General features: G+C 47.1%; 3 protein-coding genes and 2 pseudogenes across 3 annotated transcripts; 4 read left to right on the forward strand and 1 right to left on the reverse strand.

Moving 5' to 3' along the window:
• The first annotated feature begins 29,220 nt into the window (after positions 1-29,220).
• Positions 29,221-32,166, forward strand: LOC100273452 (uncharacterized). The gene is made up of 4 exons (NM_001147889.1): positions 29,221-29,561; positions 29,959-30,104; positions 30,386-30,504; positions 31,732-32,166. The coding sequence occupies exons 1-4, from the start codon at positions 29,335-29,337 to the stop codon at positions 31,834-31,836; spliced, it is 597 nt and encodes a 198-aa protein (NP_001141361.1). The 5' UTR covers positions 29,221-29,334; the 3' UTR covers positions 31,837-32,166.
• A 636-nt stretch (positions 32,167-32,802) lies between these two features.
• LOC103650653 (chaperone protein dnaJ 6-like) lies at positions 32,803-35,378 on the reverse strand (annotated as a pseudogene).
• Positions 35,379-36,006: 628 nt separating this feature from the next.
• LOC103652234 (F-box protein At5g46170) lies at positions 36,007-37,017 on the forward strand (the record flags this gene model as incomplete). The annotated part of the gene is made up of 1 exon (XM_035966582.1): positions 36,007-37,017. A coding segment is annotated over one exon (1,011 nt), but the record flags the coding sequence as incomplete, so codon positions are not given.
• Positions 37,018-37,324: 307 nt separating this feature from the next.
• LOC103652235 (heme oxygenase 1, chloroplastic-like) lies at positions 37,325-38,127 on the forward strand (annotated as a pseudogene).
• A 371-nt stretch (positions 38,128-38,498) lies between these two features.
• Positions 38,499-39,144, forward strand: LOC103652236 (NAC domain-containing protein 21/22). Its single transcript, XM_008677865.2, has one exon. It carries the CDS (start codon positions 38,525-38,527, stop codon positions 39,002-39,004), a length of 480 nt encoding a protein of 159 aa, XP_008676087.2. The 5' UTR covers positions 38,499-38,524; the 3' UTR covers positions 39,005-39,144.
• The last annotated feature ends 32,433 nt before the right edge of the window (positions 39,145-71,577 follow it).

The following is a 71,577-nucleotide window of genomic DNA, read 5'->3' on the forward strand; positions in this document are numbered from 1 at the left end:
CGCCCGAGGCCCTGTCTTCGCCAAGAAGCAACCCTGACCAAATCGCCGCACCAACCGACCAAATCGCAGGAGCATTTAATGCAAAGGTGGCCTGACACCTTTATCCTGACGCGCGCCCCCCAGCCGGCAGAGCCGAAGTGACCGCCGTCATTTCGCCGCTCCACTGACCGGCCTGACAGAAGGACAGCGCTGCCTGCGCCGCTCCGACTACGGTGCCACTTGACAGAGTGAGGCTGACAGGCAGTTAGGCCCGGCCGCAGGCACCATAGGAAGCTCCGCTTCGCCCGACCCAGGGCTCGGACTCGGGCTAAGTCCCGGAAGACGGCGAACTCCGTTCCGCCCGACCCAGGGCTCGGACTCAGGTTAAGTCCCGGAAGATGACGAACTCCGCTCCGCCCGACCCAGGGCTCGGACTCGGGCTAAGTCCCGGAAGACGACGAACTCCGCTCCGCCCGACCCAGGGCTCGGACTCGGGCTAAGTCCCGGAAGACGACGAACTCCACTCCGCCCGACCCAGGGCTCGGACTCGGGCTCAGCCCCAGAGGACGACGAACTCCGCTTCGCCCGACCCCAGGGCTCGGACTCCGCCCTGGCCTCAGCTGACGGTCTCCGCCTCGCCCGACCTAGGGGCTCGGACTTAACCTCGGCCACAGAAGACAGACTCGACCTCGGCTTCGGAGGAGCTTCCACATCGCCCAACCTAGGGCGCAGACCGGCCACGTCAACACGAGGCGCCATCATCACCCTACCCCGAGCTGACTCGGGCCACGGGGAACAAGACCGGCGTCCCATCTGGCTCGCTCCGCCAGATGGGCAATGATGGCGCCCCGCATACTCTGTGACGACGGCGGCTCCCAGCCCCCTTACGGAAGCAAGAGGACGTCAGCAAGGACTCAACAGCTCCGACAGCTGTCCCTCCGCCAGGCTCCAGCGCTCCTCCGACGGCCACGACATCACACCAGCAGGGTGCCAAAATCTCTCCGGCTGCCACAACGACATGTACTTAGGGCGCTAGCTCTCCTCCGCTAGACACGTAGCACTCTGCTACACCCCCCATTGTACACCTGGATCCTCTCCTTACGCCTATAAAAGGAAGGACCAGGGCCCTCTTAGAGGGGGTTGGCTGCGCGGGGACGAGGACGAGACAGGCGCTCGCGTGAGGCCGCTCGCTCCCTCTCCCGCGTGGACGCTTGTAACCCCCTACTGCAAGCGCACCCGACCTGGGCGCGGGACGAACACGAAGGCCGCGGGATTTCCACCTCTCTCATGCCCATCTCCGGCCACCTCACTTCCCCCCTTCGCGCTCGGCCTCGCGTCGACCCATCTGGGCTGGGGCACGCGGCGACATTCACTCGTCGGCTTAGGGACCCCCCGGTCTCGAAACGTCGGCAGTGACCACCTCAACGGGGAGTAGGTTTGCAAGAACCGAACCTCGGTAAAACAAATCATTGTGTCTCACTCTTTATTTGCCCGCGATTTGTTCTTTCACCCTCTCTCTCGGACTCGTTCATATTTCTAACGCTAACTCGGCTTGTAGTTGTGCTTAAGTTTATAAATTTTAGATTCGCCCTATTCACCCCCCTCTAGGCGACTTTCAATTGGTATCAGAGCCCGGTGCTTCATTAGAGCCTAACCGCTCGAAGTGATGTCGGGAGCATCCGCCAAGAGGGAGACCGGGACCGGCGAGAAGCCCGCTACAAGCCATGGGAAGGCTCCATCTGGGGAGTCCGCCAACAAGGTGAAGGGATCCCCTTCACACAACAAGTCGGGGCGGAGCGGTGATAAGAAGAAGAAGATGAGGAAGGTGGTCTACTATGAGACCGACTCTTCATCGCCATCCACCTCCGACTCCGACGCGCCGTCCGAAACTTCTAAGCGCCATGAGCGCAAGAAGTTTAGTAAGATTCCCCTACGCTATCCTCGCATTTCCAAACGTACTCCATTACTTTTCGTCCCATTAGGCAAACCACCTATGTTTGACGGTGAAGATTATAATATGTGGAGTGATAAAATGAGGCATCATCTAACCTCACTCCACACTAGCATTTGGGATGTTGTTGAGATTGGAGTACAGGTACCATCACCGGGGGATGAAGACTATGATTCGGACGAGGTCGCCCAAATCCGACACTTCAACTCTCAAGCCACCACTATACTCCTCGCCTCTCTAAGTCGAGAGGAGTATAACAAGGTGCAAGGGTTAAAGAGCTCCAAGGAGATTTGGGACGTACTCAAGACCGCGCACGAAGGAGATGAGGTGACCAAAATCACCAAGCGGGAGACGATCAAGGGGGAGCTCGGTCGGTTTCGACTCAACCAAGGCGAGGACCCTCAAGCCATGTACAACCGCTTGAAGACCTTGGTGAACCAAGTGCGCAACCTCGGGAGCAAAAAATGGGATGACCATGAAATGGTTAAGGTTATTCTTAGGTCACTTGTTTTTCTTAACCCTACGCAAGTTCAATTAATTCGTGGTAATCCTAGATATACACTAATGTCTCCCGAGGAAGTAATAGGAAACTTTGTGAGCTTTGAGTTGATGATCAAAGGCTCAAAGAAAATCATCGAGCTAGATGGCCCCTCCACGTCCGAAGCACAACCCGTCGCTTTCAAGGCAACGGAGGAGAAAAAGGAAGAGTTTACATCAAGTAGACAACCCATCGACGCCTCTAAGCTTGACAATGAGGAGATGGCACTCATCATCAAGAGCTTCCGCCAAATCCTCAAGAAAAGGAGGGGGAAGGATTACAAGCCCCGCTCCAAGAAAGTTTGCTACAAGTGTGGTAAGCCCGGTCATTTTATTGCAAAATGTCCACTATCTAGTGACAGGGGCGAAAACAAGAAGGGCAAGAGGAGAGAAAAGAAGAGGTACCACAAGAAGAGAGGCGGCGATGCCCATGTGTGCCGCGAGTGGGACTCCGACGAGAGCTCCACCGACTCCTCCTTCGACGAGGACGCCGCCAACATCGCCATCACCAAGGGCCTCCTTTTCCCCAACGTCGGCCACAAGTGCCTCATGGAAAAGGACGGCAAAAGGAAGAAGGTAAAATCAAAATCCTCCACTAAGTATGAAACCTCTAGTGATGAAGATAATGCTAGTGATGAGGAGGATAATTTACGTACCCTTTTTGCCAACCTAAACATGCAACAAAAGGAAAAATTAAATGAATTAATTAGTGCTATTCATGAGAAGGATGAACTCTTGGACTCCCAAGAGGACTTCCTAATTAAGGAAAATAAGAAGCATGTTAAGGTTAAGAATGCTTATGCTTTAGAAGTAGAAAAATGTGAAAAATTATCTAGTGAGCTAAGCACTTGCCATGATGTCATTACCAACCTTAGAAATGAGAATGCTAGTTTAATTGCTAAGGTTGATTCAAATGTTTGTGATGCTTCAATTCCCTTGCTAGCCTTAGAAATGAAAATGAAAACTTGATTGCTAAGGTTAAGGATTTAGATGTTTGCAATGCTTCCATTTTCGATCTTAGAGATAAGAATGATATTTTACGTGCTAAGATTGTTGAACTTAATTCTTGCAAACCCTCTACATCTACCATTGAGCATGTTACTATTTGTACTAGATGTAGAGACATTAATGTTGATGCTATTCATGATCACCTAGCTTTAATTAAGAAACAAAATGATCACATAGCTCAACTTAATGCTAAAATTAATGAGCATGACTTAGAAAATGAAAAATTTAAATTTGCTAGAAGCATGCTATATAGTGGGAGACGCCCTGGCATCAAGGATGGCATTGGCTTCCAAAAGGGAGACAATGTTAAACTTAATGCCTCTCCTAAAAGATTGTCTAACTTTGTTAAGGGCAAGGCTCCCATGCCTTAGGATAACAAGGGTTACATTTTGTACCCTGCTGGTTATCCTGAGAGCAAAATTAGGAGAATTCATTCTAGGAAGTCTCACTCTGGCCCTAATCATGCTTTCATGTATAAGGGTGAGACATCTAGCTCTAGGCAATCAACCCATGCCAAATTACCTAGAAAGAAAACTCCTATTGCATCAAATAATTCTAACATTTCATTTAAAACTTTTGATGCATTCTTATGTGCTAACCAACAAATCAGGCAAAGTAGTTGCCAAGTATGTTGGGAACAAACACAAGGGCACCAAGACTTGTGTTTGGGTACCCAAAGTTCTTGTATCTAATGTCAAAGGACCCAAAACCGTTTGGGTACCTAAAATCAAGAACTAAATTTGTTTTGTAGGTTTATGCATCCGGGGGCTCAAGTTGGATCATCGATAGCGGGTGCACAAATCACATGACAGGGGAGAAGAAGATGTTCTCCTCCTACGAGAAAAACCAAGATCCCCAACAAGCTATCACATTCGGGGATGGGAATCAAGGTTTGGTCAAAGGATTGGGTAAAATAGCTATATCACCTGACCATTTCATTTCCAATGTTTTTCTTGTAGACTCTTTAGATTACAACTTGCTTTCAATTTCACAATTATGTAAAATGGGTTACAACTGTCTTTTTACGGATGTAGGTGTCACTTTCTTTAGAAGAAGTGATGATTCAATAGCATTTAAGGGAGTGTTAGAGGGTCAGCTATACTTAGTAGATTTTGATAGAGCTGAACTTGACACTTGCTTAATTGCTAAGACTAACATGGGCTGGCTCTGGCATCGCCGACTAGCACATGTTGGGATGAAGAATCTTCACAAGCTTCTAAAGGGAGAACACATTTTGGGACTAACAAATGTTCATTTTGAGAAAGACAGGATTTGTAGCGCATGTCAGGCAGGGAAGCAAGTTGGTGTTCATCATCCACATAAGAACATCATGACGACCAACAGGCCACTCGAGCTCCTACACATGGACCTATTCGGCCCGATTGCTTACATAAGCATCGGCGAGAGTAAGTACTGTCTAGTTATTGTGGATGACTATTCTCGCTTCACTTGGGTGTTCTTTTTGCAGGAAAAATCTCATACCTAAGAGACCCTAAAAGGATTATTGAGACGAGCTCAAAATGAGTTCGGCTTAAGGATCAAAAAGATTAGAAGCGATAACGGAACGGAGTTCAAGAACTCTCAAGTTGAAGGCTTCCTTGAGGAGGAAGGTGAAAGGGAATTAGGCCCACACCTATTTCCTAATTGATTTTGGTGGTTGAATTGCCCAACACAAATAATTGGACTAACTAGTTTGCTCTAGTCGATAAGTTATACAGGTGCCAAAGGTTCACACTAAGCCAATAAAAAGACCAAGAAATGGGTTCAACAAAGAGAGCAAGGGATAACCGAAGTGTGCCCTGGTCTGGCGCACCGGACTGTCCGGTGCACCAGGTGACTCCAAGTTGAACTCTTCACCTTCGGGAATTCTCAGAGGCGCTTCGCTATAATTCACCGGACTGTCCGGTGAACCACCGGACAATGTCTGGTGCCCCAGGAGAGAGCAACTCTGAACTCGCCAGCTTCGGGAATCCGCTCTGCTATAATTCACTGGACATGTTCGGTGCACACCGGACTGTCCGGTGAGCCAGCGGAGCAATGACTATTTCACGCGCAACGGTCGACTGCAACGCATTAAATGCGTGCCTGCGTGCTCAGAGGACAGAGCACGCGCGGGTGGCACACAGGACAGTCTACAGGACTTGTCCGGTGCGCCACCGGACAGCCAGGCGGGCCCACAAGACAAAGCTCCAACAGTCGGAACCCAACGGCCAGGTGACGTGGCTGTCGCATCGAACAGTGTCCGGTGCGCCATGCGACAGCAGCCTCCACCAAACGGCTAGTTTGGTGGTTGGGGTATAAATACCCCCAACCACCCCACATTCAAATCATCCAAGTTTTCCACCTTCCAACTGCTTACAAGAGCTCTAGCATTCAATTCTAGACACACCCAAGTGATCAAATCCTCTCCCAATTCCACACAAGGCTTTAGTGATTAGTGAGAGAGATTTGTTGTGTTCTTTTGAGCTCTTGCGCTTGGATTGCTTTCTTTCTCATTCTTTCTTGAGATCAAACTCACTTGTAATTGAGGCAAGAGACACCAATCGTGTGGTGGTCCTTGTGGGAACTTTGTGTTCCAATTGATTGAGAAGAAAAGCTCACTCGGTCCGAGGGACCGTTTGAGAGAGGGAAAGGGTTGAAAGAGACCCGGTCTTTGTGACCACCTCAACGGGGAGTAGGTTTGCGAGAACCGAACCTCAGTAAAACAAATCCGCGTATCACACTCTTTATTCGCTTGCGATTTGTTTTGCACCCTCTCTCTTGGACTCGATTATATTTCTAACGCTAACTCGGCTTGTAGTTGTGATTAAGTTTGTAAATTTCAGATTCGCCCTATTCACCCCCCTCTAGGCGACTTTCAATTGGTATCAGAGTCTGGTGCTTCATTAGAGCCTAACCGCTTGAAGTGATGTCGGGAGATCACGCCAAGAAGGATATGGTGACCGGCGAGAAGCCCGCTACAAGCCACGGGAAGGCTCCATCAGGAGAGTGCTACAACAAAGGGAAGGGGAAGGAAAAGGAATCCCCTTCACACAAGTCACGTCGGAGCGGTGACAAGAAAAAGAAGATGAGGAAGGTGGTCTACTACGAGACCGACACCTCATCGCCATCCACCTCCGGCTCCGACGCGCCGTCCGTCACTTCTAAGCGCCATGAGCGCAAGAAGTTTAGTAAGATCCCCTTACGCTATCCTCGCATTCCTAAACATACGCCTTTACTTTCCGTCCCATTAGGCAAACCACCAACTTTTGATGGTGAAGATTATGCAAGGTGGAGTGATTTAATGCGATTTAATCTAACCTCACTCCACAAAAGTATATAAGATGTCATTGAGTTTGGTGTACAGGTACCATCCGTAGGGGATGAAGATTATGATGAGGACGAAGTGGCCCAAATCGAGCACTTCAACTCCCAAGCCACAACTATACTCCTCGCCTCTCTAAGTAGAGAGTAGTACAACAAGATGCAAGGATTAAAGAGCGCCAAGGAAGTTTGGGACGTGCTCAAGGCCGCGCACGAGGGAGATGAGCTAACCAAGATCACCAAGCGGGAGACGATCGAGGGGGAGCTCGGTCGCTTCCGTCTTCGCCAAGGGGAGGAGCCACAAGACATGTACAACTGGCTCAAAACCTTGGTGAATCAAGTGCGCAACCTCGGGAGCCAAAAATGGGATGACCACGAAATGGTTAAGGTTATTCTAAGATCACTTGTTTTCCTTAACCCTACTCAAGTCCAATTAATTCGTGGCAATCCTAGATATACACTAATGACTCCCGAGGAAGTAATCAGGAATTTTGTGAGCTTTGAGTTCATGATCAAAGGCTCAAAGAAGATCAACGAGCTTGACGGCCCCTCCACGTCCGAAGCACAACCGGTCGCATTTAAGGCGATAGAGGAGAAGAAGGAGGAGTCTACATCGAGTAGAACACCCATCGACGCCTCCAAGCTCGACAACGAGGAAATGGCGCTCATCATCAAGAGCTTCTGCCAAATCCTCAAGCAAAGGAGGGGGAAGGATTACAAGCCCCGCTCCAAGAAAGTTTGCTACAAATGTGGTAAGCCCGGTCATTTTATAGCAAAATGTCCTATTTCTAGTGACAGGGGCGACGATAAGAAGGGGAGAAGAAAGGAGAAGAAGAAGTACTACAAGAAGAAGGGCGGCGATGCCCATGTTTGCCGGGAATGGGACTCCGACGAGAGCTCCACCGACTCCTCCTCCAATGAGGACGCCGCAAACATCGCTGTCACCAAGGGTCTTCTCTTCCCCAACGTCGGCCACAAATGCCTCATGGCAAAGGACGGCAAAAGGAAGAAGGTAAAATCAAGATCCTCCACTAAATATGAAACCTCTAGTGATGAGGATAATGCTAGCAATGAGGAGGATAACTTGTGTATTCTTTTTGCCAACCTAAACATGCAACAAAAAGAAAAATTAAATGAATTGATTAGTGCTATCCATGAGAAGGATGATCTCTCGGACACCCAAGAGGACTTCCTTATTAAAGAAAATAAGAAGCATGTTAAGGTTAAAAATGCTTACGCTCTAGAAGTAGAGAAATGTGAAAAACTTTCTAGTGAGCTAAGCACTTGCCATGAGACTATTGACAACCTTAGAAATGTTAATGCCAAATTAATTGCTAAGGTTGATTTAAATGCTTGTGATGTTTCAATTCCCAATCTTAGAAATGATAATGATGATTTGCTTGCTAAGATTGAAGAATTAAACATTTCTCTTGCTAGCCTTAGGATTGAGAATGAAAAATTGCTTGCTAAGGCTAAAGAACTAGATGTTTGCAATGTTACAATTTCCGATCTTAGAGATAAAATGATATATTGCGTGCTAAGATTGTTGAACTTAATTCTTGCAAACCCTCTACATCTACCACTGACCATGTCACTATTTGCACTAGATGTAGAGATGTTGATGTTAATGTTATTCATGATCACATGGCTTTAATTAAACAACAAAATGGTCATATAGCTAAATTAGATGCTAAAATTACCGAGCATGAACTAGAAAATGAAAAATTTAAGTTTGCTCGTAGTATGCTTTATAATGGGAGACGCCCTGGCATTAAGGATGGCATTGGCTTCCAACAGGGAGGCAATGTCAAACTTAATGCCCCTCCTAAGAAATTGTCCAACTTTGTTAAGGGCAAGGCTCCCATGCCTCAGGATAACAAGGGTTACATTTTGTACCCTGCCAGTTATCCCGAGAGCAAAATTAGAAGAATTCACTCTAGAAAGTCTCACTCTGGCCCTAATCATGCTTTTATGTATAAGGGTGGGACATCTAGTTCTAGGCAATCAACCCATGCAAAATTGCCTAAGAAGAAAACTTCTAGTGCATCAAATGATCATAATATTTCATTTAAAACTTTTGATGCATCGTATGTTTTAACTAATAAATTCGGCAAGGTAGTTGCCAAATATGTTGGGGGCAAACACAAGGGATCAAAGACTTGTGTTTGGGTACCCAAAGTTCTTGTGTCTAATGCCAAAGGACCCAAAACCATTTGGGTACCTAAAGTCAAGAACTAAAATTGTTTTGTAGGTTTATGCATCCGGGGGCTCAAGTTGGGTAATCGACAGCGGATGCACAAACCATATGACAAGGGAGAAGAAGATGTTCTCCTCCTACGAGAAAATCCAAGATCCCCAAAGAGCGATCACATTCGGGGACGGAAATCAAGGTTTGGTCAAAGGATTGGGTAAAATTGCTATTTCACCTGACCATTCCATTTCCAATGTTTTTCTTGTAGACTCTTTAGATTACAATTTGCTTTCTGTTTCTCAATTATGCAAAATGGGCTACAACTGTCTATTTACTGATGTAGGTGTCACTGTCTTTAGAAGAAGTGATGATTCAATAGCATTTAAGGGAGTGTTAGAGGGTCAGCTATACTTAGTAAATTTTGATAGAGCTGAACTCGACACTTGCTTAATTGCTAAGACTAACATGGGTTGGCTCTGGCATCGCCGACTAGCACATGTTGGGATGAAGAATCTTCATAAGCTTCTAAAGGGAGAGCACATTTTAGGATTAACAAATGTTCATTTTGAGAAAGACAGGATTTATAGCGCATGTCAGGCAGGGAAGCAGGTTGGGACTCATCATCCACACAAGAACATCATGACGACTGAGGCCACTTGAGCTCCTACACATGGAGCTATTCGGCCCGATAGCTTACATAAGCATCGGCGGGAGTAAGTACTGTCTAGTTATTGTGGATGGTTATTCTCGCTTCACTTGGGTATTCTTTTTGCAGGAAAAATCTCATACCCAAGAGACCTTAAAGGGATTCTTGAGACGGGCTCAAAACGAGTTCAGCCTAAGGATCAAGAAAATTAGAAGCGATAACGGGACGGAGTTCAAGAATTCTCAAATTGAAGGCTTCCTTGAGGAGGAGGGCATCAAGCATGAGTTCTCTTCTCCCTACACCCCACAAAAAATGGTGTAGTGGAGAGGAAGAATAGAACTCTATTGGACATGGCAAGAACCATGCTTGATGAGTACAAAACTTCGGATCGGTTTTGGGCCGAGGCGGTCAACACCGCCTGCTACGCCATCAACCGGTTGTATCTACACCGAATCCTCAAGAAGACATCATATGAACTCCTAACCGGTAAAAAGCCCAATATTTTATATTTTAGAGTCTTTGGTAGCAAATGCTTTATACTTGTTAAAAGAGGTAGAAAATCTAAATTTGCTCCTAAGACTGTAGAAGGCTTTTTACTAGGATATGATTCAAACACAAGGGCATATAGAGTCTTAAACAAGTCCTCTGGACAAGTTGAAGTTTCTTGTGACGTTGTGTTTGATGAAACTAACGGCTCTCAAGTAGAGCAAGTTGATCTTGATGAGATAGGTGATGAAGAGGCTCTGTGCATCGCGCTAAGGAACATGTCCATTGGGGATGTGTGTCCTAAAGAATCCGAAGAGCCTCCAAATGCACAAGATCAACCATCCTCCTCCACGCAAGCATCTCCACCAACTCAAACTGAGGATGAGGCTCAAGTTGATGAAGGAGAAGATCAAGAAGATGAGCCACCTCAAAATGACGACAATGATCAAGGGGGAGATGCAAATGATCAAGACAAGGAGGATGAAGAACCAAGGCCGCCACACCCAAGAGTCCACCAAGCAATCCAACGAGATCACCATGTCGACACCATCCTCGGCGACATTCATAAGGGGGTAACCACTAGATCTCGTGTTGCTCATTTTTGTCAACATTACTCTTTTGTTTCCTCTATTGAGCCACACAGGATAGAGGAAGCACTACAAGATTCGGATTGGGTGGTGGCGATGCAAGAGGAGCTCAACAACTTCACTAGGAATGAGGTATGGCATTTGGTTCCACGTCCTAATCAAAATGTTGTAGGAACCAAGTGGGTGTTCCGCAACAAGCAAGATGAGCATGGTGTGGTGACAAGGAACAAAGCTCGACTTGTGGCCAAGGGATACTCCCAAGTCGAAGGTTTGGATTTCGGTGAAACCTATGCACCCGTAGCTAGGCTTGAGTCAATTCGTATATTATTAGCCTATGCTACTTACCATGGCTTCAAGCTTTACCAAATGGATGTGAAGAGTGCCTTCCTCAACGGACCAATCAAGTAAGAGGTCTATGTTGAGCAACCTCCCAGCTTTGAAGATAGTGAGTACCCTAACCATGTTTATAAACTCTCTAAGGCGCTTTATGGGCTCAAGCAAGCCCCAAGAGCATGGTATGAATGCCTTAGAGATTTTCTTATCACTAATGGATTCAAAGTCGGAAAGGCCGATCATACACTCTTTACCAAAACACTTGAAAATGATTTGTTTGTATGCCAAATTTATGTTGATGATATTATATTTGGGTCTACTAACGAATCTACATGTGAAGAGTTTAGTAGGATTATGACACAAAAATTCGAGATGTCTATGATGGGGGAGTTGAAGTACTTCTTAGGATTTCAAGTGAAGCAACTCCAAGAGGGCACTTTCATTAGCCAAACAAAGTATACTCAAGATATTCTAAGCAAGTTTGGGATGAAGGATGCCAAACCCATCAAGACACCCATGGGAACCAATGGGCATCTCGACCTCGACACGGAAGGTAAATCCGTCGATCAAAAGGTATACCGGTCGATGATAGGCTCTTTACTCTATTTATGTGCATCTCGATCGGATATTATGCTTTTCCGTATGCATGTGTGCAAGATTCCAAGCCAACCCTAAGGAAGCTCACCTTACGGCCGTAAAACGAATCTTGAGATATTTAGTTTATACTCCTAAGTTTGGGCTTTGGTACCCTCAGGGATCCACATTTGATTTAATTGGTTATTCGGATGCCGATTGGGCGGGGTGTAAGATTAATAGAAAGAGCACATCGGGGACTTGCCAGTTCTTGGGAAGATCCTTGGTGTCTTGGGCTTCAAAGAAGCAAAATTCCGTAGCTCTTTCTACCGCCGAAGCCGAGTATATTGCCGCAGGGCATTGTTGCGCGCAATTACTTTGGATGAGGCAAACCCTTAGGGACTACGGTTACAAATTAACCAAAGTTCCTCTTCTATGTGATAATGAGAGTGCAATCCGCATGGCGGATAATCCCGTTGAGCACAGTGATAGTCGCCTAGAGGGGGGGGTGAATAGGGCGAAACTGAAATTTACAAAAATAATCACAACTACAAGCCGGGGTTAGCGTTAGTAATAATAAATGAGTCCGCAAGAGAGGGAGCAAAACAAATCGCAAGCAAATAAGGAGAGTGACACGTGGATTTGTTTTACCGAGGTTCGGTTCTTGCAAACCTACTCCCCGTTGAGGAGGCCACAAAGGCCGGGTCTCTTTCAACCCTTCCCTCTCTCAAACGGTCCCTCGGACCGAGTGAGCTTTCCTTCTTCTCAATCAACCGGGAACAAAACTTCCCCACAAGGGCCACCACACAATCGGTGCCTCTTGCCTCGGTTACAATTGAGTGTTGATCACAAGAGCAAAAGAGAAAGAAAGAATGCGATCCAAGCGCAAGAGCTCAAAAGAACACGGCAAATCTCTCTCGCTAGTCACTAAAGGCTTGAGTAGAATTGGAGAGGATTTGATCTCTTTGTATGTGTCTAGAATTGAATGCCTAGCTCTTGTAAGTGGTTAGAAGTTGGAAAACTTGGATTGCAATGAATGTGGGGTGGTTGGGGTATTTATAGCCCCAACCACCAAATGTGGCCGTTGCTGGGAGCTCTCTGTTCGATGGCGCACCGGACAGTCCGGTGCACACCGGACAGTCCGGTGCCCCCTGCCACGTCATCGTTGCCGTTGGATTCTGACCGTTGGAGCTCTGACATGTGGCCCCGCCTGGATGTCCGGTGTACACCGGACATGAACTGTTCATTGTCCGGTGCATCGGTATGGGCGCGCCTGCCGACTGCGCGCGCAGAGCGCGCATTAAATGCGCTTGCAGGTGACCGTTGGCGCGGAAGTAGCCGTTGCTCCGTGGTTCACCGGACAGTCCGGTGCACACCGGACAGTCCGGTGAATTTTAGCGGAGCGGCTGCCGCGCGAACCCGAGGCTGGCGAGTTCCGGAGGCCGAGCTTCCTTGGAGCACCGGACATGTCCGGTGCACACCGGACAGTCCGGTGAATTATAGCGCGCCAGCTTCCGAGAATTCCCGAGAGTGAAGAGTTGGAGTCTGAGTCCCCTGGTGCACCGGACAGGTACTGTTCACTGTCCGGTGGCACACCGGACAGTCCGGTGCGCCAGACCAGGGGTGCCCTCGGTTGCCCCTTTGCTCCTTTATTGAATCCAAAACTTGGTCTTTTTATTGGCTGAGTGTGAGCCTTTTACACCTGTATAATCTATACACTTGGGCAAACTAGTTAGTCCAAAGATTTGTGTTGGGTAATTCAACCACCAAAATTATATAGGAACTAGGTGTAAGCCTAATTCCCTTTCAATCTCCCCCTTTTTGGTGATTGATGCCAACACAAACCAAAGCAAATATAGAAGTGCATAATTGAACTAGTTTGCATAATGTAAGTGTAAAGGTTGCTTGGAATTGAGCCAAGAAAACTACTTACAAGATATGCATGGAATGTTTCTTTCTTATTTAACATTTTGGACCACGTTTACACCACATGTTTTGTTTTTGCAAATTCTTTTTGTAAATCCATTTCATAGATCTTTTGCAAGTAGTCAAAGGTAAATAAATAAGAGTTTGCAAAAGCATTTTCAAGATTTGAAATTTCCTCCCCCTGTTTCAAATGCTTTTCCTTTGACTAAACAAAACTCCCCCTAAAAGAGATCCACCTCTTAGTGTTCAAGAGGGTTTTGATATACCATTTTTGAAATACTACTTTCTCCCCCTTTTGAACACAATAGGATACCAAATGATAAAGACTTTTGGAAAGCACTAAGTTTTTGAATTTGGTGGTGGTGGTGCGGTCCTTTTGCTTTGGGCTCATTTCTCCCCCTTTTTGGCATGAATCGCCAAAAACGGAATCATTAGAGCCCTTGAAGTAAGTTCCTCCCCTTTGGTCATAAGTAAATGAGTTAAGATTATACCAAAGACGAAGTCCGGTCCTTTTGCTTTTGAGCTTTTACTCTCTCCCCCAAGGATGAAATCCTTTTCTTTGATGCTCATTTCTCCCAAGGAATAGAGAGTTGCTCGGAGTGATGGCGAAGCATGAGTTACGGAGTGGAAGCCTTTGTCTTCGCCGAAGACTCCAATTCCCTTTCAATATACCTATGACTTGGTTTGAAATAGACTTGAAAACACATTAGTCATAGCATATAGAAGAGATATGATCAAAGGTATTCAAATGAGCTATGTGTGCAAGCTTAGCAAAAGAAATTTCTAGAATCAAGAATATTGAGCTCATGCCTAAGTCTGGTAAAAGATTGTTCATCAAGTGGCTTGGTAAAGATATCGGCTAATTGATCTTTAGTATTAATGTAAGAAATCTCGATATCCCCCTTTTGTTGGTGATCCCTAAGAAAATGATACCGAATGGCTATGTGCTTAGTGCGGCTATGCTCGACGGGATTGTCGGCCATTTTGATTGCACTCTCATTATCACATAGCAGAGGGACTTTGGTTAATTTGTAACCGTAGTCCCGCAGGGTTTGCCTCATCCAAAGCAATTGCGCGCAACAATGTCCTGCGGCAATGTACTCGGCTTCGGCGGTGGAAAGAGCGACCGAATTTTGCTTCTTTGAAGCCCAAGACACCAAGGATCTTCCCAAGAACTGGCAAGTCCCTGATGTGCTCTTCCTATTAATTTTGCACCCCGCCCAATCGGCATCCGAATAACCAATTAAATCAAATGTGGATCCCCGAGGGTACCAAAGCCCAAACTTAGGAGTATAAGCCAAATATCTCAAGATTCGTTTTACGGCCGTAAGGTGTGATTCCTTAGGGTCGGATTGGAATCTTGCACACATGCAAACGGAAAGCATAATGTCCGGTCGAGATGCACATAAATAAAGCAATGAACCAATCATTGACCGGTATACCTTTTGATCCACGGACTTACCTCCCGTGTCGAGGTCGAGATGCCCATTAGTTCCCATGGGTGTCTTGATGGGTTTGGCATCCTTCATCCCAAACTTGGCAAGAATGTCTTGAGTGTACTTCGTTTGGCTAATGAAGGTGCCCTCTTGGAGTTGCTTGACTTGGAATCCTAGAAAATATTTCAACTCCCCCATCATCGACATCTCGAATTTCTGTGTCATGATCCTACTAAACTCTTCACATGTGGACTCGTTAGTAGACCCAAATATAATATCATCAACATAAATTTGGCATACAAACAAGTCATTTTCAAGAGTTTTAGTAAAGAGTGTAGGATCGGCCTTGCCGACTTTGAAGCCATTAGCAATAAGGAAATCTCTAAGGCATTCATACCATGCTCTTGGGGCTTGCTTGAGCCCATAAAGCGCCTTAGAGAGCCTATAGACATGATTAGGATACTCACTGTCTTCAAAGCCGGGAGGTTGCTCAACATAGACCTCTTCCTTGATTGGTCCATTGAGGAAGGCACTTTTCACGTCCATTTGATAAAGCTTAAAGCCATGGTAAGTAGCATAGGCTAATAATATGCGAATTGACTCAAGCCTAGCTACGGGTGCATAGGTTTCACCGAAATCCAAACCTTCGACTTGTGAATACCCTTTGGCCACGAGTCGAGCTTTGTTCCTTGTCACCACACCATGCTCATCTTGCTTGTTGCGGAAGACCCATTTGGTTCCTACAACATTTTGGTTAGGACGTGGAACTAAATGCCATACCTCATTCCTAGTGAAGTTGTTGAGCTCCTCTTGCATCGCCACCACCCAATCCGAATCTTGAAGTGCTTCCTCTACCCTGTGTGGCTCAATAGAGGAAACAAAAGAGTAATGTTCACAAAAATGAGCAACACGAGATCTAGTGGTTACCCCCTTATGAATATCGCCAAGGATGGTGTCGACGGGGTGATCTCGTTGGATTGCTTGGTGGACTCTTGGGTGTGGCGGTCTTGGTTCTTCCTCATCCTCCTTTTCTTGATCATTTGTATCTCCCCCTTGATCATTGCTATCATCTTGAGGTGGCTCGTCTTCTTGATTTTGCTCTTCATCATTTTGAGCCTCATCCTCATTTTGAGTTGGTGGAGATGCTTGCATGGAGGAGGATGGTTGATCTTGTGTACTTGGAGGCTCTTCGGATTCCTTAGGACACACATCCCCGATGGACATGTTCCTTAGTGCGATGCATGGAGCCTGTTCTTCACCTATCTCATCAAGATCAACTTGCTCTACTTGAGAGCCGTTAGTTTCATCAAACACAACGTCACAAGAGACTTCAACTAGTCCAGTGGACTTGTTAAAGACCCTATATGCCCTTGTATTTGAGTCATAACCAAGTAAAAAGCCTTCTACAGTTTTAGGGGCAAATTTAGATTTTCTACCTCTTTTAATAAGAATGAAGCATTTGCTACCAAAAACTCTAAAATATGAAATGTTGGGCTTTTTACCGGTTAGGAGTTCATATGATGTCTTCTTGAGGATTCTGTGAAGATATAACCGGTTGATGGCGTAGCAGGCGGTGTTGACCGCTTCGGCCCAAAACCGGTCCGGTGTCTTGTACTCATCAAGCATGGTTCTTGCCATGTCCAATAGAGTTCGATTCTTCCTCTCTACTACACCATTTTGTTGGGGCGTGTAGGGAGAGGAGAACTCATGCTTGATGCCCTCCTCCTCAAGGAAGCCTTCAATTTGAGAGTTCTTGAACTCCGTCCCGTTGTCGCTTCTTATTTTCTTGATCCTTAAGCCGAACTCATTTTGAGCCCGTCTCAAGAATCCTTTTAAAGTTTCTTGGGTTTGAGATTTTTCCTGTAAAAAGAATACCCAAGTGAAGCGAGAATAATCATCCACAATTACAAGGCAATACTTACTACCGCCGATGCTTATGTAAGCGATCGGGCCGAATAAGTCCATGTGTAGTAGCTCCAGCGGCCTGTCGGTAGTCATGACATTTTTGTGTGGATGATGGATGCCAACTTGCTTCCCAGCTTGGCATGCGCTACAAATCCTGTCTTTCTCAAAATGAATATTGGTTAGTCCCAAAATGTGTTCTCCCTTTAGAAGCTTGTGAAGATTCTTCATTCCAACATGGGCTAGTCGGCGGTGCCAAAGCCAACCCAAGTTAGTCTTAGCAACTAAGCAAGTGTCGAGTTCAGCTCTTTCAAAATCTACCAAGTATAGCTGACCCTCTAACACTCCCTTAAAAGCTATTGAATCGTCACTTCTTCTAAAGACAGTAACACCAGTATCAGTAAAAAGACAGTTGTAGCCCATTTTACATAATTGGGATACGGAAAGCAAATTGTAATCTAAAGAATCTACAAGAAAAACATTGGAAATAGTATGGTCAGGTGATATAGCAATTTTACCCAAACCTTTGACCAAACCTTGATTTCCATCCCCGAATGTGATAGCTCGTTGGGGATCTTGATTTTTCTCATATGAGGAGAACATCTTTTTCTCCCCTGTCATATGGTTTGTGCACCCACTGTCGAGTATCCAACTTGAGCCCCCGGATGCATAAACCTACAAAACAAGTTTAGTTCTTTGTTTTAGGTACCCAAACGGTTTTGGGTCCTTTGGCATTAGAAATGAGAACTTTGGGTACCCAAACACAAGTCTTGGAACCCTTGTGCTTGCCCCCAACAAATTTGGCAACTACCTTGCCGGATTTGCTAGTAAGCACATAAGATGCATCAAAAGTTTTAAATGAAATGGCATGATCATTTGATGCATTAGGAGTTTTCTTTCTAGGCAACTTGGCACGGGTTGGTTGCCTAGAGCTAGATGTCTCACCCTTATACATAAAAGCATGGTTAGGGCCAGAGTGAGACTTCCTAGAGTGAATTCTCCTAATTTTGCTCTCGGGATAACCGGCAGGGTACAAAATGTAACCCTCGTTATCCTGAGGCATGGGAGCTTTGCCCTTAACAAAGTTAGACAAGTCCTTAGGAGGGGCATTGAGTTTGACATTGTCTCCCCTTTGGAAGCCAATGCCATCCTTGATGCCAGGGCGTCTCCCATTATAAAGCATGCTACGAGCAAATTTAAATTTCTCATTTTCTAAGTTGTGCTCGGCAATTTTAGCATCTAGTTTAGCTATATGATCATTTTGTTTTTTAATTAAGGCTAGGTGATCATGGATAGCATCAACATTAATATCTTTACATCTAGTGCAAATAGAAACATGCTCAACATTAGATGTAGAGGGTTTGCAAGATTTAAGTTCTACAACCTTAGCATGCAACATTTCATTCTTAGTTCTAAGGTCGGAAATGGTAGCATTGCAAACATCAAAATTTTTAGCCTTAGCAATTAAATTTTCATTCTCTAATCTAAGGCTAGCAAGAGATGCATTCAATTCATCAATCTTAGCAAGCAAGTCAACGTTATCATTTCTAAGATTGGGAATTGAAACATTACAAACATGTGAATCAACCTTAGCATTTAAAATAGTATTTTCATTTCTAAGGTTGTCAATCATCTCACGGCAAGTGCTTAGCTCACTAGATAATTTGTTACATTTTTCTACTTCTAGAGCATAAGCATTTTTAACCTTAACATGTTTCTTATTCTCCTTGATTAGGAAGTCCTCTTGGGAGTCCAAGAGATCATCCTTTTCATGGATGGCACTAATTAGTTCATTTAATTTTTTCTTTTGTTCCATGTTAAGGTTAGCAAAAAGAATGCGCAAGTTATCCTCCTCATTTTTATCATCATCCTCATCACTAGATGTTTCATATTTAGTGGAGGACCTTGATTTTACCTTCTTTTTGCCGTCCTTGGCCATGAGACACTTGTGGCCGACGTTGGGGAAGAGAAGGCCTTTGGTGACGGCGATGTTGGCGGCGTCCTCGTCGTCGGAGGAGTCGCTTGAGCTTTCGTCGGAGTCCCACTCCCGACAAACATGGGCATCGCCGCCCTTCTTCTTGTAATACTTCTTCTTCTCCTTTCTTCTTCCCTTCTTGTCGTCGCCCCTGTCACTGTCACTAGACATAGGACATTTTGCAATAAAGTGACCGGGCTTACCACACTTGTAGCAAACCTTCTTGGAACGGGGTTTGTAGTCCTTCCCCTTCCGTTGCTTGAGAATTTGCCGAAAGCTTTTGATGATTAGGGCCATCTCCTCGTTGTCGAGCTTGGAGGCGTCAATTGGTTGTCTACTTGTAGACTCCTCCTTCTTCTCCTCCGTTGCCTTGAAGGCCACCGGTTGCGCCTCGGAGGTGGAAGGCTCGTCCAGCTCGTTGATCTTCTTGGAGCCCTTAATCATGCATTCAAAACTCACAAAATTCCCGATAACTTCCTCGGGGGTCATTAGTGGATATCTAGGATTCCCACGAATTAATTGTACTTGAGTGGGGTTAAGGAAAATAAGAGCTCTTAGAATAACCTTAACCACTTCGTGGTCATCCCATTTTGTGCTCCCGAGGTTGCGCACTTGGTTCACCAAGGTCTTGAGCCGGTTGTACATGTCTTGTGGCTCCTCCCCTTGGCGAAGACGGAAGCGACCGAGCTCCCCCTCGATCGTTTCCCGCTTGGTGATCTTGGTGAGTTCATCACCCTCGTGCGCCGTCTTGAGTAGGTCCCAAATCTCCTTGGCGTTCTTCAATCCTTGTACTTTGTTGTATTCCTCCTTGCTTAGGGAGGCAAGGAGGATGGTTGCGGCTTGGGAGTTGAAGTGCTCGATTTGGGCCACTTCGTCCGTGTCATAGTCCTCATCCCCTATAGATGGTACCTGTACACCATACTCAACAACATCCCATATACTCTTGTGGAGAGAGGTTAGATGAAATTGCATTAAATTACTCCACATAGCATAATCTTCACCATTAAAAGTTGGTGGTTTACCTAATGGGACGGAAAGTAGAGGTGTATGTTTAGGAACACGAGGATAGCGTAGGGGAATCTTACTATACTTCTTACGCTCTTGGCGTTTAGAAGTGACGGACGCCGCGTCGGAGCCGGAGGTGGATGTCGATGAAGTGTCGGTCTCGTAGTAGACCACCTTCCTCATCCTCTTGTGCTTGTCCCCACTCCGATGCGGCTTGTGAGAAGAAGATTTTTCCTTCTTCTCCTTGTGGTGAGAAGAGGAAGATCTTTTCTCCTTCCGCTTGGAGGAGTTCTTCTTCTTCTCCCTTTTCTTGGTGCGGGACTCTTCCGATGAGGTGCTCCCTTGGCTTGTAGTGGGCTTGTCGCCGGTCTCCATCTCCTTCTTGGCGTGATCTCCCGACATCACTTCGAGCGGTTAGGCTCTAATGAAGCACCGGGCTCTGATACCAATTGATAGTCGCCTAGAGGGGGGGGTGAATAGGGCGAAACTGAAATTTACAAAAATAATCACAACTACAAGCCGGGGTTAGCGTTAGTAATAATAAATGAGTCCGCAAGAGAGGGCGCAAAACAAATCGCAAGCAAATAAGGAGAGTGACACGTGGATTTGTTTTACCGAGGTTCGGTTCTTGCAAACCTACTCCCCGTTGAGGAGGCCACAAAGGCCGGGTCTCTTTCAACCCTTCCCTCTCTCAAACGGTCCCTCGGACCGAGTGAGCTTTCCTTCTTCTCAATCAACCGGGAACAAAACTTCCCCACAAGGGCCACCACACAATCGGTGCCTCTTGCCTCGGTTACAATTGAGTGTTGATCACAAGAGCAAAAGAGAAAGAAAGAATGCGATCCAAGCGCAAGAGCTCAAAAGAACACGGCAAATCTCTCTCGCTAGTCACTAAAGGCTTGAGTAGAATTGGAGAGGATTTGATCTCTTTGTATGTGTCTAGAATTGAATGCCTAGCTCTTGTAAGTGGTTAGAAGTTGGAAAACTTGGATTGCAATGAATGTGGGGTGGTTGGGGTATTTATAGCCCCAACCACCAAATGTGGCCGTTGCTGGGAGCTCTCTGTTCGATGGCGCACCGGACAGTCCGGTGCACACCGGACAGTCCGGTGCCCCCTGCCACGTCATCGTTGCCGTTGGATTCTGACCGTTGGAGCTCTGACATGTGGCCCCGCCTGGATGTCCGGTGTACACCGGACATGAACTGTTCATTGTCCGGTGCATCGGTATGGGCGCGCCTGCCGACTGCGCGCGCAGAGCGCGCATTAAATGCGCTTGCAGGTGACCGTTGGCGCGGAAGTAGCCGTTGCTCCGTGGTTCACCGGACAGTCCGGTGCACACCGGACAGTCCGGTGAATTTTAGCGGAGCGGCTGCCGCGCGAACCCGAGGCTGGCGAGTTCCGGAGGCCGAGCTTCCTTGGAGCACCGGACATGTCCGGTGCACACCGGACAGTCCGGTGAATTATAGCGCGCCGGCTTCCGAGAATTCCCGAGAGTGAAGAGTTGGAGTCTGAGTCCCCTGGTGCACCGGACAGGTACTGTTCACTGTCCGGTGGCACACCGGACAGTCCGGTGCGCCAGACCAGGGGTGCCCTCGGTTGCCCCTTTGCTCCTTTATTGAATCCAAAACTTGGTCTTTTTATTGGCTGAGTGTGAGCCTTTTACACCTGTATAATCTATACACTTGGGCAAACTAGTTAGTCCAAAGATTTGTGTTGGGTAATTCAACCACCAAAATTATATAGGAACTAGGTGTAAGCCTAATTCCCTTTCACACAGCCGCACTAAACACATAGCCATTCGGTATCATTTTCTAAGGGATCACCAACAAAAGGGAGATATCGAAATTGCATATATTAACCCTAAAGATCAATTAGCTGATATCTTTACCAAGCCACTAGATGAACAAACTTTTAACAAACTTAGGCATGAGCTAAATATTCTTGATTCTAGGAATTTCTTAGTATGTCTTGCACATATAGCTCATAAGTATACCTTTGATCATGTCTCTTTTATATATGCTATGACTAATGTGTTTTCAAGTGAATTTCAAAACAATTCATAGGTGTATTGAAAGGGAATTGGAGTATTCGGCGAAGACAAAGGCTTCCACTCCACAACTCATCCTTCGTCGTCGCTCCGAGCAACTCTCCGTCTTTGGTATAATCTTCACTCGTATTTTATTTGCCAAAGGGGAGAAAGTAGTTAGGAACGGGCTTATATTTCACTCAAGTATTCGTTTTTGGCGATTCATGCCAAAGGGGGAGAAAGTATTAGCCCAAAGCAAAAGGACCGCACCACCACCTAATTTTAAAAAAAACACTAATGATTTTCAAATTGGTATCTTATTGTGTTCAAAAGGGGGACAAAGTAGTATTTTCAAAATTGATATCTTAAAAACCCTCTTGAACACTAAGAGGAGGATTTCATTGAGGGGGAGTTTTGTTTAGTCAAAGGAAAAGCATTTGAAACAGGGGGAGAAAATTTCAAATCTTGAAAATGCTTCGCAAAGTCTTATTCATTTACCTTTGACTATTTGCAAAAGAACTTTGAAAAGGATTTACAAAAGAATTTGCAAAAACAAAACATGTGGTGCAAGTGTGGTCCAAAATGTTAAAAATAAAGAAACAATCCATGCATATCTTATAAGTATATATATTGGCTCAATTCCAAGTAACCTTTGCACTTACATTATGCAAACTAGTTCAATTATGCACTTCTATATTTGCTTTGGTTTGTGTTGGCATCAATCACCAAAAAGGGGGAGATTGAAAGGGAATTAGGCCCACACCTATTTCCTAATTGATTTTGGTGGTTGAATTGCCCAACACAAATAATTGGACTAACTAGTTTGCTCTAGTCGATAAGTTATACAGGTGCCAAAGGTTCACACTAAGCCAATAAAAAGACCAAGAAATGGGTTCAACAAAGAGAGCTAGGGATAACCGAATTGTGCCCTGGTCTGGCGCACCGGACTGTCTGGTGCACCACCGGACAGTGTCCGGTACACCAGGGGACTCCAAGCTGAACTCTTCACCTTCGGGAATTCTCAGAGGTGCTTCGCTATAATTCACCGGACTGTCCGGTGAACCACCGGACAGTGTCCGGTGCCCCAGGAGAGAGTAACTCTGAACTCGCCAGCTTCGAGAATCCGCTCCGCTATAATTCACCAGACATGTCTGGTGCACACCGGACTGTCCGGTGAGCCAGCGGAGCAACGGCTACTTCGCGCGCAACGGTCGACTGCAACGCATTAAATGCGCGCCTACGCGCTCAGAGGACAGAGCACGCGTGGGTGGCACACCGGACAGTGTACAGGACTTGTCCGGTGCGCCACCGGACAGCCAGGCGGGCCCACAAGACAGAGCTCCAACGGTCGGAACCCAACAGCCAGGTGACGTGGCTGGTGCACCGGACAGTGTCCGGTGGCGCACCGGACTATCCGGTGCGCCATGTGACAGCAACCTCCACCAAACGGCTAGTTTGGTGGTTGGGGTATAAATACCCCCAACCACCCCACATTCAAATCATCCAAGTTTTCCACCTTCCAACTACTTACAAGAGCTCTAACATTCAATTCTAGACACACCCAAGTGATCAAATCCTCTCCCAATTCCACACAAGGCTTTAGTGATTAGTGAGAGAGATTTGTTGTGTTCTTTTGAGCTTTTGCGCTTGGATTGCTTTCTTTCTCATTCTTTCTTGAGATCAAACTCACTTGTAATTGAGGCAAGAGACACCAATCGTGTGGTGGTCCTTGTGGGACTTTGTGTTCCAATTGATTGAGAAGAAAAGCTCACTCGGTCCGAGGGACCGTTTGAGAGAGGGAAAGGGTTGAAAGAGACCCGGTCTTTGTGACCACCTCAACGGGGAGTAGGTTTGCAAGAACCGAACCTCGGTAAAACAAATCCGCGTGTCACACTCTTTATTCGCTTGCGATTTGTTTTGCAACCTCTCTCTCGGACTCGATTATATTTCTAACGCTAACTCGGCTTGTAGTTGTGATTAAGTTTGTAAATTTCAGATTCGCCCTATTCACCCCCCCTCTAGGCGACTTTTAGAAGGCATCAAGCATGAGTTCTCTTCTCCCTACATGCCACAACAAAATGGTGTAGTGGATAGGAAGAATAGAACTCTATTGGATATGGCAAGGACCATGCTTGATGAGTACAAGACTTCGGATCGGTTTTGGGCGGAGACGGTTAACATCGCTTGCTACGCCATCAACCAGTTGTATCTACACCGAATCCTCAAGAAGACATCATATGAACTCCTAACCGGTAAAAAGCCCAATGTTTCATATTTTAGAGTCTTTGGTAGCAAATGTTTTATTCTTGTTAAAAGAGGTAGAAAATCTAAATTTGCTCCTAAGGCTGTAGAAGGCTTTTTACTAGGTTATGATTCAAACATAAGGGCATATAGAGTCTTTAACAAGTCCTCTGGATTAGTTGAAGTCTCTTATGACATTGTGTTTGATGAGACTAACGGCTCTCAAGTAGAGCAAGTTGATCTTGATGAACTAGATGATGAAGAGGCTTCGTGCGTTGCGCTAAGGAACATGTCCATTGGGGATGTGTGTCCTAAGGAATCTGAAGAGCCTCCACAAGCACAAGATCAACCATTTTCCTCCACACAAGCATCTCCACCAACTCAAGATGAGGATAAGGCTCAAAATAATGAAGGAGAAGATCAAGAAGTTGATCCACCTCAAGAGGAAAGCAGTGATCAAGGGGAGATGCCCATGATCAAGATGAGGAAGATGAACAAGTTCCAAGACCGCCACACCCAAGAGTCCACCAAGCAATCCAACGAGATCACCCCGTGAACACCATCCTCGGCGACATTCAAAAGGGGTAATTACTAGATCTCGGGTTGCTCATTTTTGTGAACATTACTCTTTTGTTTCCTCTATTGAGCCACACAGGATAGAGGAAGCACTACAAGATTCGGATTGGGTGGTGGCGATGCAAGAGGATCTCAACAATTTCACTAGAAATAAGGTATGGCATTTAGTTCCACGTCCTAATCAAAATGTTGTAGGAACCAAGTGGGTCTTCCGCAACAAGCAAGATGAGCATGCTGTGGTGACAAGGAACGAAGCCCTACTTGTGGCCAAGGGGTATTCGCAAGTCGAAGGTTTGGATTTTAGTGAAACCTATGCACCCGTAGCTAGGCTTGAATCAATTCACATTTTACTTGCCTATGCTACTTACCATGGCTTTAAGCTTTATCAAATGGACGTGAAAAGTGCCTTCCTCAACGAACCAATCAAGGAAGAGGTCTATGTTGAGCAACCTCCCAGATTCGAAGATAGTGAATATCCTATCCATGTGTATAAACTCTCTAAGGTGCTTTATGGGCTCAAGCAAGCCCCAAGAGCATGGTATGAATGCCTAAGAGATTTTCTTATCACTAATGGCTTCAAAGTCGGAAAGGCCGATCCTACTTTATTTCCTAAAACTCTTGACAATGATTTGTTTGTATGCCAAATTTATGTTGATGATATTATATTTGGGTCTACTAACGAAACTACATGTGAGGAATTTAGTAGGATCATGACAAAGAAATTCGAGATGTCTATGATGGGGGAGTTGAAGTACTTCTTGGGATTTCAAGTGAAGCAACTCCAAGAGGGCACCTTCGTTAGCCAAACAAAGTATATTCAAGACATTCTAAACAAGTTTGGGATGAAGGATGCCAAGCCCATCAAGACACCCATGGGAACCAATGGGCATCTCGACCTCGACACGGGAGGTAAATCCGTAGATCAAACGGTATACCGGTCGATGATAGGATCTTTACTCTATCTATGTGCTTCACGACCGAACATTATGCTTTCCGTATGCATGTGTGCAAGATTCCAAGCCGACCCTAAGGAAGCTCACCTTACGGCCGTAAAACGAATCTTGAGATATTTAGTTTATACTCCTAAGTTTGGGCTTTGGTACCCTAGGGGATCCACATTTTATTTAATTGTTATTCGGATGCTGATTGGGCAGGGTGTAAAATTAACAGAAAGAGCACATCGGGGACTTGCCAGTTCTTGGGAAGGTCTCTGGTGTCTTGGGCTTCAAAGAAGCAAAATTCCGTAGCTCTTTCTACCGCCGAAGCCGAGTATATTGCCGCAGGCCATTGTTGCGCGCAATTACTTTGGATGAAGCAAACCCTTAGGGACTATGGTTACAAATTAACCAAAGTTCCTCTTCTATGTGATAATGAGAGTGCAATCCACATGGCGGATAATCCCGTTGAGCATAGCCGCACTAAACACATAGCCATTCGGTATCATTTTCTAAGGGATCACCAACAAAAGGGAGATATCGAGACTGCATATATTAACACCAAGGAACAATTAGCCGATATCTTTGCCAAGCCACTAGATGAACAAACTTTTAACAAACTTAGGCACGAGCTAAATATTCTTGATTCTCGGAATTTCTTTTGATGTTTTGCACACATAGCTCATTAATATACCTTTGATCATATCTCTTTTATATGCTATGACTAATGTGTTTTCAAGTGTATTTCAAACCTAGTCATAGATTGAAAGAGAATTGGAGTCTTCGGTGAAGACAAAGGCTTCCACTCCACTCCATCAAATTACTTATCCTTCGCCGTCGCTCCGAGCCACTCTCCGTCTTTGGTATAATCTTCACTCATATATTGTTTTCCAAAGGAGGAGAAAGTAGTTATAAAAGGGGCTTATATTTCACTCAAGCATCCGTTTTTGGCGATTCATGCCAAAGGGGGAGAAAGTATGCCCAAAGCAAAAGGACCGCACCACCACCAATTTTCAAAATTTGAGTTAAGAAAAAGTCTTGAAATGATGAATTTTTCAATTGATATCTTATTGTATTCAAAAGGGAGAAAGTAGTATTTTCAAAATTGGTATCTTAAAACCCTCTTGAACACTAAGAGGAGGATTTTATTGAGGGGGAGTTTTGTTTAGTCAAAGGAAAAGCATTTGAAACAGGGGGAGAAAATTTCAAATCTTGAAAATGCTTCTCAAAATCTTATTCATTTACCTTTGACTATTTGCAAAAGAACTTTGAAAAGAATTTACAAAAGAATTTGCAAAAAACAAAACATGTGGTGCAAGAGTGGTCCAAAATGTTAAGAATATAAAGAAACAATCCATGCATATCTTATGAAAATCTTTATATTGGCTCAATTCTAAGTAATCTTTGCACTTACATTATGCAAACTAGTTCAATTATGCACTTCTATACTTGCTTTGGTTTGTGTTGGCATCAATCACCAAAAAGGGGAGATTGAAAGGGAATTAGGCTTATACCTTTTTTCCTAATTGATTTTGGTGGTTGAATTGCCCAACACAAATAATTGGACTAACTAGTTTTCTCTAGTCTATAAGTTTTACAGGTGCCAAAGGTTCACAATAAGCCAATAAAAAGACCAAGAAAGGGTTCAAACAAAGAGAGCAAAAGACAACCCAAAGGCACCCTGGTCTGGCGCACCGGACTGTCCGGTGTGCCACCGGACAGTGTCCGGTGCACCAGGGCACTCGAAGCTGAACTTGCCACCTTCGGGAAAATGGGAGGCCGCTCCGCTATAATTCACCGGACTATCCGGTGAAGCACCGGACACTGGCTACTTCGCGCGCAACGGTCAACTGCAATGCATTTAATGCGCGCCTGCGCTCGCAGAGGACAGAGCACGCGCAGTTGGCGCACCGGACAGTCTACAGGACCTGTCCGGTGCACCACCGGATAGCCCAGAGGCCCCACAAGTCAGAGCTCCAACGGTCGAACCCCAACGGCTGGCTGACGTGGCTGGCGCACCGGACAGTGTCCGGTGCGCCATGCGACAGCAGCCTTCCAACGACCATTTTTGGTGGTTGGGGCTATAAATACCCCAACCACCCCACATTCAATGGCATCCAAGTTTTCCACCTTCAACACATTACAAGAACTATATCATTCAATTCTAGACACTCCAAAGAGATTAAAGCCTCTCCCAAGTCCAAAGACAACTCCAATCAATAGTGACTAGTGAGAGAGTGATATTTGTGTTCATTTGAGCTCTTGCGCTTGGATTGCTTCTTTTCTTTCTCATTCCTTCTTGTGATCAAACTCAATTGTAACCAAGGCAAGAGACACCAATTGTGTGGTGGTCCTTGCGGGAACTTTGTGTTCCGTTTGATTGAGAAGAGAAGCTCACTCGGTCTAAGTGACCGTTTGAGAGAGGGAAAGGGTTGAAAGAGACCCGGTCTTCGTGACCACCTCAACGGGGAGTATAAACTAAATACAATCATAAATCACAAGCACGTGAAGATACAAGATCTATTCGAGTTCAGTCATACCATAAAGTTATGCCTATGTCCCTATTGCTGAGGCGACCACAAAGTTATTTAAAGTCTCTTTCAACTTCCCACTTTTCCGAGCAACCATAAAGTTCAAACCAAAATTTCCATTAGAACAATAGGGAAAATACAAATATCCCGACTCCCCTCACAAGTAGGGATGAAAACGGACAGAAACGGACGAAAAAACCCCTCTCCCGTTTTCGTATCCGCATTTTATCATCGGAAATGGGATTAGGTCCGGAATAGTCGAGAACGGAAACGGGAGCGAGATAAACGGAATTACGAAAACGAACGGAAACATAAATACTAACGGAAACTCATAATTTAATACAAATAGAAATGTTATTGATGTTTGACTAGTGATTGATTGGCAGAACAATAACATAAAACAAATAGATATAGAGAGGCAACATTCTATTGTTGTTTGGTTGCTAAATGTGTACATTTAGCTACATCCGATGTTGTTTAAGACTTTAGATCACTTGTCATTTGAAAAGAGCCGGTGGTTACAATGTCCAATCGTGCTATAATTTGTCACCTAAATACACGAGGATTTAGTTTATATACTAATGCATATTAGGCTCGTCTCAAATTTGTCAAATACGGGTTCAATCCGAAAAAACGGGATCTCGCAAAAACGGACGAAATAAGCCATCTTTCGTTTCCGTCCCGTTTCCATATTTTTCCGTAAATACGGAAACGGCCGGGTCAAATATAGAAAACGGTACGGATCAGGACGGAATTTTTTACGTCCGTTTTCAACCCTACTCACAAGAAGACTTGAGGGCACCATCCAACAACATCTAGCCCGTTATGTTTCATAATAACCCAAAAGTAATAGAATGAAAACCAAATCAACGACATGTGCCATAAGTGCTTAAAGATTGAATCTTACTTTCGGAGTTGAAATTTACGAGGAGATCACTTTAATCTCTATGAATAATAATTTAGAGTGTGAAATTTAGATGCACGAAAGAAAGAAAAAAACTCACCCCGCGGGGAGGTCTCACAATCCCCTTGTCAAAATCATCCCGTCCGCCCGTTTCCCACGCACGAATCCCAGAGCGTACCACATCCGTCCAGAAGCCGCAGCAGCGAGCAGGTCAGGTCGGCAGAGAGCTCGACCTCTCGCTGACGGCGACGTTCGGGGCCGGCGGAGGACAGGAACAGGACGATGGCCGAGGGAAAGAGATGGCGGTTCGCGATGGTCTGCTCCTCGAACATGAACCGGAGCATGGAGGCGCACTCGCAGCTGGGCCGCGCGGGGCTCGACGTCGAGTCCTACGGCACGGGCACCCACGTCAAGCTCCCCGGCCCCTCCCTCCACGAGCCCAACGTCTACGACTTCGGCACCCCCTACGGCGCCATCTACGACGACCTCCGCCGCAAGGACCCCGAACTGTCAGTACGAACACCTACTGTCATCTTCCCTCTCCCCACCTAAGCTACCTCCTATTGCCTCCTGATGCTCCCTTTTTTCCCAACCCCACCTTTGTTGATTTGGGGGAGAAGATGTACTCCAGTGTTTAGGGTTGTGGATGGAGTTCTGGCGAAATTTAGCGTGCATTTGATGGAAACAGATAACAACCATTATAGTCTTCTGCAATTTGGGATCGTTGCTCGCAATATCTCTGTCTCCTGGCGAAAAATTATTTGCACACTTGCCGAACTGGGTCTGCAGGGATGCTTGTGGCGTTGCTTTCCCGTTTCTTTGTGTGCTCACATTGCCTTGTCGGGCACCCTGCACGATAACTTGAAACGCTCTGCTCTCAGTGGATTTCTGTGGCGAACCATCCAGGTACAAGAGGAATGGGTTGCTGCCTATGCTGAAGAGGAACACCTCGGTGAAGCTGGCGCCTCAGCGGTGGCAGGACAATGCCGGCGACGGGGTGTTTGATATGATAATGACCTTTGAGGAGAGGGTCTTTGACTTGGTTGTTGAAGGTAATTCATTCACCATTGGACTGGAGCTTGATTTTTGTTTAGGAGAATTATAAAGCAATTACAATTTAACTATGTGTTGTAGGATTGCATAGTTCTGTAGACATTCATCCTGATCAGCTGAGCTTGCTGCTGTAGCGCTGCAGTTTGCAGCTGCAAAACTCCAGCTAACCTGGACCAATAGCAGAGAGGAACCATAAGTGGCACAGCAGCAACCTGCCGGAATTAGCACTTCTGATCAGGGCCGTTAACTACTGGAAGCTAACATTTGTTTTTGTGTCCAGATATGAATAACCGCGAGCCGAGGTTGATGAAGTGTGTGCTGATAATAAATATGGATGTCAAAGATAACCATGAAGAAGCTGGTGTTGGGGCAAAGCTTGCTGTAGAGTTGTGCCAGAAGGTAAAAGTAACATACCATATCTAGTGCATAAGCTTTACTGGGTATTAATTTGTTAGGATTTGTTGTTAATGGTGCCAATGGTAAGTAATCAGTAGGCTGAGGACCATGTGTGCCCTTAGGTTGGCAGCAAAATTAATTGTTATTTCAAGACTTCAAGTAAATAAAACTGAATGAAAAACAAAGATCAGGATACATGCTACCTTGATGAGTTGAATACCAAAGAGAAGCAAAACATCCTTCACACTCCTAATAATCTGCTTCGAGAGTTGCTGTTGTTATCCACTTGTCTCATTGCAAGCTCAATGCTAGCAATGGTGAGAGGTAAATAATTGAGAATGGAGAAAGGGAAACGAAGAGAGGCTGGCAAGTTCGGCAGTGGAATAGGGAGGCTGCAGGGGTGCTCCAGTGTGGACTATCATCATGTATAGCAGTAGTACTAAAAGTAACTTTGTTAACCAACTATTGTGTTTGTTTCTGGCTGTCATTACTTGGTTATAGCAAATTATTTTTCAAATGGGTTTGCCATATAATTCAATTATTCTGACTGGTGGATACAGTCATGTTTAGTCGGTGCTTCGTTCCTTGGTATAGCTGTGGATTAATAAGCTCAAATTCATGAATTCCCTTATTTTGGGTATCTGCTTTGATGTTGATATCATTGGCAGCTTCCTTAGACCATGTAACCCCCCCCCCCCCAAATTAAGTGTTTCAGAAATAAATGCTCGTAGCTTTCTTCATCGTAATTTTAGATGATCCATCGATGTATGAGATCAGTACCCTGGATGTATTAACAGTGCATCTTTCATAAGTCATAACTTACCTGGCAAAACGATGTTTTTTTGAGGTATTTCTTTTGTTTCCTCGTGCATCATTACAGAAGCCTTGTTTGCCTTGTTGTCTTTGTATTATATTTAATGGTATCTAGTGTAACATACATTTATATATTACAATGGTGTCAAAATGCTGAATGGCTTTGTGCTGGGAATGGAATGCGACATTAACCTTTGCGTTGTTGCAACACAATATTGCTGTGGTGAATTTGATGTGTATATTACTATTTTTTCCTTTAACCTCATATTCAGAATTTTCTGATACAATTTTGTGTCCTTTGTCGATAGCAAGATTCAATTTTCCAAAGTTACTGCTTACAAATGTGAATCTACTAACGAAACTACACATGTTGTTGGTGCCAGCGAGTCAACTTATATATGTTATTCCATTGCACAGCTTGAAGCAATTGATGGTGACTGGGAGGACATAATTGATGACTTGATTACTGCATTTGAGAAGCAGCACAAGCGGAGACTTGCATACAGCATTTCATTCTACTAACATGTATAGTCCCGTGTGGACAGAGATGTTGCAGTGGATGGTTGGTAACTTGGCATTGTAGTAAGCAACTGCATAGGAGTGAAGCATCATGTTGTGGCAGTGTTGCTTGAATTCTTCCACGCTTACATTTGCCTGTGCTAGCTGTTTTTTTATTGCAAGGTGATGGCTATAGATATCTTCCAAGCACTCGCTGTTTCTTTCCTAACTACCGCCTTTGTTGTCTGGCATGTATTCTTAAACGACAATGTGGTTCAGAGTATCTTCTGTCTTCCACCTCCCAAAAAAAACTAAATATCATGCTTTATGCAATATAGTATCTTCTGCCCTCTTAATCCTAAACCCAAATTTATTCTAACTATTTTACATGCATTTATGATTTTTGTCTTGGGATGTTGACTTGCGGATAGTCTGTGCTCAGGTCACGGACAATCCCTTATCTAGGTTGTGGATCGTCCAGTCAAGAGACACAGACCATCCTTAGTACTAACTGTTGATTCAAAGCCAGGTCAGTAGGGCTGTTGTGTGCCTCAAATATGTGTATTGCGGACAGTCCGGGCCTGGAGCGTAAACCGTCCGTGTATAACTTTTCTGACAGTGCATTCAAATGCAAACCTAGCTGTTACGTTCAAGTGCGGACCGCATAAGCTTGGATTGTGGACTGTCCCCAACTGCGCATAATTGGTGGGAATGTCCCATGACGGCTAGTTTGGTTGAAGGGATGTATATATGCTAGAAAAGGAGGCGTGCTTCGTGGCGCCCTACCTCCATTAGTCAAATGCATTAACAAACTTTATTTAGTACGATTCAAAGTAGACAACAGTACGCGCCATAAAATAGACTGGTTCGGTATGTCAAAGCTCTTTTAAAAAAAATCAGAGTACAATGCAAATGAATGCTAAATTTTACCATTAAAAATTCAAGTATGTAATGACACAAAAAAGTTGCCAACTAAGATAAGCATAGTAATTTTGAAACTGAAGCCAATTTTTATTCTTGCAACATAACTTGGAGAAATGTGTAATGATAATTGTCGCAGTAAAATATGTCATGATACTTTCAAGTCAAATAGAGCTTCCCTCTCGGCAAGGTGATAAGTCGATAACCATACAACATAGTGTACCGTGAGAGGACAAGAGATATGACACACACCCTGACACGCTCAAACTGGGTCTTAGAACCATCACTTGCATGCTGGTAAATTCAGGTCACACCAAAAGCTTCAGACAATGTTCAGCATAGGGCAAGAAGGCTGGCAGCAGCATCACTTGCGCCTCTTGGCCCTTCTACTCTTCAGCCTCTGTTGGGCCTGCTCAAACTCTTCTTCCGTGGGCTCCGAGCTGCTCGCCTTGGAGTCACACTTGGACATGATGTTCGAGAGGATGGAGTTGAACTGTTTTTTCCGCTCAGCCCTGCGCTGTGAGATAGCCAGTATCAGATCATTCTCCTCACTGTTCTTCCTCTTCCTACCATGGAGTTCAAGACAACGATCAGTTGGAAACAAGCAAATGGTAGCGGAATGTAACACTGACACCTAAGGGCTTGTTTGGAAGAAAGGGATTTGAGGGAGCTATTGAATAGTAAGGGATTTTAGCCGCCTCAAGTGTTCTGTGGGGATGAAAACTTACTTCGCTCTCCTCTCTAGCGGATTTGTTGGTGGCTCCATCCCTGATATCTTTTTAGCCCATTTCTCATACACCTTAGTTGACTTCAGCTCACCTGATATTTGGGTTTTTTAATTTGGTGCTCTTAGTTTTGGTGGTGTGCTCATCTATACCCTTAGTCGTGTTTTTTGCTCAGCTGTGCCCTTCCAGTGCTATAGAACAGAAGGGCATAGCTGAGCAAAAAACACGACTAAGGGTATAGATGAGCACACCACCAAAACTAAGGGCACCAAATTAAAAAACCCTAAAAAAAGGAATGGCAAGTGCTTTCAGAAACAGATATTTCACTGAAAACTAAAATTGCATAACCAGGGCACTTGCTACTGTAACTGTATGAATGAAACTAATTGAAATCCTTCCAAACGACTAGCAGTAACTACAACCATGTGTTTACCTTCACCAATCGCCTCATCAATTATATCCTTGAAGCGGTGAGAATCAAGCTTTGGTTCTGAGCAAATCATTGTGCAGAAAAGCCTGAATAGAAGGGAACAATGCCAATATAGAAATTAAAACAAGCCTGTTGGACCAGTTTACAGCTTTCAGGATAAAGGTTTGAACAAGCATAAAAGGAAATTAAAATTCAAAGAAATCACATGTTCATGTTGCCCTTATATTTTGTGTAGAGTTCCTTCAAGTCCGTTTTCTCAGAATCTGACCCTCTATATTTAGCTTCAAATTCTTCAATGTCAGCCTCCGTGACCTGGGAATAAAGATTAAATTAAGTACCATTATATATAAAAATATACAACATGTTCCCAAAATATATGTCACTCTGGCTATACATCTGAACAAGCCAAAAGGATATTCTTTTAGAGACAGAACAACAGAAGTAGTATTATGCCACAACAGAGTTTTCGCTACTGTATTTCCCTAAAAAATATCATTGTAAATTAATAGATAACATTAGCCTACAATTAATATAGAAGCAACCATACTTTCTTGTACATTGTTCTGAAGTACTCCTGAAGATTGTTTGCAGCTTCTCCCACCAGTGCCTAGATGAAAAAGGAAGATTCATAAAATAATGCTTGAATCTGAAAGATAGAATTGGAGTGCTATAAATAAGGTGCGCACATCATCAGTGATGCCAGTATCATCATATAAAGCTCTTTTCTCTGCATCTCCAAGAATGAATATAAAGCTCTTTTCTCATCCCCAGGATTCTTATCTGGGTGGAGGCGCAGAGCCAATTTGTGATACGCCTTCTTTATTTCTTGTTGAGAAGCAGTCTTCTCAACTCCCAGAATCTTCACATGATAAAAGAAAAATAAACAAGAAATTAAATCACTAAATTGTGATATGGAAACAGAACCTGAAAGCGATCCATGACACACATTTAGAACAGTTCAGACTTTTGTCTCATCTACGATTATTTACATGACCTGTTTGCAAATAGACTTTAAATAAAAAGACAAAAGAAATTCCAGCAATTAAGAGTTGTTGCAGATCTTCTCATAACGATATTTAACAATATCACATGTTTTTAGCTAGACTTTCAATGCTTAGCTTCATGAAGTGCGGTCAAAGCAGTAAGCACTGGTTCAATACAGTTTCAAAGTGATAGCATAGGCTGAAGAAAAACGCAAATGGATGCCACATGATTTAGCACTAAAGAATAAGGCAAAGATGCAACCAAGAAAACAACAGCGCTACCAAAGAAAGGTTGCCTATTATATTATATAAGAACACAGTATTCAGCACACGTTTAGGTGTATAGCAATGGTTGAGTAACTAAACAAAAAAACCAGGACATATTCTTTCCACACTTGACTTCTCCCTGCTCATCTGCACGGCAAGGTGGCCAACGAGCGACTCGCCGGCGCCGGCGCGGCCATAGTGGAGGTGGATCTGCACACACACGAGCCGTGGGAGCTCCATGGTACGTGCTTGCTGTGCCTACTTGCCACTGAAATTAAATTCCTTAATTGCTTAATTTACTTGATTGTTAGCTCTACGTCCATCTCCCTCTCTCGCAAGCAAGACTCTGGCTAATTAACTCAGTTTCGTGTCATGGAATGAGTGATTAGGCACGCAACCTCATGCATGATCATATCAATTCTTCACGCATAATATATAGTATATGGATGCGTTTGGTTGCCTGGCCCAGCGCACGGCCAGGTCCATTTGAAACAAGCATGCCATGTTTGGTATCCTGGCCCAGCTTGAGGGCCTGGTTGAGGCGAGCCGTATCTTCCTTCGTGGCCAGGCCCAATTGAAACGCTGGTAATTTCCTTCGCGCATCAGCCTGGCCCGTGCTCGCCCACTGCGCTAGGGGAGTTATTTGAATTTGTAACATTTTCGTCACGCGGCTTCGCCACTTTATTACTCCGCAGCCGTACTTCGCCAGTTTGGTATTATGGAGGAAACACCCGCGCCAGTTTGGTACTGTTAATCTACCAGCCTCTTTAACCTTTCCTTAGCTACGGTAAAAATCAATTTTGCCCCTCGCTGTACCAATTGGGTGCCACAGAGTCGTGAACCTGAGGAGTAAAAATCAATTCTAACTTCCCTCGTGCTGCTCATCTTCAACAAGCTGGCCGACGCGCGGTCGCTGGGGCGCTGCTCCGCGGTGTCGCGCCGCTTCAGCGCGCTGGTCCCGCTCGTGGACGACGCCTGCCTGCGCATCGACCGCGTCATCCCCGCCGACGCCGCCGACGCGGGGGCGCCGCGCCCGCGCGCCGCGCTCTCGCACCTCCTCAAGTCCGTGCTGCTCGCCGTGCTCAAGCCCTTCGCGCACTGCGACGCCAAGTCCGCGTCGCCGCAAAAGCACGCGCAGCAGCAGCACCACTCGCCCGCCCAGGTGCTGAGGAACTTCAGCAGCATCCGCAGCCTCCGGATGGAGCTCCCGGTCTCCGACGTGGGCACCGACGACGGCGTCGTGCTCAGGTGGAAGGCCGTGTTCGGCAGCACGCTGCAGAGCTGCGTCATCCTCGGCGGCACCAGGGTGGACCGCGCCGCGGCCGCGGGACCGCCGCACGCCCCCTCCTCCGCTCCCCCCGCGGGCGACGACGACGGCGGCAGCATCCCGGAGTCCCTGTACACCAACGGCGGCCTCAAGCTGCGCGTCGTCTGGACCATCAGCTCCCTCATCGCCGCGGCCACCAGGCACTACCTCCTCCGCGAGATCGTCAAGGAGCACCCCACCCTGGAGCGGGTGGCGCTGACGGACGCCGGCGGGCAGGGCACGCTCAGCATGACGGACGCCGTAGGAGAGGATGGCGTCGACGAGGAGGACGGGGGCTCATCGGGGATAACGCAGTCGACGCGGACGAGGACGGAGTCGACAAGGGGCACGAGCTCGTGGAAGCGGCGGGAGATGAGGGAGCAGCAGCCGAGCGCCTTGACGTTGCCGATGCGATTGAAGATGACGAGGAGGAGCGCGTCCGGGAGGCGGTCGAATTGGTCATCACCAGCGGCCCCCGAGAGCCAGCGCTCGTCGCCGCCGAGGTCGCACCGCCAGCGGCGGGATCCCGCGGGATCTTCGGACATCGGTGGCGGCAGGGCAGACTGGATCTGAAGAGGAATGCAGGGAGGGAGGCGTGGCACAGAGTGAACGAGTTATGTGGCCGCGCGGAATGCAGACGGCGGCGCGAGCGAGTCTCCGGCGCGGGCAAGTCTCCCGTCTGTTCTCTCTCGCAGCTAGGCTCGCAGCTAGGGGTAGATTAGTACATAGGTATACACAAGCTTCATCAAACGCAACAAAACAGACGCTTACAGAGCACGGGACGTTAACAGTACCAAACTAGCGCGTGTGTTTTCTCCATAATACCAAACTGGCGAAGCACGGCTGCGGAGTAATAAAGTGGCAAAGCCGCCCGACGAGAATGTTACAAATTCAAATAACTCGCGCTAGGGTTCACTCGTCTCTCGCCTCTCGAGTTCACTCGCAACCGCCGCCGTCGCGGCTCTCGCCTCTCTCTAGAGTTCACTCGCCTCTCCGGTCGGGCTGCGCGACGCAGGCCGGGTGGGCGTGGAGCCCCATCAACGCGTCGGCGTCGCCCAGCGCCGGAGGAGATGACCCCTGCCGCGGGAGAAAAGGAGGTCGTCGGGTCGATGCCCCGTTCACCGAGGAGATGCGGGCGGCGGCCATGCGGCTGCACTCCAGGGACCAGGCCAGGGACGGCACGAAGGAGGCGCCCCTGGAGCCGCCCATCGCCTAGTGGCAGACCACCGTCGAGGGGTACCTCCGCTTCCTCGTCGACAGCAAGCTCATCTTCCAGACGCTTGAGGCCATCGTCGACTGTGTCGCCGTCCCCTGGTGTGAGTGCAGTGCGGTGATACTCTTTTCCTCGGTGTCTTTTCGAGTTTTTCGTACAGTACAACGATGCTGCGTGCATGCTTGCTGATTCATTTGATACGTGTTTCCAGATGCCGAGTTCAGGGATACTGGTTTGGAGAGATCGGAGCCGCTCGGCAGGGATCTGGAATGGTTCAGGTAGCAAGGTCACGCAGTTCCAGAACCATCTGCTCCGGGCATTGCGTATGCTTCCTTTCTGGTAGAGCTATCTGAGAAGAACCCCTGGCATTTGTTTGCCATTTCTACTACGTGTACGTCGCTCATGCTGCCGGAGGCCGAATTTGTTTAATAACGTTTAAAATTTTGAAATTTGGCGATAACTGTATCTAACACATCAAAATTGGTGGTAATTCAATTGGGCCAAGTTAAAAAAATGAGAACCAAACAATGTGTTATATGAGCCAGGTTTATTTTGACCAAGGAACCAAACATTTTAGGTTGGCTTATTATATACGGGCTCCCTTGAGCCTGGTTCTCTCACTGAGCCAGGCTCAAGCTGGACCAGGCAACCAAACATATCCTATATGACCGATCATTGTCGGCTCGTCTGAGGGCTAGGCTAGTGGCAGCTAGCTTACGTTAATTTCATCCCAACAGTACGCTAACTACAGGGTTTCTTGCTTCTAATACAAGTCATTATTCCCATCCACGCGTGTGAAAATCAACACAAACGCTAAAATTTCATCGTCGTACGTGTGATGATTGCTTTTCTACTAACGCGCAACTGATGAGTGATGAATCCATGGTCGCAGACGTGGCGAAGCTGAGCACGAACGAGTGGTACTTCTTCAGCTTCCGCGACCGCAAGTACGCCACGGGGCTGCGCACCAACCGCGCCACCAAGTCTGGCTACTGGAAGGCCACCGGCAAGGACCGCGTGATCCACACCCCCTGCAGCTGGCCCGCCGCTGCCGCCGGCCACCACTGCACCGTCGTCGGCATGCGCAAGACCCTCGTCTTCTACCGCGGACGCACCCCAAACGGCGTCAAGACCAGCTGGGTGATGCACGAGTTCCGGATGGAGAACCCGCACACCCCACCCAAGGAGGACTGGGTCCTGTGCAGGGTCTTCTACAAGAAGAAGGCAGACGCCATGGACTATGCCGACTGCAGTGACCAGGACGCCATCGCCGTGCATATGCCTCGCGGCAGCGCTGACCCACGAGGGGCGGCAGTAGCAGCGTCGGGCCGAGGAGGGAGACAATAGGGTGGGGGAGAGGCACCAACTGCGACTGCGCGAGGAGGACGACCCCGGGACGGGGTGGCGACACGAGGATGAAGACGAGGCGCGGACATGAAGACGATGGAGTGGTGCGCAGATCGAGAGGGCGGCGACTCCATGGGGGCCGCAATCAGCGGCGAGACGCGGGTGTGGCGGTGAGACGCGGGCGTGAGGAAAAGGCAGGGCACGATGGGAGGGAGGCGGCGAGGTCGAGAGGATGAGAGGGAAGTGGGCAGCGGGCAAGAGAGGAGACGCTCAGAGCTTGATTGAAGAAAAATTCGGATCCAGTGTACGTGTCACACGCGGACAGGTGTTTGAGCAAGGACCATGAGTTAAATCGCGAAAAGACATAGGGCCTTTATGTAAAAATGCAACCACTGAACGCGGGGAGGCTTCCAAACCGCGTCAGGTTTTAATACTTTAGATGTGGTGCTCGGGGCTTGGGCACCTCGTTTGGCCATATGGATCACTTATAATGTGTTTGGTTTCAGAACGACGTGAGACGGGTCGAAGCCGACCCATTTTTCTGGGTTGAGTTGGACTCGTTCCTTGTTTGGTTTCAGTGACAGGTTGAACTTAGTTTCTTGTTTGATTACAGGGTTAAAGTGGGTTAGAGCTGCAACATCTCTTGTTTGTTTCGTGATGAAGGATGAACTGAATATGATCATATTCCTGATCATATTACCACACCCAGGATGATATCTTTCAATAAGATGACATCATTCAAAATAAATGAAACTGACACTTTTAATATTTGAGAAATCCATAAGCATAAGATATAAATAAATTAAAGCCATTATTAAATTTTTAGTAACGAGATCTCACTTTTACATTTTAGTCATAATTAAAGGAACATCCCAATGACATCAAGATGCATTTTAGTGAATTTGTAACATTTGCCATCACTAGCAGGCTTATCTAGGCAGTGACGAACACTGACCTTTTACCTGTTCGACGACAACACTAGCAAGGCTCGCAGGTTGTGCCTACTAGAGAACACGCCGGCATCAGAGGGTAGGCCAGCGGGGGACTGACGACAAGAGGCAGGCGGGGGATTAACGTTGGAGGGTAGGCCGGTGGGGGTCCCTCGTCCCAGCAGGCCGGTAGTGGCGGCACGCTCCTGTGCTAGTCGTCCGGTCCCGTGGGTCAGCAAGGATACATATCCATCATCGTGTTTGACAGAGACCCCTTGGTGCCATTTCTATGGTCCGAGTGTGGCTCGATGATGTCTCGTCGTGTCGACGTGGCTTGATAGTACTAGGCCGACTCCCCTGAGAGCCGACTGTCGTCTTGCTAGGTCGCTTGGCGGGATGATTGGTCGGAAATCCTGCCTCGCCGGGTTGGTTGGCGGACAGTATGGTCGGTAGCCTTGCCTTGCTGGGTTGCTCGGCGAACATTTGTTCGGTGGGCCGATCAGCTTGGCAGGCTGTCCCCGGGTGGCCTTTCAAACCTTCCCGTCAAACTGCCTGGTTGGTGAGCCGTTTTTGGGAGGTATTGGGGCCTTCTTTTGGGTACCATGTTCTTAGGTTCCCAATAGCAGCCACTGTGCCTTTGTGTAACTCCTTGGAGTTGCATAGAGGCTTTCCTTGTGTGATTCCACTTCTGGTGTGTGCGCAAGCGCATCTGTTCAATGTAACCCCGAGCCCTTGAGCTCCCGAGTAATCCGTGTGGATTGCTCGGTGTTTTATACAGTATAAGGGGCGGACCCCTCCATATGATGGTCTGTCACGCACTGGGCGTGTGTCCATTTGTTTCTCGGGTGTGTGTGAACACATGTGCTAGGAGTAATTCTTCAGCCCCTGAATGATCCGTATGGATTTGCTTAGAGGTTTATGCGGTGTAAGGAGCGGACCCTTTCATGCGGTGGTTTGTCATGCACCGGGCGTGAGTCCATGGATCTCTCAAGCGCATGTGATCGCATCTGTCAGACGTGTGCGAGGTATAGATCTTCTTCTAGTCTTCGTGTAGATTTTGTGGCCTTGTTTCTATCTATCCTTTGTGTGACACCCTGTTGGGGGTATAACATTTCTTCTCTAAATGCCTACCAAATTCAGGTGTTACCCTTTTTCTGCCCTCTCCCTTTTTTCTTTTGAATAGGATTAGGTTAAATTAGTGAGGGATTAGTTGATTACTTTGTCAAAACTATGTGAGTCATGAATTGTTGCGTCATGCTGAGCCTAAATTATTCTTTGATTTGATGCACATGTTTGAATTATTTGAAATTGGGTTTGTGTTTGAATTTGAATTGAGTTCACTAGAGAAAATAAAAAGAAAAGCATTTAGAAAATCCCTGGAAAAAGGAAAAAACCACTTTCAGCCCAGTCCAGCCCAGCAGGGCCGCTCGCGCCCGCGTCACCTGGCAGGTGGGCCCCACCTGTCAGCGGTAGTCCTCGTGCCCGCACACTCTCTCCTTCCCTCTCTCTGCCACCTGGGCTCTGCCTATCGACGCCTTTCCTCGCGCACCCGCACGCCTGCGCGCTCTCTACTCGGCGGGCCCCGCTTGTCGGCACCTCTTCCCGTTGTCGCGACCGCGCGCCTGTGCCGCTGTCTTGCAGACCCAGCTTGTTAGCTCTCCCCTCCCTCCTCTAACCTTCAGTCCGCGCGCTCGCCATGGCTGCGCCCACATCCGCGCGATTCCCGGGCACTACGCACGCGCCCGGCCCCTACTCGAACCCCCCTCTCCTCTGCTCTGGCATTTCCCCCACTCGTAGACACCCCCTAGCCTGCCTTCGCTCGTGCACTGTCTCTTCCCCGATCTCGGAAGATCGCCACCGTTCACCGTGTCCGCGCGCCCGTTCCGCCACCACCATTGAGGCCTCGTCGTGCCCTTTGCCTTGGTGAGTCTCGCCTCGGTGTCTGCAACTCGGGACGCGCCTCAATTTACTCTCTCTCTCCCTTTGGTTCCCTCTGCCCATGCTCACCAGAGCTTTCCCCGCGCAGCCGGAGAGCCGTCGTCGTCGACCCAAGCCCTTGTTGTGTCCGTGCCGTCGTTCAAGGGTCCCATAATCTCTTGTCAAGGTAACCAACCTTTCCTGTCCCCAATTTATCCTTTCTATATTCTCGACTGGGCACGATTGCTCACCGGAGTGTAGTTGCGATGCCGCCGAGCCATCCCGCCGCGGACAGTTGTCCTCCAGCGTCTCTGCGTCGTTGTTGTGCCCATTACCGCGTTCACTACATCCCCCCCGAACCTCCCTGAGCCCTTTCCGGCATCCCGGGGGCCCAGCGCACCCGCGCCCTCGTCTCCGGCGGGCCTCTGCCATGGACATGAGCGACGCCAGCGCTGGCGGCCAGGAGACCTTGCCGATCTAGCCGTTAGATCACGGGTGTCCGTCCGAGATCGGATGGCCCGAATCTAACCAGACCAAACCTAATACCGACCGCTCGCCTGAGATTCGACCGCTCGGATCTCCCCCTCGCCCGTGCCCCTGCCGCTAGGCCTAGTCTGTCAGCCCTACCTCAAGTTGTTGACACCCCGAGCCCACCTGTCAGTGCTCGCCGCGCGCCCGCGCGCGCTAGCGCTTGGATCTGTTCTCGGCCGTTGATTTGAGATCTGACGGTTGAGATGGCCCGATATCCCTTCGCGTGTAATTTTGTTAAAGAAACCCCCAACTTTTTAGTAATTGTAATCAACCCGTCGTCCTTTAGGTTTTGCGCGCATGCCCCTGGATTCTTATAAACAGACCCCTAACCCTTTTTTTATCAATCATAGAGTTGGACCTAATTTTGTATTTTAAACTTCAAAACTTGTTTATTTCATATCTTCTGCATATGAACTCCAAATTGAGTGATTCAAATTGCAAAATGTTCATAGAATTATTCTCTGTTCAAATAAATTAGGATCATTAATTGTCTGTGTATTCTAATTTTATGCCTAGGCTATAGGTTAGTTTATGTGATGACTTATTTGTTTAATAAGATAAGTAAAAAGGAAACCCTAGTAGTAAATAGGTATTTAATATTGTGAGATTAATAATATGTGATGTATGGACTCATCCCTGGTTTAACTTTTATGTTTTATTAAAATAAGTGAAATTAGATTATGTAATCATGGAGATAGACAACACTTAAAGAATAACCAACTACTAAATCTAATTAGTTTACCCTATAACCTAAACTCTCTTTTGAGTTTATACTTTTCCTTTTGAGATGTGTTCCATTGTTTGTACATGATTGGTGTGTTGTTCATTTGTCATTTTCCAAATGCAATGAATGGATGATCGCTTTATTTAGACGAGCAGCTCGTGGTTCCTGACTGTGATGCCGAAGATCTTCGTGAGCAATAACCTGGTGAAGACAAGTGTCCTCTGACCTATTATGTCCTACTTACTTTTTAATTCACCGTCCCACATTACATTATTGAAACCTAAGGATTGACTAGTCTGTATTTACCTTATCCTTGTTTACCTTTTTGGGTTATCATGGTTAGCTTATGCTATTGCTTTAACTTAATCAACGAACATAATGTGAATATTTGTGATACGATGATGTTATCTCGATGATGATCTTGTGATATTTTAGGGGACTCAGGCCATTTTCCTGAGTACCTCTCTGTACAGACCTGTTCATTGAGTGACCACCCGGGATAACAGTCCAGCCATGAGGTTGGAATGGGACGCCCTTAGCTGAATAATTAGATGAACCTAGGGGTGTAGCTGGCTTTGCCTGAGGGCCATCAATAGGGGCGAGCGTAGTGCTCGCTCTACCAAGGGGGGTGCAGAGGTTCATTCGATTTGGTTTTGTTTGTCACCCACCTTGGGGAGGTGTACTACGTTTGTACAACTCGCGAAACCTAACGAGCAGCTATGCACCAGGGGAGTCTTTGTAAAGGCTACGTAGTGAAACCTTGCCGACTCACCTTGGCAGTGTTTGAGGGTTTGATCCACCCGAGGCAAAAAGGGATCACGACTCGTGGGTAAAGTGTGCAACCTCTGCAGAGTGTTAGAAACTGGTATATCAACCTCTGTAGAGTGTTAAGAGCAGACTTATGATCCTCTTTGATTAGAAGAACTTTGGATACTTTTATGATGATGGTTATAATTATGATCTCTGGTATTTCCTCTTGGAGGGAGTATATTTGGGTAATAACTAGGTTTATTACTAAAATTTTGCTCTACTGTTAGTGATAAATACTTGACCAACTAAAAGCAACTGCTTAACCTTAACTCCACATACAGTTAGTCCACTTTAGCCAAACGGGACATTTGCTGAGTACGTTGATGTGTACTCGCCCTTGCTTTAAAAACCACCCCCACCCAGGTTGTCCCCACTGTATTCAGTGCTCAAGAAGATATACTGGCAACATGGAGGACTTTAAGGAGTTTCAGGACTACGACGAGTTCTAGTTATGTTAGTACCAAACCCCTACTCAGCTGCCTGTGAAGGCCTTATCTACTACGTTTCGTATTCCGCACTTTGATCATATTAAATGACTATGATATGTTATAGACTCTGTGGATGTCTTGGACATCTTGGTGTAATAAAAGTACCTTTTCGCTATTTACTTTGAGCAACGTGTGATGATGTCCAATTATGTAATTGTTGTGTGCGTGAGTTTCTGATCCTGGCACGTACATAGTTCGCATTTGGTTTACCTTCAAAACCGGGTGTGACATAAGTGGTATCAAAGCCTAGTTGACTGTAGGACCGCTAACCTAGACTAGAATGGTCGCCCTAAGGACTATAGACCTCTACCCTTACCTTGACCTTTAGTGTTATTTCAAAAGTTGGTCATCTTGACAAATTCTATGTTATATTATTATATATATTCTCATCTTATAAAATTTTTATGTCACTTTGCTTTTTGTTTACTTGCTGGTCATATGGTTCTACTCTCACTCTTGTGCTTACGATGTCTTTTGTAGATGACTCGTATTAGATGCACTGCACGTAAGTCAGTGATCCCCCTTTTGCCCTCTCGCCTGGCGGAGCGCCCACTGCGCCGCACGGTGACTGGTCAGTCTAGCCACTTGGAGAGACTGCATCGTCACCTGCACGAGGAGCAGGAGCGCCGACGCTAGGAGCAGGAGCAGTAGGACTCTTCCCCCTCGCCTCAGTAGGAGGTGGAGTCTGGGAGGCACCCTTCCCTGCACCTCAGCCAGAGATGCCCCCTGCACCACCACAAGGCATCCTGGTTGCTGGAGGAGACCCTGACGGAGATGACGACACCAGTGGCAGTTTGAGCCACAACATGGAGCTCTCGGAGGAGCAGGAACCAAAGGGATGGATCGCTAGACCCATCACTCGTGACGCCGCTCGCGGGTGTCACTTCCACGACGCTCTCGACACCTTGCTATGTCAGGCCTTCAATCGACACACTTGGTCTATTGAGTACTGTTGTGTAGTCTACCAGCATCGTCGCGGGTTATACCTAGACCAGTGGGAGGCTACTTGTTTGGTGCGTCGTCCAGACGATGATCTCCGAGGTGCAGAGGCCTTCTCAGAGCACTATTCTATCACTGAGAGGGATACTGCCGAGACAGCCATGCAAGATGTTGCACGACGTGCCTTTCACGGTACTGCTCGTTGTTCAGCGAGGTAGCTGATGGCCTCGACCTGAAGTACTATCCTCGTCGTTCAACCGACAGCGCTGGAGGTGTGATTGTCTCGCCCGTTGGTGAGGGCAATCCTAAGCTGAACAACATGGTCAACCTGGTCGCCATGCTCAACACCGAGCTGGACCACGCCCTTGACGAGTTGGGCAAGGTTCGGGCAGAGGTTGCGGAATTGCGCATTGAGCGCGTAGCGCGCCACTATCAATATGGTGGTCCCCCCGCCCCTGTTGGGATTCAACACCCTAACCGCTCACCGCCCCGTGGTCGCTTTGATTACGGCACCCCTGACTGCAGGACCCAAAAAGATTTGGAGCCATAGATCAACAGAGTCGGAGTCTGTAATAATGCTTAATTCAGTGTCTTAGTCTTAGCCAGTCTTAGTTAGAGTTAGTTTGCTTATCATATGTTTCGTTGCTTGTCGTGATGAACTTGTAATGAAGTTGGATCTTTGTAATGATTGCCATCAAGATGTGGCCATCCTCTGCAACTTGGTGTAGTTATTAATAAAGTCAGTTATTTAGTTGGGCAACCCATTTATTTCCACATACCTCTTTATCTAATAAGTTGTGTTGGTTGTGTTGAGAGTCAATGAAGATGTTAAATTGTTTAGTGCTATGAAGATTCCATGTATCGTTTCTTATGCTGAAAGACTGCAGAGTCAGATCTGATGTATATGTGCTTTCTACAGATGTCTGAGAACAGGTGCAGAGGTGGAAGACGTGCTCAGCAGGAGCAGCAAGCACCCCAAGAGGAGGCAACTCAGCAACAGTTGCCACCGCCGCCCCCGATGACCATTGAGAAGATGTTCCTAATGCAAACCCAAGCAATCCAAGCCATTGGTCAGACTTTAGCAGCAATGCAGCAGGTGCAGCAGTAGCAACCCCCACCTCAACCTCATGTGCAAGTTCAGATGCCACAGGTGCCCAGAGACAAGCGGGCAGAGTTCATGAGTGGTCATCCTGTCTTTGCCCATTATGTTGATCCCATGGATGCCGAAGATTGGTTGTGTACCGTGGAGCGTGAGTTGCACACTGCTCAATACAACGATCGTGAGAAGGTTCTATATGGTCCTCGACAGCTAAGGGGAGCAGCACAGTCTTGGTGGGAGTCTTACCTCGCCATCCATGCTGACCCTGAAGCCATCACCTGGGAGGAGTTCAGGGACAACTTTCGTCGTTATCATGTGCCTGAAGGACTGATGATAGTAAGGAAAGAGGAATTTCTAGCATTGAAGCAAGGCCCGCTGTCTGTCAGTGAGTACAGGGAGAAGTTTCTGCAGTTGTCACGTTATGTGCCAGGAGATGTCAATACATATGCTAAGAAGTAGTACCGTTTTCTAAGACGCTTGGTTGATCCTCTTCACCATCAGCTGATCAACCACACTTTCCCAACTTTCCAGCATTTGATCGACAAAGCAATCACGACTGAAAGGAAGCACCGGGAGATGGAGGACAGGAAACTCAAGATTGGTGGATCCTAGGCCGGGAGTAGCAGCCGTCCCCGCTACTCAGTCAACCCACCTCAGCAGTTCAAGCAAGGTCAGCAGCAACAGCAGCAGAAGTATCGTCATAACAACCAATAAGGAGAAAATCCGTACCAGCGCCAGAACAATCAGACACCTCGCCTTCCTATCCTAACAACCCACCAGAACAACCAAGTAGCTCCAACGCAAGGAGGAGGCCGCGCATGTTTCCATTGTGGAGAACAAGGCCATTGGGCGAACCATTGCCCAAAGAAAGCAACTCAGCAGCAGCCAGCTCCCAATGCCCCTACCAGGCAGAACACATCGCAACAAGGAGGCAACAATCATGGGCAGCCTCGTGCCCAATATGGAAAGGTGAACCACCTGGAGGCCGACACAGTCCAGGAGACCCCAGGAGTGGCACTAGGTACGTTCTCAGTCGAGTACCATTTTGCAAATGTGTTATTTGATACTAGAGCAACGCATTATTTTATGACTGTGTCATGGGTAGAATCACACAATATACCAGTAGCACCCATATATCCACCTATGAGGGTTAGTTCAATTAGTGGGAGAACCCAAACAGATAGATTTTGCCTCAGTGCAAGAGTTCAAATAAGGGGGATAGAGTTCCCCGCTGACCTAATAGTAATGGGTATCCGGGATGCGACCATAGATGTCATCCTAGGGATGAATTGGCTAACAAAATATCAAGCAATTCTTAGTTGTGACAAGAGGACGGTGAAGTTAGTATCCTTGTCAGGAGAGGAAGTGTTAGTGGAATTGGTCTTGTTTGGACCAAGGAAATGAAGTTGTCACCAAGTCACTGCCCATATTGAGGAAATTGAGCCATCAGAAGCTATCAAGGTAGTATCAGAATTCCCATATGTGTTTCCCGAGGAGTTACCAGGCATGCCACCTGAAAGAAAAGTTGAATTTGCCATAGAGCTTAAACCTAGCACAACCCCTATTTACAAGGGAGTCTATCGAGTGTCCGGATCAAAATTGGTGGAACTCAAGAAGCAGATTGATGAATTGTTAGAGAAAGACTACATCAGACCAAGTACATTGCCTTGGGCAGCCCCAATGTTATTTGTGGAGATGAAGGATGGTACAAAGAGGATGTGCATTGATTACAGATCTTTGAATGAAGTCACTGTCAAGAACAAGTACCCCCTGCTCAGAATTGAAGATCTATTCGATCAGTTGAGAGGAGCCATCGTGTTCTCGAAGATAGATATGAGGTCAGGTTACCATCAGCTCCGGATCCGGCCTTTGGACATACCGAAGACCGCATTTATCAACAAGTATGGACTATATGAGTTCATGGTCATGTCATTCGGTTTGATGAATGTGTTAGCTTATATCATGTACCTGATGAACAATGTGTTCATGGACTATCTTGATAAATTTGTAGTGGTGTTCATTTATGATATCCTCATATATTCCTACAATGAGCAAGAGCATGAAGAGCACTTGAGGAAAGTATTGCAGAGGCTACGAGATTGTCAGTTGTACGCCAAGCTGAGCAAGTGCGAGTTCTGGATCAGTGAAGTTATGTTCTTAGGAAATGAAGTTGTGGATCGAAGAAGGTAGCAACTATTCTGGATTAGAAAGCACCAAAAGATGTCCGAGAAATCAAGAGTTTCATTGGAATGTCCATCTATTATCGGTGTTTCATTGAAGGTTTCTCTAAGATTGCCAGGCCAATGACGGCCTTGTTGGCAAAGAAGGTTGAGTTCAAGTGGACCCCAGCGTGCCAAGAGTCCTTTGAGACATTGAAGAAGAAGTTGGCAACAACACCGATATTGATTCTACCAGATGTTCACAAGCCATTCTTAGTGTATTGTGATGCTTCATACACCGGACTGGGATGCGTGTTAATGCAGGAAGGGAGAGTAGTGGCATACTCGTCCCGATAGTTGAAGATTCATGAGAAAAACTACCCCACTCATGATCTAGAGTTAGCAGTAGTAGTTCATGCACTGAAGACCTGGAGGCACTTTTTGTATGGGCAGAAGTGTGATATCTACACGGACCACAAAAGTCTCAACTACATATTCACCCAGTCAGAGTTAAACATGAGGCAACGAAGATGGCTGGAGCTAATCAAAGACTATGAGTTGGAGATACATTAACACCCTAGCAAAGCTAATGTGGTTGCAGATACTTTAAGTAGAAAGAGCCAAGTCAACATGATGGTCGCTCACCCGATGTCGTATGAGCTAGCAAAGGAATTCGACAGGCTGAGTCTCAGATTTATGAACAACATTCAAGGAGTGACAGTTGAGCCGGAACCCACTCTAGAGCAAGATATCAGGAAAGGTCAGAAAGACTATGAGAAGATCAACGAGATTTGACAGCTGATCATAGATGGAAAAGGCAAGGACTTCAGTGAAGACACAGAAGGAGTGGTATGGTTCAAGAATAGACTGTGTGTTCCCGACATCAAATTGATCCGGGAACTGATTCTCAAGGAATCTCATGAGACAGCATATTACATACACCATGGCAGCGACAAGATGTAACAAGACCTGAAGAAAAGATTCTGATGGTATGGAATGAAAAGGAAGATAGCCGAGTATGTGGCTATATGTGACAGTTGTCAGAGGATCAAGGCATAGCATAGAGACCCGCATGTTTGTTGCAGCCGTTGCAAATTCCTCAGTGGAAATGGGATGAGATTGGGATGGACTTTATAGTTGGTCTACCCCACACTCATGATGGTTATGACTCGATCTGGGTAGTAGTGGACCATTTGAAAAAGGCTGACCATTTCATACTAGTCAAGACCACCTATAACAGTGCAATGTTGGCAGAACTATATATGTCTCGAATTGTATGCTTGCATGGTGTTCCAAAGAAGATAGTATTAGACAGAGGTACCCAATTCACTTCTCACTTTGGCAGCAGTTGCATGAAGCTTTGGGCACACATTTAGTTCAGCTTATCACTCGTAGACAGATGGTCAGACAGAGAGAACCAACCAGATTCTTGAGGATATGTTGAGAGCTTGTGCATTGCAAGACAAGTTAGGTTGGGACAAAAGGCTACCGTATGCAGAATTCTCTTACAACAACAGCTATCAAGCCAGTCTGAAGATGTCACAATTCCAAGCACTCTATGGGAGGAACTGTAGAACCCTATTGCATTGGGACCAGCCCGGAGAAAGGCAGGTGTTTGGTCTAGATATTCTGCTTGAGGCTGAAGAGAACATCAGAATGGTTCGAGAGAATATGAAGACAGCGCAGTCCAGGCAGCGAAGCTATGTTGACACCAGAAGAAGGGAATTGAGTTTTGAAGTGGGAGATTATGTCTACTTGAAAGTGTCACCCATCAGAGGAATCAAAAGTTTGGAGTCATGGGCAAGCTAGCACCTCGCTACATTGGATCGTACCAGATCCAAGCAAGACGTGGAGAAGTAGCATATCAACTCAGCTTACCAGAAAGCCTGTCAGCCGTGCATGATGTGTTCCATGTGTCTCAGCTGAAGAAATGCTTACGAGTGCCAGAAGAGCAATTGCCAACCGAGGACCATGAAGTTCAAGAAGATCTGACATACATTGAGAAGCCAACTCAGATTCTAGAGACAGCAGAACGTGCCACTCAAAGAAGCACCATCAGGATGTGCAAAGTCAAATGGGGCCATCACTCAGAGGAAGAAGCAACCTCGAAAGAGAGAAGACGATCTAAAAGCCAAGTACCCTGAACTCTTTGCTAGCCAACCCTGAATCTCGAGGGCGAGATTCTTTTTAAGGGGATAGGTTTGTAACACCCTAAATTTGGGGGTATAAAATTTCTTCTCTAAATGCCTACCAAATTTAGGTGTTGAAAGTTGACTAGAGGGGGGTGAATAGGCGAAATCTGAAATTTACAACTTTAAACACACACTACAAGCTGGGGTTAGCGTTAGAACTTAAAATCAAGTCCAGGGGAGAGGGGAAAACAAATCTAATGGAAATCAAGCGACTAAACATGGTGATTTGTTTTACCGAGGTTCGGTTCCAAAGAACCTAGTCCCCGTTGAGGAGGTCATAAAGATCGGGTCTATTCCAACCCTTTCCCTGTCTCAAATGGTCACTTAGACCGAGTGAGCCTTCTTCCTTAATCTCACGGGTCACTAAGACCCCGCAAGGACCACCACACACTTGGTGTCTCTTACTTCGCTTACAAAGCACTTGAGAGTAAGAATGGAAAAGAAGAAAGCCAATCCAAACGACAAGAACTCAAATGAACACAAAAATCTCTCTCTCACAAGCCACTAAGTGTTTGGAGTGAATTTGGGACTCGGAGAGGATTTGATCTTTTGTATTGTGTCTTGGAGTGAATGCTAGAGCCCTTGTATTGAATGTGATGTTCAGAAAACTTGGATTCTTTGAGTTGTGGTGGTTGGGGCTATTTATAGCCCTCAACCACCAAAGTAGCCGTTGGGGAGGCTGCTATCGATGGGCGCACCGGACAGTCCAATGCGCCACCGGACAGGTCCTGTTCACTGTCCGGTGAGCCGCCACGTCACCCAACCGTTAGGGTTCAGAGCTCGGTTGACCGTTGGAGCTTTGTCTTCTTGCGGCACAAGACAGTCTGGTGGTGCACCGGACAGTCCGGTGCCCCTCTAACTTGCTGCTCTGACTTCTGTCGCGGTACTGTGCTGCACTGTTCATTCGTCAGAGTCGACCGTTGCACGCTGGATAGCTATTGTCCACTGGCACACCGAACAGTCTGGTGAATTATAGCGGAGCGCACCCGAGTTTTCCTGAGAGTGGCTGGTTGGACCCTGTACGGTCCTGGTGCACCGGACAGTCCGGTGCGCCAGACCACAGAACACTCAAGCCCTTTTTGCTCCTTTTGAATTGGGTCCCTAACTTAAATATTTATTGGTTTGTGTTGAACCTTATGCACCTATAATACATGAATTCTCGAGCAAACTAGTTAGTCCATATGTTTGTGTTGGACATTCAACCACCAAAAGTAACTGTAGCAAAAGGTTAACCCCTTTTTGGTGATTGATGCCAACACAAACCAAAGCAAATATATAAGGTGCAGAAATGAACTAGTTTGCATATGGTAATTGCATGGGTTACTTGGATTTAAACCAATTGATAATCTCACTAGATATGAAAGGATTGCTTTTCTTTTATTTAACATTTTGGACCACATTTGCACCACTTGTTTTTTTTTGCAAATCCTTTTGGAAAATCTTTTCAAAATCTTTTGCAAATAGTCAAAGGTATATGAATAAGATTGCAAGAAGCATTTTCAAGATTTGAAATTTCTCCCCCTGTTTCAAATGTTTTTCCTTTGACTAAATAAAACTCCCCCTGAATGAAATTCTCCTCTTAGCTTTCAAGAGGGTTTTGAAATAGATACTAATTTTGAATATTGATCTTTAAAAGATACCAATTGAAGTACCAATTGAAGAGATTCCCATTATTTAGATATCAATTGAAATTTTGCTTTCTCAAGACAAGTGAAGCATGTATCCAATTGAGAAATTGCCAAATATCAATTAAAGCTTTATTTTGAAATTTTTTGAAATTGTGGTGGTGTGGTCCTTTTGCTTTGGGCTTGATATTCTCTCCCCCTTTGGCATTAATCGCCAAAAATGAAGAGTTTGAGAGCCCTCGAGCAGTTTTCTCCCCATTGGTACAAGTATATAAGAGTGAAGAATTATACCAATTAAGAGTGGAGGAACACCAGTAAAGGGTAGATGATACCGTCAGAGTTGTGGAGTGGAAGCCTTGTTCTTTGCCGAAGACTCCATTTCCCTTTCAATCTACGACTTAGTATAGAAATACACTTGAAAATACATTAGTCGTAGCCTTGGTACAAGAATGATAAGAAATATGCATTTGCACCAAAATGAAAGAGACATTATCAAAGGTATATAAATGAGCTATGTGTGCAATGTTTCAATCAAAATTCCGAGAATCAAGTATATTTAGCTCATTCCTAAGTTTGCTAAAAGTTTTCTCATCTAATGGCTTGGTAAAGATATTGGCTAATTGATTCTTGGTGTTTACATAAGCTATTTCGATATCCCCCTTTGTTGGTGATCCCTTAGAAAGTGATATCGAATATCTATGTGCTTAGTGCGGTTCTGTTCAACAGGATTATCCGCCATGCGGATTGCACTCTCATTATCACATAGGAGAGGGACTTTGCTCAATTTGTAGCCATAGTCCCTGAGGGTTTGCCTCATCCAAAGTAATTGCGCACAACAATGGAGTGTGGCAATATACTCGGCTTCGGTGGTGGAAAGAGCCACTAAGTTTTGTTTCTTTGAAGCCCATGACACCAGGGATCTCCCCAGAAACTGACAAGTCCCTGATGTGCTCTTCCTATCAATTATACACCCTACCCAATCGGCATCGAAATATCCTATTAAATCAAAGGTGGATCCCTTGGGGTACCAAAGTCCAAACTTAGGAGTGTAAACTAAATACCTCATGATTCTCTTCATGGCCCTAAGGTGAACTTCCTTAGGATTAGCCTGAAATCTTGCACAAATGCATACAGAAAGCATAATATCCGGTCGAGATGCACATAAATAGAGTAATGATCCTATCATCGACCGGTATACCTTTTGATCTACTGATTTACCTCCCATGTCAAGGTCGAGATGCCCATTTGTTCCCATGGGTGTCTTGATGGGTTTGCCATCCTTCATCCCAAACTTCTTAAGTATGTCTTGAATATACTTTGTTTGACTGATGAAGGTGCCATCTTGGAGTTGCTTGATTTGGAATCCAAGGAAATACTTCAACTCCCCCATCATAGACATCTCGAATTTATGTATCATGATCCTACTAAACTCTTCACAAGTTGATTTGTTAGTAGACCCAAATATGATATCATCAACATAAATTAGGCATACAAACAAATCTTTTGCAACAGTTTTAGTAAAGAGAGTAGGATCGACTTTTCCGACTTTGAAGCCATTAGTGATAAGAAAATCTCGCAGGCATTCATACCATGCTATTGGGGCTTGCTTTAGCCCATAAAGCGCCTTTGAGAGTTTATACACATGGTTAGGGTACTCACTATCTTCAAAGTCGGGAGGTTGCTCAACATAGACCTCTTCCTTGATAGGTCCATTGAGAAAGGCACTTTTCACGTCCATTTGATAGAGCTTAAAGCCATGGTAAGTAGCATAGGCAAGTAATATATGAATTGACTCAAGCCTAGCTACGGGTGCATAAGTTTCATCAAAGTCCAAACCTTCGACTTGTGAATAACCTTTGGCCACAAGTCGGGATTTGTTTCTTGTCACCACACCATGCTCATCTTGCTTGTTGCGGAATACCCACTTGGTACCTACAACATTTTGGTTAGGACGTGGAACTAAATTCCATACCTCATTCCTCGTGAAGTTGTTCAGCTCCTCTTGCATTGCCAGCACCCAATCCAGATCTCTTAGTGCATCCTCCACCCTGTATGGCTTAATAGAGGACACAAAAGAGTAATGTTCACAGAAATGAGCACCTCGAGATCTAGTGGTTACCCCCTTATGAATGTCACCAAGGATGGAGTTGACGAGGTGATCTCTTTGAATTGCTTGGTGGACTCTTGGGTGTGGCGGTCTTTGACCCTGAATTTCTTGCTCATCTTCCTTGTCCTTATTAACTTCATCTCCCCCTTGATCATTGTCCTCTTCTTGAGGTGACTCATCCTCTTGATCTTCATTTTCATCATCTTGAGCCTGATCCTCATCTTGAGTTGGTGGAGATGCTTGATTGGAAGATGATGGTTGATCTTGTGCTTGTGTGGGCTCTTCGGGTTCCTTAGGACACGCATCCCCAATAGACATGTTCCTTAGCGCGACGCATGGAGCCTCTTCATCATCTAGTTCATCAAGATCAACTTGCTCCACTTGGGAGCCATTAGTCTCATCAAACACAATGTCACAAGAAACCTCAACCAATCCAGTGGATTTGTTGAAGACTCTATATGCCCTTGTGTTTGAGTCGTATCCTAGTAAAAAACCTTCTACAACCTTAGGAGAAAATTTAGATTTTCTATCTCTTTTAATAAGAATAAACATTTACTCCCAAAGACTCTAAAATATGAAACATTTGGCTTTTTACCGGTGAGGAGTTCATATGATGTCTTCTTGAGGATTCGGTGAAGGTAGAGCCGGTTGATGGAGTAGCAGGCGGTGTTAATCACCTCGGCCCAAAATTGGTCCAGAGTCTTGTACTCATCAAGCATGGTCCTTGCCATATCCAATAGAGTTCTATTCTTCCTCTCCACTACACCATTTTGTTGAGGTGTGTAGGGAGAAGAGAACTTCAATTTGAGAATTCTTGAACAACGTCCCATTATCGCTTCTTATCTTTTTTATCCTTAATCCGAACTCATTTTGAGCCCGTCTTAAGAATCCTTTTAAGGTCTCTTGGGTTTGAGATTTTTCCTGCAAAAAGAACACCCAAGTGCAGTGAGAATAATCATCCACAATAACTAGACAGTACATACTCCCGTCGATGCTTATGTAAGCAATCGGGGCGAATAAATCCATGTGGAGTAGCTCAAGACATGTCATATGTCATTATGTTCTTATGTGGATGGTGAGCGCCAACTTGCTTTCCTGCTTGGCATGCGCTACAAACCATGTCTTCCTCAAAATGAACATTTGTTAGTCCTAAAATGTGCTCTCCCTTTAGAAGTTTGTGAAGATTCTTCATTCCAACATGGGCTAGTCGACGATGCCAGAGCCAACCCATGTTAGTCTTAGCAATTAAGCAAGTGTCTAGTTCAGCTTGATTAAAATCAACTAAGTATAGCTGGCCCTCTAGCACTCCTTTAAAAGCTATTGAATCATAACTTCTTCTAAAGACAGTAACACCTATATCAGTAAAAAGACAGTTGTAGCCCATTTTACATAATTGAGAAACGGAAAGCAAATTGTAATCTAAAGAATCTACAAGAAAAACATTGAAATAGAATGGTCAGAAGATATAGCAATTTTACCCAATCCTTTGACCAAACCTTGATTTCCATCCCCGAATGTGATAGCTCGTTGGGGATCTTCGTTTTTCTCATAGGAGTAGAACATTCTCTTCTCCCCCGTCATGCGTTTTGTGCACCCGCTATCTATTATCCAACTTGAACCACCGGATGCATAAACCTACAAAACAAAATTAGGCCTTGTTCTTAGGAACCCAAATGGTCTTGGGTCCTTTCACATTAGAAACAAACACCTTGGGTACCCAAACACAAGTTTTGGAGCTCTTGTGTTTGCCCCCAACATATTTGGCAACTACTTTGTCTGATTTGTTAGTTAAAACATATGAAGCATCAAAAGTCTTAAAAGAAACATTATGCTCATTTGATGGAGCAGGAATTTTCTTTCTAGGCATTTTAACATGTGTGGTACGCCTAGAGCTAGAAGCCTTATTTTTATACATAAAAGCATGATGAGAAATAATATGAGGTTTCCTAGCATGAATCTTCCTAATTTTGTGCTCAGGATAATTTGCAAGATATAAAATGTAGCCTTCATTATCCTGAACCATGGGAGCCTTGCCCTTAACAAAATTAGACAATCTTTTAGGGGCATTAAGCTTGACAATGCTTCCCTGTTGGAAACCAATTCCATCCTTAATGCCAGGGCGTCTCCCATTATAGAGCATGCTTCTAGCAAACTTAAAATTTTCATTTTCAAGTTCATGCTCATTAATTTTAGTAGTCAATTTAGCTATATGATCATTTTGTTGTTTAATCATAGCAATGTGATCATCAATAGCTTCTACATTAATATCTATACATTTAGTGCAAATAGAAACATGATCAATAGTGGATGTAGAGGGTTTGCAAATATTTAATTCCTCTATCTTAGCACTTAATCTAGCATTCTCATCTCTAAGACAGGAAATAGAGAAACTGCAAACATTTAATTCTTTAACCCTAGAAACTTTGCTAGCATTTTCATTTCTAAGGCTAGAAATTAAATCATGACAAATGCTAAGCTCCTTATATAAATTTTCACATTTTTCTACTTCCTGAGCATAAGCATTTTTCAATTTAACATTTTTTTATTTTCTTTAATAAGGAAGTCCTCTAGGTTGTCCAAGAGTTCATCCTTCTCATGAATAGCTTCTATTAATTCATTTAATTTTTCCTTTTGTTCCATGCTGAGGTTGGCAAGAGTAAGTAAATCATCTTCATTTTCACTAGAGCTACCCTCATCACTAGATGTTGTATATTTGCGGTGGCTCTAGAGTGTACCTTCTTTTTTTTTGCCGTCCTTAGCCATGAAACATTTGTGGCTGACGTTGGGTAAGAGGAGGCCCTTGTTGACAGCGATGTTGGTTGCATCCTCGTCGGAGGAGGAGTCGGTGGAGCTCTCGTCCGAGTCCCATTCCCAACACACGTGGGCATCGCCGCCCTTCTTCTTGTAGTACCTCTTCTTCTCCTTCTTCTTCTCCTTCTTGTCGTCATCCCTGTCACTTTCACTTGACATTGGACATTTTGCAATAAAGTAACCAGGCTTACCACATTTGTAGCACACCCTTTTGGAGCAGGGTTTGTAGTCCTTCCCCCTCCTTTGCTTGAGGATTTGGCGGAAGCTCTTGATGATAAGAGTCATCTCCTCGTTGTTGAGCTTGGAGGCGTCGATTGGAAGCCTACTTGGTTTAGACTCCCTCTTCTCTTCTTCCGTTGCTTTGAATGCGACGGGTTGCGCCTTGCTCCAAGTTGACAATATGTTTGGAGTCTTTGATCATAAGTTCAAAGCTCACAAACTTGCCAATTACTTCCCCGGGAGACATCTATTTATATCTAGGATCTCCACGGATTAGTTGCACTTGAGTGGGATTACGAAAAACAAGTGATCTAAGAATAACCTTGACCATTTCATGGTCATCCCATTTGGTGCTCCCGAGGTTGCGCAATTGGTTCACCATGGTTTTTAGCCGGTTGTACATTGCTTGCGGCTATTCTCCTTTGTTGAGGACGAAACGACCGAGCTCCCCCTCGATCGTCTCCCGCTTGGTGATTTTGGACACCTCGTCCCCTTCGTGCGTCGTTTTGAGGACGTCCCAAATTTCCTTGGCGGGTTTTAACCCTTACACCTTATTATACTCCTCAACACAAGGAGGCGAGGAGTATAGATGTGGCTTGGGAGTTAAAGTGCCTAATTTGGGCGGCTTCGTCCGAGTCGTAGTCCTTGTCCCCCACTTGTGGTACCTGCGCTCCAAATTCAACTATGTCTCATTTGCTTTCGTGGAGTGAGGTTAGATGATGTCTCATTTTATCACTCCACATACAATAATCTTCACCATCAAAATATGGTGGTTTGCCTAAGGGAACGGAAAGTAATGGAGCGCGCTTTGAAATGTGAGGATAGCGTAGGGGCACCTTACTATACTTCTTGCGCTCATGACGCTTAGAAAAGTGATGGACGAGTCAAAGCTTGATGATGTGGAGGGTGACGAAGAGTCGGTATCATAGTAGACGTCCTTCTTCATCTTCTTCTTCTTCTTGTCACCTCTTCGAAGCGACTTGGTGGAGGAAGAGGATTCTTCCTTGTTCTTGTTGCCGGACTCTCTCGAAAGAGTCCTCCCCGAGCTTGCGGCCTTTTCGCTGGTCACGATCTCCCTCTTGGCGTGATCTCCCGACATCACTTTGAGTTGTTAGACTCTAATGAAGCACCGTGCTATGATACCAATTGAAAGTTACCTAGAGGGGGGTGAATAGGCGAAATCTGAAATTTACAACTTTAAACGCACACTACAAGCTGGGGTTAGCGTTAGAACTTAAAATCAAGTCCGGGAGAGAGGGGAAAAAATCAAATGGAAATCAAGCTAATGAACATGGTGATTTGTTTTACCGAGGTTCAGTTCCAAAGAACCTAGTCCCCGTTGAGGAGGTCACAAAGACAGGGTCTATTCCAACCCTTTCCTTGTCTCAAACGGTCACTTAGACCGAGTGAGCCTTCTTCCTTAATCTCACGGGTCACTAAGACCCCGCAAGGACCACCACACACTTGGTGTCTCTTGCTTCACTTACAAAGCACTTGAGAGTAAGAATGGAAAATAAGAAAGCCAATCCAAGCAACAAGAACTCAAATGAACACAAAAATCTCTCTCTCACAAGCCACTAAGTGTTTGGAGTGAATTTGGGACTCGGAGAGGATTTGATCTTTTGTATTGTGTCTTGGAGTGAATGATAGAGCTCTTGTATTGAATGTGATGTTCAAAAAACTTGGATTCTTGGAGTTGTGGTGGTTGCGGGGTATTTATAGCCCTCAACCACCAAAGTAGTCGTTGGGGAGGCTCCTATCGATGGGCGCACCGGATAGTCCGGTGCGCCACCGGACAGGTCCTGTGCACTGTCCGGTGAGCCGCCACGTCACCCAACCGTTAGGGTTCGGAGCTCGGTCGACCGTTGGAGCTTTGTCTTCTTGCGGCACCGGACAGTCTGGTGGTGCACCGGACAGTCCGGTGCCCCTCTGACTTCTATCGCGGTACTATGCTGCATTGTTCATCCGTCAGAGTCGACCGTTGCGTGTTGGATAGCCGTTGCCCGCTGGCACATCGGACAGCCCGGTGGCACACCGGACAGTCCAGTGAATTATAGCGGAGCGCGCACGAGTTTTCCCGAGAGTGGCTGGTTAGACCCTATATGGTCCTGGTGCACCGGACATTGTCCGGTGGCACACCGGACAGTCCGGTGCGCGAGACCACACCACACTCAAGCCCTTTTTTCTCCTTTTGAATTGGGTCCCTAACTTGAATATTTATTGGTTTGTGTTGAACCTTATGCACCTGTAATATATGAATTGTCGAGCAAACTAGTTAGTCCATATGTTTGTGTTGGACATTCAACCACCAAAATTAATTGTAGGAAAAGGTTAACCATATTTCCCTTTTAGGTGTTACCCTTTATCTCTCTCTCTAGTCTCTCTGTCCCTTTTTATTTTGAATAGGATTAGGTTAAATTAGTGAGGGATTAGTTAATTACTTTGTCAAAACTATGTGAGTCATGAATTGTTGCATCATGATGAGGCTAAATTATTCTTTGATTTGATGCACATGTTTGAATTATTTGAAATTGGGTTTGTGTTTGAATTTGAATTGAGTTCACTAGAGAAAATAAAAAAGAAAAGCATTTAGAAAATCCCTGGAAAAAGGAAAAACCACTTCCAGCCAAGTCGCCCCAGTCCAGCCCAGCAGGGCCGCACACGCGCGCCCACGCAGCCTAACAAGCGGGCCTCACCTGTCAGCGGCAGTCCTCGCGCCCGCACACTCTTTCCTTCCCTGTCTCTACCACCTGGGCCTTGCCTGTCGGCGCTTTCCTCGCGCACCCGCGCGCTTGCGCTCTCTCTGCTTGGCGGGCCACGCCTGTCGGCACCTCTTCCCGTTGTCGCGATCGCGCGCCTGTGCCGCTGTCTTGCGGGCCCCGCTTGCCAGCTCTCCCCTCCCTCCTCTAACCTCCGGTTCGCGCGCTCGCCATGGCCACGCCCACGTCCGCACGATTCCTGGGCTCTACCCACGCGTCCGACCCTACTCAAACCCCCCTCCCGTCTGCTCTGCCATTTCCCCCACTCGTAGACACCGCCAGTCCGCCTTCGCTCATGCACTGTCTCTTCCCCGAGCTCGGAAGAACACCGTCGTTCACCGTGTTCGCGCGCCCGTTTCGCCGCCACCATTGAGGCCTTGTCGTGCCCTTTGCCTCGGCGAGTCTCGCCTCGGTGTCCGCAACTTAGGATGCGCCTCAATTTACTCTACCCCTCTGGTTCCCTCTGCTCGTGCTCACCGGAGCTTTCCCCGCGTAGCCGGAGAGCCGCCGCCATCGACCTAAGCCCTCGTCGTGTCCCTACCACCATTCAAGGGTCCCAGAATCTCTTCTCAAGGTAACCAACCTTTCTCGCCCCCAATTTATCCTTTCTCTATTCTCGGCTGGGCACGATTGCTCGCTGGAGTGTAGTTGCCCGCCACCGAGCCATCCTGCCGCGAACAGTTGTCCTCCGGCATCTCTACGTCGTTGTTGTGCCCATGACCGCGTTCGCTACATCCCCGCACACCTCCCTGAGCCCTTCCCGGCGTCCAGGGGCCCTAGCGCGCCCGCAACCTCGTCTTCGGTGGGCCTCCGCTGTGGACGCGAGCGGCGCCACCGCTGGCGGCCAGGAGACCTTCCGAGCTAGCCATTAGATCTCGGGCGTCCGTCTGAGATCGGATGGACCGAATGTAACCAGACCAAACCTAATACAGACCGCCCGCCTAAGATTCGACTGCTCGAATCTCCCCTTCACCCGCGCCCTTATCGCTGGGCCCGGTCTGTCAGCCCTACCTCAGGTCGCTGACACCCCAAGCCCACCTGTCAGCGCTTGGCGCGCGCTCACGCTCAGATCTGTTCTCTACCGTTGATTTGAGATCTGACGGTTGAGATGACCCGATACCCCTTTGCGTGTACTTTTGTTAAAGAAATCCCTAGCATTTTAGTAACCAACCCACTGTCCTTTAGGTTTTGCGCGTAGGCCCCTGGATTCTTATAAACAGAGCCCTGATCTTTTTATTCATCACAGAGTTGGGCCTATTTTTTATTTTAAACTTCAAAACCTGTTTATTTCATATCTTTTGCATGTGAACTCCAAATTGAGTGATTCAAAATGCAAAATGTTCTTAGAATTATTCTCTGTTCAAATAAATTAGGATCATTCACTGTCTGTGTATTCTAATTTTATGCCTAGGCTATAGGTTAGTTTATGTGATGATTTATTTGTTTAATAAGATAAGTAAAAAGGAAACCCTAGTGGTAAATAGGTATTTAATATTGTGAGATTAATAATATATGAGGTATGGACTTATCCCTGGTTTAACTTTTATGTCTTATTAAAATAAGTGGAATTAGATTATGTAATCATGGAGATAGAGAACACTTAAAGAATAATCAACTACTAAATGTGATTAGTTTACCCTATAACCTAAACTCCCTTTTGAGTTTATACTTTTCCTTTTGAGATGTGTTCCTTTGTTTGTACATGATTGGTGTGATGTTCATTTGTCATTTTCCAAATATATTGAATGTATGGTCGCTTTATTTAGACGACGAGCAGCTCGTGGTTCCTAACTGTGTTGCCGAAGATCTTTCTGAGCAACAACCTGGTGAAGGCAAGTGTCCACTGACTTATTATGTCCTACTTACTTTTTAATTCAGTGTCCCGCATTACATTATTGAAACCTAAGGATTGACTAGTTTGTATTTACCTTATCCTTGTTTACCTTTTTGGGTTATCATAGTGAGCTTATGCTATTGCTTTAACATAATCAACGAACATGATGTGAATATTTGTGATACGATGATGTTATCCCGATGATGATCTTGTGATATTTTAGGGGACTCAGGCCATTTTCCTGAGTACCTCTCCGTAAGGACCTATTCGTTGAGTGACCACCCGTGATAACAGTGCAGTCATGAGGGTGGAATGAGACGCACTTAGCTGAAAATTTAGATGAAACTAGGGTGTAGCTGGCTTTGCTTGAGGGCCGTCAATGGGGGTCGGGGCGTAGTGCTCGCTCTTCCAAGGGGGTGTAGAGGTTCATTCGATTTGGTTTTGTTAGTCACCCACCTTGGGGAGGTGTACTACGTTTGTACGACTGGCGAAACCTAATGAGCAGCTATGCACTAGGGGAGACTTTGTAAAGGCTACGTAGTGAAACCTTGTCGACTCACCTTGGTAGTGTTTGAGGGTTTAATCGACCCGAGGCAAAAAGGGATCACGACTCGTGGGCAAAGTGTGCAACCTCTACAGAGTGTTAGAAACTAGTATCAGTCGAGCTCACGGTTAAGAGCAGCCTTGAGATCCTCTTTGATTAGAAGAATTTTGGATACTTTTATGATGATGGTTAATAATGATGGTTATAATTATGATCTATGGTATTTCCTCTTCGAAGGAGTAGATTTGGGTAATAACCGGGTTTATTACTAAAATTTGGCTCTACTGTTAGTAATAAATATTTGACCAACTAAAAGCAACTACTTAACCTTAACTCCACATACATCTAGTCCACTTTAGCCAAACGGGACATTTGCTGAGTACGTTGATGTGTACTCACCCTTGCTTTAAAAACCACCCCACCCAGGTTGTCCCCACTGTATTAAGTGCTCAGGGGGAGATGCTCGCAACATGGAGGACTTTGAGGAGGTTCAGGACTACGACGAGTTCTAGTTATGTTAGTGGCAAACCCCCAGTCAGCTGTGTCGGAGAGGAAATCTCCGGTCGGGTGGCGGAATGCACCCGCCCTAAATCCTTAGATGAGGAGGGGCCTAAGCGTTTTTCTTATTAGTTGGAAAATGGGGAGAACACAAGAACACACAAGGATTTAGAGTGGTTCGGGCCGCCGGAGCGTAACACCCTACTCCAATGTGTGATGTATTAAGCTTGTATGAACTTGTGAGCCTGAGTTGGGTCTAAGTGTGTCCCCGTCAGCTTGTCTGAGCCTGTGTTGTAACGATGCATGCCTCCCCTTTTATAGCTAAGGGGGGCACGTACAAGGGTACTGAGCCCCGACATGTGGGCCCAGGAACATAACAGATGTAGTACTTGGAGCAACTAATGTTTGTTGATGGAGCAATCTTCTTGCGCCCTAACACCCGTGATCTGCGTAGTCTTGGCGTGCAGGGGAAGCTTCCCTAGCAACGTATAAGTGATGATGGACATAGTGCGCCTCGTAGCACGAGCGTACTGTTCGACAATGGACTGGACAGGCACGTCGCCTGCAGGATGGCCTAGACGCCGCCTGCCAGCGGAGTGGACATGACTCATTAAAGTATGAGGGGGCACATCGTCTGTCAGCGGGATAGACAGGCGGTGTGTCTTCTCCGCAATAAATGCAGAGGCAGCGCGGCCCAGAGGCCTTATGTCAGGCTCTGCCCGCTGACTTACGTCATGGGCGATAGGCCACGTGGCAGCATCAGGACTTCGCCTGAGCAGGGAGCGGAAGCGCACAGGTCGAAGCCCGGACACGCATCAGTACCAGACCCCTGCCTGTCCTTGGCATAGGCCAGGGTGTCCCCTGTCCTGGGACTTTGCTGTAGGTGGTCCGGACCTCACTTAGAGGGGTTCGGATCCCATCCAAGGGGTCCGGCTTGCTTACTTGGGAGTCCCGGACCATACTCGGGGGTCCGGGTTGAGTGTACAGGGGTCCGGTGCTCTCTCGTGGAGGTCCGGACCCACTGATGGCATCCTGGAGTACATCACCTCTTCTGGTCACGTGGCGTCCTTGGGACTGTCCACGTGTTGGAGTCCGGTGCTGTTCACCGCGCGGCTAGGGATAGCCACACAGGCATCGTATCTTCATACTGTAGTAAGGGGTACCCCTGATTCAGGGTACCGACAGTGGCCCCCGTGCCCGCCTCAGGGGAGGATACAAGCTTGCAGGTGGGGCCAAAGTCTGATTGGCGATTGGCTCACTGCTTCTGTGCGCTTGCTGTCGTAATTATCGTCAGTCCACCTTCGGTCACGCCAACTATCATGCCTATCCCCGTGGCTGACTGACCTGTCACCTTTGCACTTGATGGTTTTGCTAGGCCATGCGCGGGGTGCCTCGATACCGCTGCATTGGTTTTGAAAAATTTTCTGTCTTCTGCGGTGGCCCCGAGGAGGCACAGTACTGGCGCGAGCGGTGGTTCAGCTTCTCTGCATCCAGGAACCGGCACCCAAGGATGGTGACTCGTGGGCCCGGGCCCCCTTGTCAGGGTCCGGGCTATTGGTTTCGACGGAGGCAAAGAGCAGGCGGTGGCGTACTCCTCACGCAGCCAACTGGTCTGCTGCTTTTCGGTGGAGGTGAAGAGACGCACCACCGCAGGTGGTGGCATGCTCCTCACGCGGCGGTTTGCCTTCTCCGCACATGGAGGCCGATGCCCAAGGAGTATGACTCGTGGGCCCGGGCCCCCGTGCCAGAGACTAGGTCACCTTGGCGCGCGTCGGGCGAGGTCTTCTACGGTGCTTTGGGGCGTAAGTGGGGGAATCCTTCTTTAAAAAGGGACTCCTCCAAGCGTGGTAGCCATTCTCATCAGCGCCCTTTTGCCCTTGAGCTCTTCGCGCTCTTATGTCGTCGCAGCCGCCATGGCCCTGCTAGACCCTCCCGAGCGCCTCCAGCCCGAGGTAGCACTCAACTTGGTGTGCAACCCGCTTGGATGGGGTGGGTTGGCGTTTGCCGGAAGGATCCGTGTCGGTGTATCTCCTCACGACGACCTCGCCGCCGGAGAGTTTGTGTTCTTCGTCTCCAAACTCCCCAGCGGGTTGGCGCTACCGATCTCGTCTTTCTTCGTGCTGCTGCTAGAGGTGCACTGCCTCGTGGGGGCGGCGCTCTTCCACCGGTGCTTAGCTTCAAGGATGTTCATCAGCCTTGCAGTGGTGGAGAGCAAGCTGGGCTGCGGCTCCGTCTTCCACATGAGCTGGTGACCCGCCTCTTCCTCCAGCATTCGGAGGAAAGGATGGTCACCAGCCTTGTGAAGGTTGGAGGCGAACTTCGGCTATGCGGCACCGGCCAGACCGCAAATGCCGTCTGCCGCCGTGCTTCCAGCTCCTTGGCTTGGATGGTCTTGTCGTCACCCCCGTAGGAGGACGGGGGTGAGGGCCTCCTCGCCATGGCGCACACGCTGAGGTGGTCGCCACCGCCGGCAAGCCACTGGTGCAGAGGTGGTCGTCGCGGCTGGCAAGCCGCTCGGAGCTAGCTTCCACTGCGACCCTGCTGGTGCAGAGTAGTTCGTACCTGTAGAGTAGAGATGGGGCTAGGACTCCGCTTGAAGGCGGATGTAATAACTTTTGCTTTTTGTAAGGTACTTTTGAGTACTATTTTTCAAGCAGTATTAGCACTTATCTGTGTACCACTTGTCCCCGTTATGTGTGGTGTTACCGACTCCTCCTTGGTACCTGGCCCCCGTGGGATGTAGGCTCGACATGTCGAGACTGGATGCCAGCATACCTAAAAGAGTTGGGAACGGCCCCCAGGAGGCAGCCTCGACTGGGACCTGGACCTGAACACAGCTTTGGCTAGGGAGCGTTAGTAGTACACCCATAGGACCTATCGTCTAACATTAGCCATCCTTTGATACATGCACGGGACCTGCAGGTTTTAGTCTGGGAAGCCAAGTTGTGCATCCAGACCCCCTGGACGGTGGTTTCAGATACTAGGACACCCGTCGCAGAGTGGTGGAGCGTGCAGGCTCACGGTACGGGACTAGGCTGAGCAGCTACACGGCTCCGGACCACCCTAGGAGACAAGTGTCCATTCTCTAGAGCCAGACCCCAGGTTGTCGGACCCACGGGACTATAGCTCCAAATACTAGGGTGCTCGTCACAGAGTGGTGGAGTGTGCAGGATTTTGGGTACGGAACTAGGCTAAGCGGCCACACTGCTCAGGACCACCCCATGGAACGAGCTCCTGTTCTTTAGAACCGGTCCCCAGGCTACCAGACCCCCTGCTTTCGTAGAGGGGTCCTAAACTGTAGGCCTGGCTACTCAATTCGGATGTCTTCATGTCAGGACAGATAGGAACTGTACGGGTGGGTTAGGTAAAAAATAATATCCGGAGACTGCAGGATAAAACCACAGAGGCAGGAGGATAAAACTGTCATAGGAGCACATCTGAGGGGGTAAATCTTCTCTTTATAACTCGACATGCATGGGTGCAGGCCAATAGGCCGGGTTTATGAGGGCAGACCTCACTAGGCTGGCGTACACGTATGCGTAACCTAGTTACAAAAGGGAGAAAAATTCAACCCCTCAGGCTTGCTCCTATGGACAGAACTTACAGAGATGCTCCAGAGGTTAGGAAGAGGTGCTCTAGCTGTAGCAAGGTGGTCACCCCCGGGTCGGCACATTTCCGTCACCTTGAAGGGTTCCTCCCAGCTGGGGGAGCGTTTACGGAACCCTTTTTGGTTCAGTACTCGCCATGGGGCTAGGTCCCGACCCTGGGTTCCCATCTGTGTTTGCTGATAGAGCCCACGTCCTCACGCTGTAGTCGTTTCTGTATGGACCCATCAGAAGACTGGACCCGTGGGGAGTCCAAAAGGGTTTCCGGGGGAAGGCAGGCTTCGGCCCCATAGACCGGGGAGTATGGGGTCCCCCTGGTGGCCCGTCTAGCTATCGCCACCAGAGTTAGAGTCTCCGGTGATGACATCCTTCAGGACCCCCTCGGGTGACTGATACCCGAGGTCCCGTCCAGTCGCGACCACCTCGCCGTCATCGACCCTTTCCTTGTCAGGTCGGCGACGAGGTGGGGAGCCGTCCCTGGGAGACTGCTCGCGCCGCTCGCTGACGTGTTTCGCGAGGTCGATGATCTCGCGACACTCTGCGACGCTATGGCGACTGTTGGGGTGTACAGGGCATGAGCCACTGTTACCCCTCTTCGGCCGTGGGCGCTTGTTGTGGTCGCCCTGGCCCCCAGTCGCAGCTGCGACGACTAGAGCGGTTGACCGCGGCTTCTCGTGGTCGCGACCCTTCTTTTTCTCTTTACCGTCCCAAGGGACGACACCCGAGCCACCCGTCTGGGCGACCCTAGTTTGTGGGGCCGAGTGCCATGCCCGGCCTTCGGCGGCTCTGGCGCACTTGTCGGCCAGAGCGAAGAGTGTGGTGACAGTCTCAACGTCATGCGTGGCCAACTTCTCCAACATCTTTTCATCACGTACTCCCTGACGGAAGGCCGTGATGATGGAAGCATCGGAAATGCGAGGTATAGTACCTCGCACCTTGGTGAAGCGGGAGATAAACGTCCGGAGAGTCTCCCCGGGCTCCTGCCTCAATGCGTGGAGGTGGGCCTCCACGCCGTGCTGTTGGTAAGCGCTGGCGAAGTTTGCTGTGAACCGCACGCAGAGCTCCTCCCAGGAGTAGATCGATCCTGGGGAAAGATTCATGAGCCAAGTCCGGGCAGGCCTAGACAAGGCGACATGAAAATATGTTGCCATCACAGCGGTGTTTCCACCTACTACTATGATAGAGGTGACGTACACCTACAGAAATTCCGACGGATTTGACGTACCGTCGTACTTTTCCGGTAGGTGCGGCCGGAACTTGGATAGCCAGGTCACCGTGCGGAGGTGATCCGCGAGAGCGGTGCAGCCCACGCCGGCCAAGGGGACTCCCGTCTGGAACCGGGCGACGTGCTACCGCAGCAAAGTCTTGATCAAGGTTGCGACCCTCGATGTTTAGGTGGCACTCACGCGCCCTCTCCCGCACGCCTGCAGTTGAGCTCTGCCCGGAGGTCGTTGGTCTGTGCACCCCTCACTGAGGGTGAGCGCACAAACGCCGATGCCTCATGTTGGCGTCGGAATGACCGTGGCCTTGACCTGGTCGAGGTAGAATGTGCCATGCCGAGCAGTCGGTCGACGTCGTCCCGTCACTGCTTCATGGCCCCCGGTGAGGCTGTGGAGCTTGGAGGGTAACACAGCAACTCCCTGGCTGCAGACAATGCCCCCGGAGCCGCCCTCGACGGAGTCCGGGATGTCTGCGCAGTTGCATGCTGCCGTGCAGCATGCACAGTAGCAGTGCCCGGCACTGAGTGGTTGGGAACATGTGGCGTGGAAGAGGGAGCTTCCTCCTCCACCAGGAAATCCATCGAAGTCTCGACGCGGTGCTCCACGATTTGCACCATCATGCCGAACGAGAAAACAAGCAAAAACCTAAAGCTTAAGCCCCTACCTGGCGAGCCAAATGTCGGAGAGGAAATCTCCGGCCGGGTGGCGGAATGCACCCGCCCTAAAGCCTTAGATGAGGAGGGGCCTAAGTGTTTTGCTTGTTAGTTAGAAAATGGGAGAACACAAGAACACACAAGGATTTAGAGTGGTTCGGGCCGCTGGAGCGTAACACCCTACTCTATTGTGTGATGTATTGGGCTTGTATGAACTTGTGAGCCTGAGTTGGGTCTAAGTGTGTCCCCGTCAGCTTGTCCGAGCCTGTGTTGTAACGATGCATGCCTCCCCTTTTATAGCTAAGGGGGCACGTATAAGGGTACTGAGCCCCGACATGTGGGCCCAGGAACATAACGGATGTAGTAGTTGGAGCAACTAATGATTGTTGCTAGAGCAATCTTCTTGCACCCTGACACCCGTGATCTCCGTAGTCTTGGCATGTAGGGGAAGCTTCCCTAGCAACGTATAAGTGATGATGGACACAGTGCGCCTCGCAGCACGTGTCGGTGTTTTGGGTCCGACCGCACACCCGGGGTTGCCCCTCAAGGTGTTTTTAGGAGTAGGACGGTGTCGACGACTGTAGCAAAATGGTTCGTGCCAGTTGCATGAGGGACAATGGACAATGTTTACAGGTTCGGGCCGCTTAGAGATGTGTAACACCCTACGTCCTGGTGAGTATGCTTGGTGAATGAGGTTACAAGAGAGCTCTCCGAATTGAGAATGCAGAGAGTTGAAGTGGGTGGCTAAGTAATAGGGTCGATCGTTCTGAAGGGGTGCCCCCTAGGCCTTATATACTCGTCCGTGGGGCAATACACGTGGATATGATAACAATGTGTAGCTAAAAGATAGTGAACTGTTTGAGTTTATCTCCCTGTATTTCCGCCGACCTATCCTCGCATGGCTCCATTGCATGGGGGCTCCAGCGCGGGAAAGTCGGATCTCTGTTGTGGTCGCTCGTTCGACGTTGTGGGTCGTCCGGGTTTGCACCAATCCGGCCTCGTGTCAACCTGCTTTGCTGATTGTTCCTCCCCGGGCCCACGAAAGAATGACCTTACGATTTATTGGGCTCTTGGGCCTTTCGTGAGGTCTTTTACTCTTTTAGTGGACCCGGGGGATATCTGTCCCCCACAAGCCCCCGATCTTTGGGTTAATTTAGATGTAATCAGCCCAAAGATCCCAGGTCCAGCTTGCAGGCGATTTGAAGAGAACGACTTCTTACTGTCCCCTCCTGCTTTGATCACTCGTAAGCTGAAGCTTTGTTTCGTGCTTGTGCCTTAGAGGTCGGCATTTCGTTTTGTAGGACCCTGAACTTCATTGGGTGCACCGGAGGTGCACCCAATGGGTGTAGCCCCCGAGCTTCGAGTAGATTTTAGAAAATAATCTACTCGAAGGTCTTCACCAGAAATTATTTCCATTTTTACTCCTGCGTTTTGGTTGAAGGCCAGCCTTGTCTTTAATCTTGTCCCATGCCTTAGAAGTCGGCACTATCTTGGCTTGGAATGATGATCCATGGGGTGCACCGAAGGTGCACCCAATGGGTGTAGCCCCCGACCTTCAAGTGGATTTTTGAGGATAATCCATTCGAAGGTCTTCCTTTTGTGTCTTTTTGCTGAAGATTATCCTTTCTGTTTGTAAAAATCGGCATGATGCCATCCGCATTATGCTTTGGAGGTCAGCATTATGTCATCAATATTATGCTTCAGAGGTCAGCATGTATTTTGTCTTTTGCAGCCGAGTTCGCAATCCATCCATATATTGCTAGGTAGTGTAATTTATTTGCTCTGCGACTGATTGGACATTTGATGGACGTTCTCTGTCTAGTCTTCACGTCGCTTCTGTCGGCCATATTTTGTACTTCACTGGCTATATTTGGCTTTCCTCTGATCCTTACTGATATCTCATTTTTGTCTTGAGGTATTCACTGCATGCCCTGCACAGATGTGACCGTTTTAAAAAATATACTGATAATTCTTGGGCGTCCCCCCCCCAATGGGTGTGGGCAAGGGACGGCTTGGTACGCTGAGTGTTTTAGCCGGCTGCTTCTGAGTAGTAATGTGATGTGACGGCGGGTGTAATCATATCCTCCGCGCTGTTGAGTGGAGTCCCAATGGGTGTTGTGTTGCGTGAAACGGTGTCAGCCGCCTGACGTGTCTCCAGACGGGTTGAAGTTCTTATTGAATGCTTTACGACTGTTCAGTGACCGCGGTTGGAGGTGAGCGGTTGTCTTCTCCTTCTATAAATAATGTCGTTGTCTCTCCAGCTTTTCCACATCTCTTGCTGTTCTCCGTTGCTTGCTTTTCTTCTCTCCCTTTCACTTCCACCATGGGCAAGAACAACAAGCGCAAGCGCGAGCCAACTCCTCCATCGGAGGATTTTGGTGACTCGGAGTACTCAGAGGAGGAGTTCTCCTCTGAGTCTGAGGGGTCTCCGGCTCTCATTCCCCTGCGTGAGTCGTCTGACGACTCAGACGACTCCCAGGGGCTCGCGGCGGAGGTCTGGACGTACATCCGGGCCGTCGAGCGCTCTGGGCTCGAGGGCTCGGATGAGTCGGAGTACTCCTCGGATGAGGAGGACTCGGACGGTGGCGGCGAGGACGAGGACGGCGACAACGACGATGACGATGAAGACGGTGGCGGCGGTGACAGTGACGGTGATGGCAGCGGCAGGGGCGGCAGCAGCGGCAGCGGCGGTGGCGGCAGCAGCAGGGGCAGCAACAGGGGCGGCAGCGGCGGCGGCAGCAACAGGGCCAGTGGCTAGATGCCACTGGTCCTTTAGATGTTAGTATAGTATAGTTAGAATAATATAGTAGTATTTAGTAGTGTAGAGTAGTATAGTGTAGTGTAGTAGTAGTAGTAGTAGTAGTAGTAGTAGTAGTAGTAGTAGTAGTAGTAGTAGTAGTAGTAGTAGTA

Source organism: Zea mays, chromosome 3 (assembly GCF_902167145.1).
Source record: "Zea mays cultivar B73 chromosome 3, Zm-B73-REFERENCE-NAM-5.0, whole genome shotgun sequence".
Classification (NCBI taxonomy): domain Eukaryota; kingdom Viridiplantae; phylum Streptophyta; class Magnoliopsida; order Poales; family Poaceae; genus Zea; species Zea mays.

Coding starts and splice junctions, on each gene's coding strand:
- LOC100273452 (NM_001147889.1), top strand. CDS start 29,335: ATGGCCGAGGGAAAGAGATGGCGGTTCGCGATGGTCTGCTCCTCGAAC. Junction 29,562..29,958: donor CGCCGCAAGGACCCCGAACT/GTCAGTACGAAC, acceptor CGAACCATCCAG/GTACAAGAGGAATGGGTTGC. Junction 30,505..31,731: donor CTGTAGAGTTGTGCCAGAAG/GTAAAAGTAACA, acceptor TCCATTGCACAG/CTTGAAGCAATTGATGGTGA.
- LOC103652236 (XM_008677865.2), top strand. CDS start 38,525: ATGAGTGATGAATCCATGGTCGCAGACGTGGCGAAGCTGAGCACGAAC.